Source organism: Delphinapterus leucas, chromosome 2 (genome assembly GCF_059928025.1).
Source record: "Delphinapterus leucas isolate spDelLeu-1000000601 "Yukka" chromosome 2, BTC_Dleu_Yukka2, whole genome shotgun sequence".
In the NCBI taxonomy this organism is placed as follows: Eukaryota; Metazoa; Chordata; class Mammalia; order Artiodactyla; family Monodontidae; genus Delphinapterus; species Delphinapterus leucas.
In genome coordinates this window covers 128,118,305-128,190,393 of record NC_143130.1, presented here as the reverse complement: position 1 = coordinate 128,190,393, position 72,089 = coordinate 128,118,305, and the positions used below count along the sequence as shown (strand labels likewise).

Genomic DNA, 72,089 nt, shown 5'->3' with positions numbered 1-72,089 from the left:
ACCCAACATTAACTAATAACTTTGAACCACCTTAACCAATAGCTAATGAATGAAGTTAAACCTGAACAGCTTGACTGTGCATATTTTTTGAGAAACGTGCATCATAATTACTGGCATATACCCTGTGAAGAGAAATGAGTAACATACATAACAGATGATACTGACATTTTTAAGTGGTAGTGCTAGAGCAGATCTAGTTTGCTATTTGGAATCTGTGATGCTTTTTATTTTTTATTTATATCTGAATCTCAAATTTTGTCTATATTTTCTCAATTGAATTGAGCCTGTCAGTTCAAAATCTACTTAATAGCATTTCAAGACTAGATGAGTTTTATTGGTGCGGGCAGATTTCCATTACTAAAAATATCAGAGTAAATTCCTAGTATGGGGACAGCATTTCTTGAAGTCTTAAAGTTTCCCAGAAACAAATGAATATAAAAACTTTCATACAACATTGTTATTTTTTAAAAAAATACTGCTAAGGAAAATTTGGATAATGTATGTATGTTAGATAATAACATAGCATCAGTGCTAATTGATTTTGATAATTGTACTGTGGCTTTGTATAAGAATATCCTTATTTTTAGGAAATATACACTGAAGTATTAAGAGATAAAGGGCATGATTATGAAAGTTACTCTCAAACAGGTCAGAAAATGTGAGAGGAGCAGAGAGAAAGAACCAATAATAAAGAAAATTAAATTAATTAAATTTTAATAAAAATAAAATATGCTTCTGGAATCTGGATGGAGAGTACACCAGTATTATTTGTACTGTATTTGTGGCTTTTCTGTTCTGATATTACTTCAAAATAATAGATAACCAACAAGGACCTACTGTATAGCACAGGGAACTCTGCTCAATATTCTGTAATAACCTAAAAACCTAAATGGGAAAAGAATTTGAAAAACAATAGATACATGTGTATGTATAATCACTTTGCTGTACACCAAACTAACACAACATTGTTAATTAACTGTACTCTAATATAAAATAAAAATTAAAAAAAATACTAATCAATACTAGTCTCCCAATGTTATGGTGATTTTACAGGAAATGGTATGAAAATAGATGCAAGACTTGTAGAATGCAATATCAGTTGTCATATTAACTACTTACAGCATGTTTACTTTAGTGTAGGAAACTGTATACTATTTTCTAATATTCTAATGGCAGTATGCTATTATGTTACATTTGAGTTAAACTTACTTTTGAATCCTCATCAACTTTTTGACTTTGATTTTTTTCCTATTAATGATACCTACATTAGATGTCAGCAAAAGGGCTTGTTAATTTAACAGAAAGAAAATTAATAATATTCTCATATATTTTTATCATTAAATTCACATTATAGGAGTAATGGTTGTTTTAAATGGGCATACTCATTAATAAGAAAAATGCACCCATTAATTTAAAACCCTAATGGCTCTGGTACTTTTTACTGTTCTAGAAATAATTTAGGCACACTTCCATGAATTTCAATTCTCATTTAACCATACTTTTTAATGATCTATGGCAAACACAAGACAATGTATAGCAAAGGTCATTAGGAGGAGGCATATATATATAGTTTCTTAATTTCTGTGCTACTATGACATCATTATCTGTGACATGCTGCTATTTGATGTTACCTTAACTAAAGTACATCTAACAATACAATGTCCTCAATGAAAATGGCTATCCACAGGATGACTTTCTCAGCATAGTTTTATTTTATCTGGAAAAGTCCTTCTATTCATTTTTCTTCTCCACCCCTTTTCCTTTTTCCTTTAAGCCCTTAGGCAATTAGCTACAAGGAACACTTTTAGGTATTTTTTTTCTGTACAGGGAATAAAATGATATAAAATGAATCAAAATGTTAAGTAGGTTCATTACTTCATTTCTTTAGTACCCATTTACAGGTTAGCACTTTTCAACCAACTTTAAGTCCCCCATTCCACTGAAACAGAAATTGTTCTAAGTCACGAAATCCAAAGTCATTTTCTTTGTTCCCATTTATTTTGATATCTCAAATATCTCAATATGAGGTAATGAAAATAAAAGGACTTTACAATCAGATACACCATTGTTTGACTCCTGGACTTGCCATATAAAGAAGTTTGTTGGTATTTTGAAACATCTCTCTGTCTAGGTTCTATCTGAAAGATTAGGATAAAATACATATATTTTAGGGAAGAATTAGTGAAATAATGGATGCCAAACAAATAACATGGGCCTAAAACATATTAAAGTTTCAAAAATTTAGTGTTATTTAAAAGAAAATTTCATCAGGCAAAAAGTCCTCTAAGGGTTTAGAGGATACTGTAGCCTAAAAAGTGTCATTGGAAATATAAAACTTGAGTTAGCTGTTTAAAGAATGGGCTTTGGTTAAGCTAAGATGAAAAAAGAATATATTCTATGTATAAGTTAGCAAGTCATATTGCAGAAATGAACAGACCAGTTCAGCTGAAGCAGAGATTCAGGGGAAAAAGTTGGGGGCTGATTTAGAGAGATTTGAATCTCTGATTGCTATGTCAAGAGGCTTGAACTTTGTCTTTAGACAAGGAAGAACTACTGAAGTTTCCTTTTTTGACAGGAGGGCGACTTTATTGAAAGCAGTGATTAATGTAGGTTGGTTTAGAGAAGTATTAAGCAGTATGATTTGGAGATTTGAAGGGAGTACCAATAGGGAAACTAATTACACATACATGAGTTTATAAGAGTTTGCCTTTAGTATTTGCTGTGAGAAATGACAATAATAATTTATTCAATGACATAAGTTGATAAAATTATTATTTGGCTAATTTTTTTGGATTATAGAAAAGAAAGTTTCACAGACAATTTGGAGTATTTTTGTCTTCAGTGATTAGGAGGAAAAAATATTGTCAAAGACAAATTACAGAAATCATGGTGGAGAAAGGTACTTTGTCTAGAAGAGAGTTTGGTTTTTAAGATTGAAATTGGGTTGAAATAACTGCAGAGAAATTCTCTGGAGACAGTTTGTCACACGACTCTGGAACTTGAAAGAAATGAAATGCAAAAAAAATATGGATATATGCATTAATTCCCATGGCAGTGACTGAAAGCTAAAATGTCAGTGCTTACCCACTAGTTAGTGACAGCTACAGGAACCAGTAAATCCCAAAATTTAAACTGGTAGGGTAATCTGGATAGTACAGTGTGACAAAAGCCAGAGTAAGAATTTCAAGATGTAGGAGAGAAGTATGATCATGGTAACTTGTACTGAGCCTCCAGAATATTCCAAACACTAAGCCTAATACACAGTATCGCATTTAATACATTCAACAATCCTGGGAGGAAACAGTTTATATGTAACCACACACCCTGTGAGATTTTTTTTCCTGTTGTTGAAGAATTTAGGTTAAAACCCAAACTGAAGGGCAAAAACATTACCTTCTCCCCACTTTAAGTATAGAAAGTCATGATCAATTGGAATAAGCCACATCCCAGCAGCATTACTGAACATTGCCATATAGAAATCTAGCCCATTAGTATAAAAAGAGGACTGAAAATTAAGGATGTTATTGAACTTTGGTAAGTGCAGTGGTTATTAGCTACTACCTTGCCTCCAAAAGCCAAGAGAAATGAACTCCATAGAGAATCACTCATGAAGACAAGGGATCCTTAAAAGAAGAGAAGAGTAGAATTTTGTTAAATGTTAGGGTATATATTAGGGTTTGAAAGTCTCTACTTGATGATCTGTCCCTGTGCTAACTGAGCAGGGGACAAGGGAATTGGGTAGTGAATTGTTTCCTGAGGGACTGCCAAGTAAGGATAAAACTAGATTCTTCTCTACAAGTTCTGGTTCCTATACAAGTGCAGAAGATAAAAACTAAAAGCCAATGCAATCTGGACTGTTGGTCAAGAAGGCTAGATAAATTTGGGGGCTGCAGCTTTGGTAGGACCCCCATAGCATTGGAACATACAGCACACATTAGAGGGAAGAAATGTGAATGTCATCAGATGAAATCAGCAGGAAGATGTGTAGGAACAGATAGCTCATGCCTGGAGAGAAGCAGGAAAGTGACTCTCCAAAAGTCTTAGCGAAGCCTGTTGTAATTGTTGCCTGCTCCCTTTTAGTTTTTTTGTTTGTTTGTTTTTATAAATTTATTTATTTTATTTATTTATTTTTGGCTGCGTTGGGCCTTCATTGCTGCGTGTGGGCTTTCTCTAGTTGCAGCAAGCGGGGGCTACTCTTCATTGTGGTGCGTGGGCTTCTCATTGCAGTGGCTTCTCTTGTTGTGGAGCATGGGCTCTAGGTGCACGGGCTTCAGTTGTTGTGGCTCGCAGGCTCCAGAGCGCGGGCTCAGTAGTTGTGGTGCACAGGCTTAGTTGCTCTGTGGCATGTGGGATCTTCCCGGACCAGGGCTCGAACCTGTGTCCCTTGCATTGTCAGGCAGATTCTTAACCACTGTACCACCAGGGAAGCTCTGCTCCCTTTTAGTTGATAGCCACAAAGATAATCAGAATGAGACTATGCCCAACAAGGAGAGAGCTACAAGTTTGCCAATTGGATATTTTACACATTCCACATTCCACGTTCCACTCTTTCTTCCCCATCCCTATCCTGACAACACACCTTAAAGTGGAGACGAGTATAAAAAGATTGATCCTGCCTTTTCTTTATACTTCAAGCCCTACAGGCAAGAGAAACCTAGTCAGCATAGGCAGAGAGGAAGAGAAGAGGTAGAAATTCAAGTTTTTAACTTAATAGGACTTGGTCTCTATACCAAAGTGAAACTGTTGATTAAAAAAAAAAAAAATTAGAATCTAGCCAAGACGTCGAAAGGGACTCACTAACAATTGGATGAAGGTAGAGCCCAACATGGTATATTGGGAAGATAGTTATTATAGGCATGTGTCTGATATTTAACTATATTTAATAGATAAAGAGGTAATTCTTGTATTTAATTAAACTCTCAATTTGCTGTAAATATTAACCCATTCCATTTTTCTCTATTAGTGGGGCATTTTTCTCCATATGGCAATTATACAATAGTTTGATATTTTCAAGTTACCATTAATACTTCCATTTCTTCTACTTTCTACTAAGTTAATGCTCTAGAACTCTAAATATTTACTTTTTATATTAATTTAAATTTCATGTTTTAAAAACTCTAACAACTTTTTGGGTTTTTTTTGCAGTATGTGGGCCTCTCACTGTTGTGGCCTCTCCCGTTGAGGAGCACAGGCTCCAGACGCACAGGCTCAGCGTCCATGGCTCACGGGCCCAGCCGCTCCGCCGCATGTGGGATCTTCCCGGACCAGGGCACGAACCTGTGTCCCCTGCATCGGCAGGTGGACTCTCAACCACTGCACCACCAGGGAAGCCCAAAAACTCAAACAACTTTTAAAGTACATTTGACTGGATATTTTAAGGTGCCTTGGTATGCAGAGATAGCGATAAATTATTCAAATGTCAAAGGCTTACTATCTTGATCTAATAAAGCCTCCCTTTAATACTTACTAAGACCAAAACTGGCCAACCAAAATAACCTTAATAATTCCTTCAGCTTGACTATCCTTTAGACTGGCCTCTTCTTGCCTATAGGTCTTCAGACTTTCCTCTCACCCAAGTCCTTAAACAATTAAGAAGGTCTATCCACAGAAGTCTCTTCTCTCCCTTTTCTTAGAGTCATAATTGAAAATTTGAAATTATGAAAATATAAAAAAGTTCACTTTTCTTTTACAGTAAGGTCAGTTAGCACATGCAGGTGGCCTATATTCCACCCTCACTTTTCCCCACCTATCCCAGCTCTTAAAAACTCTCAAGCCCTTTGTTAGCAGAGTTGAGTTCAGAGTGCATCCTAGTCTCTTTCCCCTACTGTAATAGCCTTGAGTAAAGTCTTCCTCACCTGTTTAACCCCGCCAGAGCAGTTTTTGCTTTGACACTGCCATCCCCTTCTCTCTACTGTTCTCTAAATTATGAAGTTAAAGGAACATTAACAATCTGCATGTAAAGAATATATGCTCAGTCCCTCCCAGACTGATTCCAATGAAATATTTTTTTAAAAAATGTGAACACCAAGAGATGCCTATTCTATTACAAAAATGGTGCTAATATTAGTAATATAGATTTAGAGGATATTTTTGAGGGGAAGGGAATTACTAGCCATTGTAATGTTTTATTCCAGTAGTACCATGGGTATTTTCTTTCCCACAGCATGTGTAGAAGTGCTTATTTGACCATTTATATAGAAGCCTAAATATGCATTCACTAGATCCAGACTTTTTTCTCCTTTGGGAGTGCTCCAGTTATTACGGCATTACTAGAAATCCATTTTTCTTTTTTCTTTTCTTTCCTTTTACCCCTTCCTTTCTTCCTTCCTTCCTCCCTTCCTTTTCTTCCTCCCTCCCTCCCTTCCTTTTCTTATCTCTTTCCTTCCTTCTTTCTCCTTCTTGCCATGGATATTTCAATCAAGTCTTTTGTTGGCACTGTAAATATTCAACTTTTCATTTTTCCCTGATAAACACCTGTTTTAGCTCCTCCACTCCACATAATTTTCCAAATATTACTCACTACTCTAAATGGGAGACAGCATCTCTGAGAGGGGCCTCTTGTCCACTGACTAGGAACTAAGGAAACCAGAGATAAATATTGAGCATATTTGGGTAGTTCAAACAAAAATCTTTAGTCTGAAAACAGAGTAATGTGGAATTTATAATAACAGCAGTATTTATTAATTGCTTAATAAGTGCTAGGCAGTGTTCTAAATGTTTTTTGTGAATTATCCTCCTTAATTCCCACAGCTACCCTATGGAATAATTACTATTATTAGGCCCGTTTTATAGATGGGGATGCCGAGGCACAAAGAGGTCACAAATTTTGCAGTGACTCTAGATTCAAAAACAGGCGATATTGTCTCCAATGCCATCCCAGTGCCATATCCTTAGTCTTTCATTTTCTGGCACGGTTCATACAGAATTTTTTTCTGCCTTACACTTGAAATAAGTCATTTCTGAAGAGACAAAGGCCAAGTTTATCCTTTAGAGAGTATTCTTCCAGCCACTCGAAACATATATAACTACTTCTCACCCCTCTCTGGGGACGAAACTTCCTTTAAGTATTTTCACCTCCCTCTCTTCCAACCCATTACACATAATGCCACTACTGATAGGCAGATAAAAGAGTTCTGAACATGGATCTGTTTTTTTGTCTGACAGCCTGCATCTCGTTTCAGTTCCTCTCTATTTTATCAGAGAAAGGAGTCTAAAAATCCCACTGAGTAAAGCATGTTGTTACTTCACTCAGAAACTTATATAGACCCTTATGTGTTATTTCATCAGTGCTTTAAAGAAAATATTTATAACTTTCTACCTAATTGAAATATCCACTAAATTCCTATAATAGTGACATTTTTTGCATTCTTCTGAAAGAAGCCTTAAGCTTGTTATATAACTTTAAACATTATATCCTGAGACAGATTATTTTGTTTCTTGAGGTATGCCATATATTCATCCCTAGAAAAAGGAAGAAGAATAACAGTTCCTGTATAATGAAAATAATTGCAAACATTGTACAAACAAATAAACAAATGCTAACAATCATACAAAAGATACAGTTGTACTATGCCATTCTCTTATTTCTTCTTTAAAAGGAAACATTTTTTAAAAGTATCCAAAAGAATTTTTTTGGCAGCTGGATACACATTCTTTATATTAGAGGGAAAAACTAGCAAAGTAAATATACATTTGAGAAAAGAGTAGGAGAGAAATTTCACACACAAATGGGCTCAGAACTCACCCTCAGATAAAGCTGACAAATTAAATTATAATTTGCAAAACAGGAAAAAGTTCAAAGCTCTTATTTAATAACAGTTGTTCTTCAGGTTACAATTTCTTTTTTTTAATAATTTGAATTTCCAAAAAATTTAAAAAATTGATTACATCAATTTATAGCCCCTTTGTTTCCTTAAACTCTGGTACTTGCTTATTTCTTGCTCAATATTTTTACAGGTTAGCTTGCTTGTGCATGCTGCTCTTGTCCTTTGTTAAAAAACAAAATTTGAGTAAATTTGAAGATCTAATTGGCTTTATTAAGCGATTCATGAGTCAGACAGCATCTCATCATGGAAACCTTTTATAGTTAGGGGGAGATACAAGAAAAGAAAGTCATCAGCAAGGAAAAAATAAAAGTTCATTGGAAGAAAGTAAAAGTTCAGATGACAATGGCTTCTCATTGGCCTAGCTGCAGCATTTTCCATTGCCTGGGCTTGTTAGTGGGCAAGAAGGAAGTCTTCCTTCCTCCTGCTGGGGTAGTAAAGTAGTTGTACTTCCCGTTTGGGAATGCAAGATACCTCTCTTCCTGGGGGGGTCAGTAACTGATGCCTTCCCGTCGGGATAATTAATGTTTTGTTTGGGGTAACTGATGATGAGTAGTAGGGTGTGAGAGCTCCCTCTACTGGTCTTCCTGACTCCAATTTTAGTTGTGGTTTATTTTTATTCATTTTCACATCTTATACACTTCAATTTATAATAGTAACAATAACTGTCAAACCAGAGGAACCATCTTTTGTTCCCTCCAGCAACTGACAAAAACATGTTTTCACCAGCAATTTAACAAGGCCAACACCTGACACATAGATTTTGCACTTGAGATTTTAAAAAAAAGCTATTTTTATTGCCAAGATTTTCAGAGAATTACATAGAAAATAATCCTGAAAAACAAATCATAACTGTACATGACTGGATGACTAAAATTTCCTTTTAAACATGTTTATAGTGTAGTATCTGACTTATTAATGTGGGCTAATAGTAAATGATAGTATGTCATCCTAGGTAAATCCTAGTGATATGAATATATAGAAAATCTTTTGTTTTATATAAAGCTCAACACGAGGTTCAAATTCATACTCTCTACTAGCTTGGGATCTTGGGCAAATTAGCTAATTTCTCTATATCTAGATTTCCTCATTTGTAAAGTTAAGGTAATAACTCTCCCCTTATAACATTGTTGTGAAGATTATCTAAAAAAAGTGTGTAAAGTGTTTAGCACAATGTTTGACACACAAAAGAATAATAAACATTAGCTGTAATTATTGTGGCTATTTTTTCCTACATTATCACTATCATCCTACATACATCTAAACCTAGGACCTGATTTTCTATAGCCTTGAAGTGTTCTCTGTCAATATTCTCATATATTTTTCTCTCCAGTAAACTGACTCTCTTTCTTTCTTCTTCTTCTTCTTCAAGTGTCCCAACCAAACATACATACACATACAAATTCCTTGCATATCATGACACACAACTAAATCAAAACTCTCAAGTCTATCTTCAAATCAACTCAACCACTATCTTGGAAGCATCTTGAGAGATCAGAGAACTTACATGAGATATGATTTTCAAGATATATTTTATATTGAGACCCCCTTAAATTCTTACTACTGAGAAGCAGAGAATGTCTTCCAATCTCATAATTTTCATTTTTATGTCTTCCAGGAATATGTTATCAGTTTGAAGGCTAAAATACTAAGCAACAGTACCACTTCTGCTTCTAGGGTAGTAGAGTATGACCTTATGAAAAGCCTGCTGCAGCTAACAACTACAACTCGTGATAAAATGCAAAGAAAAAAACACACACACACACAACTATCTGAGGTTTAGAAAGTGAACCAATCAAGGCAGATTTTGGAGAGTGGCCCAAATTTGGAAGAAAGGACTAACAAAGGTTGAGTTTCCAATTTTTGTAGCTTGGCATGAAAATACTCAGGGTTATAAAAATAATAACTAGAACTAAGAATTGAATGTAGCTGTGAAAGTGAATTTTATGTGTCAACTTGACTAGATCATGGGGTGCCCAGATATTTGGCTAAACATTATTTCCAAGTGTGTCTGTGAGGAGTTTCCATATGAGATTCACATTGGAATCTACAGACTGAGCAAAGCAGATTGCCCTCCCCAATGCTGATGGGCACCATGTTCTACTGAGGGTCTGAATAGAACAAAAAGATGGAAGAAAGGAATATTTATTCTTTCTGCCTGACTGCTGAGCTGGGACATCAGTCTTCTGTCTTCAGACTGGGACTTATACCATCAGCATTCCTGGTTCTCTGACCTTTATCTTGAACTAGAATTATACCACATTCTTTCCTGGTCTCCAATTTGAAGATGACGGATGTGGGATGTCTCAGCCTCCATATTAAGTGAGCTAATTATTTATACTAAATCTACATATCTATATCTATATGTATCTTCTACTGGACCTGTTTCTCTAGAGAACCCTGACTAATACAGTAGCATTGTTAAGGTAAAAAAAGTCACTTGTATTTTATATACTAATAGCAAACAACTGGTAATTAAACGATAAAAACTCCACTTACAACAGTGTAAAAAAAAAACCTAAAGTTTAAGAAAATATATACATCTCCACTAAAATCTAGAAAATACTGCTGAGAGATATTAAAGACTTAAATAAAGAGAGATACTATTTCATAAAGCAGAAACCTCAATATTATTTAAATATTATTTCTCTTCAAACAGATGTATAGGCTGAAAGCAATCACACACACACACCCAAATTCCAACAAATTTTCTGGAAGAAATTAATAAGCTTATTATAAAATTCATATTGAGATGAAAAAGACCCAGAAAAGCCTAACCAATTTTGTAAAAGAAAATGAAGTTTGATGACTTACACTAACGATTTTAAAATAGTAATATAAAGCTACAGTAATCAAGGCTTTGCAGCATTAGCATAACAAAGGACATATAGCTCAATTGGACAATACGGAATACAGAAAAAGATATTAAAAATATATGGTCAAATGATGGGACTTCCCTGGTGGTACAATGGTTAAGAACCTGCCTGCCATTGCAGGGGACACAGGTTCAAGCCCTGGTCTGGGAAGATCCCACATGCCGTGGAGCAACAAAGCCTGTGCGCCACAACTACTGAGCCTGTACTCTAGAGCTCGCGAGCCATGACTACTGAGCCCGCATGTCACAACTACTGAGGCCTGTGCACCTACAGCCCATGCTCTGTAACAAAAGCCACTGCAACGAAGAGTAGCCCCTGCTCGCCGCAACTAGAGAAAGCCCACACGCAGCAATGAAGACCCAACATAGCCCAAAATTAAAATTAATTAATTAAAAAATATATATATGGTCAAATGATTTTCAACCAAGATTTTAAGGCAAGCTTTTTTCAGAATATTATTTTTTTTAATTTTGATGGAACAGTTGCTATCTGTATTAAAAAAAAAACATCAACACTGACATTACAACATACACAAAATTCACTCAAAAAAGAGAATATACCTAAATGTAAAAGTTAAAACTATAAAACTTCAATAAGAAAACTTAAGACAAAATTTTCATAGCTTTGGAGTATGGAAAGATTTGATAAAAAGCATAAAATAAAATATTGAAAAATTGTTCTTTACTAAAATGTGAAGTATTTTTCTTGAAATGTCATCATTAAGAAAATGAAAAGAAAGCCACAGGATGAGAGAAAATATTCACAATACCGTATCTTATGAAGAACTTTTAGTCATAATTTATAAAATTCTTACAAAGTGCAGAGGATTTCAATAGCAAGCCCTGTTCATAAAAGAAGATATACAAATAGCAATTAAGCAAATGAAAAGATGTTCAGCATAATCAGGGAAATGCAAATTTAAGCCATAACATGATACCATTATATAGACATTAAAATAGCTAAAATTAAGAGGCATGCACATACCACATGCTGTCAAGGATGTGGAATAACTGGCACCCTCATATATCTCTGTAAAATGGTACAACACTTCGAAAAAGTTTGGCAGTTTTTTTAAGTTAACTATGCACCTACCACAGGACTCCATTGTTTCACTCCTGGTTATTTGCCCAAAAAGAAATAAAATCATATGTCTACATAAAAGTGTGGACGCAGATGTTTATAGAAGCTTTGTTCATAACATACAAAGCCTCACAAAAATCCAAATGTCAATGAATAACTAAACAAAATGCTGAACATTTGCAAAGATCTAAATGACTGGTACACTGATCAATGTAGATAAATATCAAAATTATGCCAAATGACAGGAGCCAAACACAAAAGAATGCATATTCATTTTTAGAAATTGTTAAAAAGTACAAACTAGTTTATAGGGATAAAAAGCAAATGAGTGGTTTCCCCAGGGTCAGGGACAGAGGGACACATAGACTGCAAGGAGTATGCTGAAGTCAGCTTCCAAGATGGACTACAAAAATACCTGCTTCAGGTATTTCCACTCTTGTGGAAACCCCTCCCACAATCATCAGGGTTGGTCTGTATGACCAATAGGATCTGACAGAAGTGATGGTATGCCATTTCCCAGATTAGAATATTAAAGACTACAACGTCTGTTGTGGGCTCCCCCTTGGTCTCTTTTCAGGTCACCCCCTCTAAGGGTAGTCAGCTGCCATGTAATGCAGAAATTCAGGCAACCTACGGAGAAGCCCACATAGCAAACATCTAAGCACATTTACCAATGTGGGTGGGTGAACCACCTTGGGCATGGATCACCCAGCACCAGTCAACTTTCAGATGACTGCAGCCAAGGCAACATTTTGATAGCAACTTCATAAGAGACTCTGGAATCCTACCATCCAGCTAAGGTGCTCCTAAGTTCCTTACGCACAGAAAGTGTGAGATAATAAATATTTGGTGTTTAAAGCCACTGAGTTTTGGGGTAATTTGTTACACAGCAATAAAGAACTAATACAGATTTTGGTAAAAGAACTACAGTGTTACTATAACAAACACTCAAAATGTGAGCATTGCTTTGGAACACAGCAGTGAACTTTGAGAATAATGCTAGCAAACACTTAAAGAGCCTTGAATACATTATTCATAAAATCTGGACTTTAAGGAGGCTGTCAGTGAGGACTTAAAGTGAGGAGAATCTTATTAGAAACTAGAAGAAAAAAGATTATCATGAGGTGGTAGAAAGTTTAGCAAGATTGTCACCTATAATAACGTAAAAGATAGAAAACCTATCTGATCAACCAAGTGATCTAGTGTGGTTTTCAATCTACTAAAATCTATGAGCTATCTTGTCCTTTTATGGATCTCTTACCTCTATATAAATATGAATGTATGGACCCCTGAAATAGTCTTGGGATTCCCTGGGTTCCTCAGTCTCCAGAAAAAACTTTACTGACAACACATTTTATTTTTTTAAGTGGTAGTGGAGATGGCATAGAAAACCTACTGGAAGGCTTTTAAAATGTCAGTGTTTAAATATTAAACAAATATCCCACTGAAAATATACCAAACTCTGATTTATCAGAAAAACAACTCAATACTTATCTGCATATGATTTATCGAAAAGGAGAAAGAATAATCAGAGGTGATGTAAAGAAATTAAATTTACTACTATTTTTATCTTGGTGTATAAAGAAAAAAACATGTAAAAACCCCTAAACAATAAAACTGATTTGGAACTTTGTGAGAAAAAATAAAAAGGGATAGACAAAGTAAAGAGGAAAATAAATTAATTCTCATCCTGAACTCATTTATTTCAGATAAATGAAACTAAATTAAAAAACTCAATCACAAATTAAATAACACTTCATTTTAGGTTTTTATTTTTTTACTTTCATGCAGCTGTTTATATTAATTGAAAACTTGTAAACGCTAATATTTTCATGTTCATTTTGGTTCCCAGTGACAAGAATATTAGGTTATTAGCCTTACTTAGAGATGTCATACAATCATTTTCTTGAACTAAAGTGTCACAGTGATTTGAGGAAAAATTAATCTTTTTCATGACATTTTAATTACCAATGGAATTTGGATGGAATAATATTCATATAAGCTTGTACCATTTAATTTCTAACTATGAGGGAATGAATGGTCACTGAGGTTGAACTTGTAAATAACTATATAACCATATCACACAGGGAATAATTTGAGGAAAGGCAAGGGTCAAGTCTTATAAATAAAAATATGCTTGGGGGAAAAAAAATATACGCTTGGGTTTTCTATCATCTAAACTTATTTGAAGTTAAGAATTACAAATATTCATAGTTATTGTGGAAGGAAAATAACCTACCACTGTACTTGCTGGGTGCTTTACATTTATCAAAGGAATCATATTCTTATTTACAAATGCCTCATACTCAGCATACTGAGATTTAATATCAAAGTAGATTTGGAGATGATTTCAGACAGATAACTTTATGTTTACCACTTTTCTTCCAGTATTGTTAAAGCAAGAATGGTTATATGTGACCAGTCATTCCTTTCATTCTTTTCCATTCTCCACTAATGGTCTTGGACTTTTGCTATCAAGCAGATTTTCCTCTCAAGGATTTCTCAACCTTAACATTGTTGGCATTTTAGGCCAAATAATTTTTTGTTTTGAGGGGCTGTCCCGTGCATTGTCAGCATGTTTACCAGCATCCCTGGCCTCTACCCACTAGATACTAGAAACTTCCCAACACACACACACACACACACACACACACGCGCACACACACACACACACACACACACACACACACACACACACCATCTCCCCAGTTCTCCAAAATATCTCCATACTTTGTCTAATGGCCCCTGGGGTACAATATCATCCTCCTCTGGCACTTGAGATCTGTCACTCTAGAGCAGAAAAGGGAGACATTAGGAAAAATGAGATGTGTCTATTTTCCCAATGATTTGCAAAACATAGGTCACTGAGGCTTTCATAGTTGGACACTAATGAGTTGGTTAGGACCTCATTTGAATACCAGTATCGAGGAAATTCCTTGTATAGGAAAGTATCAATGTTTTCTTTTTTTATACTTTCTTGCTATGAGGATTGGCACAAGATGGGAAGACTCTGCTGAGATGGATAGTTGTGATATTTCAATTAATAAACTTTGGGAAACTCTACATTTGGATTGGGCCATGACTTGGCCTGAATCACATGTCAAGGAACTACTAATTTAGGGACAACAAAATCCTTCAATGATTTTTGTTTTGCTAATCCTATATCCTTATAAGTTACTCAGCTATTCCCAAAGTGATCCATGACACACTATATTAGCTATACTAAACTGTATAAACTAAACTGTATAAACTGCCAATTAGCTATACTAAACTGTAAACTCTTTGATGGCAGGAAATCTGTTTTGTCTGTGAATAGTATGTATACTACCCTCATCTTGATATTAGTACAGTCAGGACCTTTCTTCCTTGCTGCTCATATATCAGTATCAGGTAACACTAATTAACAATGGCATTCTTTTTTCATTTGATTCCTTCATAGCCCCAGAATCCTCACCAAAGCTCTCTAAGAAATCTCTGTGAATTTATTGTAGTTCCCCTATAAAATGAAAACCCTGTAATTTCTGGTCGAAAAGACAATGATGGACAACAACTAACATTTGCATTGTTCTTTAAACATGGAAAAATTTGAATACTCTTTTTTATTTGAGTCTCAAAAAGAGCCTGTGATTTATAAAAAGAAAGTCTTATTATATTGGTATGAGTGAAGTTCAAGTTCTTGTGACCAACAAGTCCAATGTACCTTTACTCTAGAAAAGAAATTCCCTATCTCCCCTCTTAAATAATATTCAATTTAGAGCAAAATGAAACTATGATGTATTCTGTATATTTCCTTTATGGTATTAATAGCAGTCTTAATTTACTAATCTGTTCACTGATTGAATGTCCCCAAACAGCCCTGAGGGCAGGAGACTCACCTAAATAAGTGATACTTATAAATTTTGACATATAACAAAGGTATTTAAGTGGATTTCAGTGAATCAAAAGTAGAATCTTACTGTATTTACAAAGCAAACCATTTGTACACAGCAGGAAGCTGAACTTGAAAGCAAGCAGTCTTTATCTCAAGATTCATAATTGTCTGGTTATACTTAAAAAACTGCTGACATCAGAGCTCTGGGGTAGTTAAGACTGCCTAGGGTCTAACTGGATGAGGGTCAAAGGAAGGAAAACAAACAACAAACAAACTTGGCTTCGAAAAATTTCTCAGAGATAGAGAGGGGACAGGATTCTGAGTATAACATCTACCTCCCTCAAGTTACTGTGTCATCTGACAAAGTCCTTAGGGATTTATGCCTGATTCCTTCGGAGAGACTGAGTATCAGCAAACAAAAAAGGCTAACAAATTAAAAAATGCAAACCATTATAATATCAAAAACAAATCCAATAAAGAAAAGAAAACTCTTAAGATGCTCAGGGCCCAAGCAACTCTGCCTGGGAACTTAGGTAACAGAAACACCCCAAGGAGGGGCAGATAGTATTCTCCCATTGTCCATGGAGAAGGTGGCATGCTTTGGCCCACGTAGGGCTCCAGAAGACATGGTAGTGATGCATCAGACATGTACAACTGTGACTCGGCAGAACCAGTCCGTGCCTGCAGGGCTGGCAATAAATGATTTGGCAGCAGCAGTGACAGAACATGGCAGCTTCAGCAAAGGCAGGAAATGTTGCAAAGATACTTAGAGGACAATGCAATCTGGGGAGCCCCAGCAAGATAGAAGGAAAATAACACCTGCCACAGGGCAGCTGAAAGAATGTGTTCATATATATGTGCAGCATTCCTGAAAGACTTCACCTTTCTTTCCTCAAGTTGATGTGGCTTTGGAAACCTAGGTTGGAGAGAGCTGAATTTATTTAAATTTTCTTTTTAACACAGTACCCTAAAAATCACATGCAACTAATTGACTACTTTAATTGACTTGACTAAAGAAGCGAATAAAAATCACATTAAATGTAAATGAAGCAAATGGTTTCACTTAACTGATCAATCCCGATTCAAAATGGTCACTCTGCTGATACGTCCTTTTGAAACAGAGCAGGACCCTATGGTTCTTGCCCCCATGTCCTCAGCCTGCCTTCTGTTTGCAGAAAAACTTTAGCCAAAGAATGAGTTTAATCAGAGAAGTGAAAAAATGCAGAAACAAAGGAAAACAGTCAATGAGACCAAATAATAATAGTTTAGTCATTAAGCAAAGTCAAGGACCTTTATTTAGTTCCTCTTCAAGGGCTATAGATAATATTCTGAGCCCTATCCTTTCAGCTGTATTATACATACTGAAACCTCCATCAGGTGGAAGAAGTTAACTATGTGATGACCAGACTGTAGCCATGATATAAGCTGCCACAATTCTGAGAACTGGCCTCAAAGAAATGGGAACAAACCAACCCTGGAACTAGACTAACTGTACTTAAAACAATCAAGACAATCCTGAGCAGACCACCGCATGACCGATTTCAAGATGACTGTCAGAGGTGACTGTGCTGTTTTTGCATGTAGCCCTCTCCCTCTGTCTCTAAAAGATGTAGCCCACTGATTGTCCGGGGTCGGGGGGTGGGGGGAGTTGGCCTCTGGACAGAGGTCCGCATCCCCACCCACCGCCTCCCTTCCAGGTTGCCAGCCTCTGAAATAAAGCAAACTTAAGTTTCCACCAACCTTGCCTTTTTATTGGCTTTAGAGTACTGAGCAGCTGGACCCCCACTTTCGGTAACACTTTCTTCAACTCTGGGCTGAAGAAAAATAATATATCTTGATTGATTTATTTCCATTTACTAATTCACGTTATGAACTAAGAAGCTTTCTGCCCTTCTTAGGTTTTGGGAATAGAGTGGTGACAAGACAGAAATGTTACCTGTTCTCATAAAATTTACATCCTACTGGGAAACCAAGTAAACAAACAAACTGGATAATTTCTGGAAAGGCTAAGTACAAAGCAAAAATAAAATTGAACGGCATGTTAGTGACTGGAAGGTGAGGTGTCTATTTTGCATTGGGTTTGGGGGAGACATTTGAATTGCACCCAAACAATGCCAACAGAGCCACCCGAACAAAAATATGGGGGAGGTTTATTCTGAGAAGGAGGAATGCCAAGTGCCAACACTGAAAGACAAGAAAAGGTTGCCATGTTCAAAGAAGAAAAGAGATATCAGCATGGCTGGACCTTAGTGAGACAGAGAAGGGAGAAAGCAGGTTATAAAGTGAGTCAGGGACAAATCATATGAGGCTTTAGCGGTCATAAGAACTATAGATTTCATCTGAGTGTAATGAGAAGCCATCAAAGAATTTGAGGCAGGGGAGTCACGTGATTTTATTAGCTGCTCTGTGTGAAGACTGGATTTGGAAGAAATGTATAGTATCTCCACTAAAACAACAACGGCAACTATCTCTCTACAGTCCAATGCTGAGGACTGTATAATTAACACTATTTTTCTTCTTCCTGTAAAGATGATTACATTTATTCATTAGTGCCAGAGTTTAATGACAATATTACTGACTTAACAGTAATACTGAGGAAAAGAAAATTACTGTCATAACTATAACTTCTGATTTCCATATCAGTCTCATTTATAATATAATTATATTCATTTATTTATTTATTAGTGCCAGAGTTTAATGACAATATTACTGACTTAACAGTAATACTGAGGAAAAGAAAATTACTGTCATAACTATAACTTCTGATTTCCATATCAGTCTCATTTATAATATAATTATATTCATTTATTTATTTATTAGTGCCAGAGTTTAATGACAATATTACTAACTTAACAGTAATACTGAGGAAAAGAAAATTACTGTCATAACTATAACTTCTGATTTCCATATCAGTCTCATTTATAATATAATTATGCTATAAAATTCAATCATAAGAGAATATCTGTAATAATTATAGAAGTAATTATTGTGCCATTCATTTTAAGGTCATTAAGACAATTGCCTTTTTGACTTGAAGATGTGTGTAAAATCAACCATTTATCATTTTATTACCAATTATTGACAAGAGAAAGCCAATATCACCTTCAATAAATCTATGCATTTGTGATAAGTCCAACTAAAGGCAATTAAGCTTTCAACAATGTATTTTTATAAATTATGAGGTTTCCTATATTTTAGAACACGAATAATTTGATCCAACAATTGCTGATTACTCACACCTATTTTTACAATGTGAAGTAAATAGACCAATAGTTGCGGGGTTAGAAAATTCTAGTTTTAATATTTTTTCTACAAATGTAGACACTTGAATGACCATTTGTAATATAGACACTATTTCAGCTCCATTCCCTATCCTAATAGAAACATAGTTGTTTGCACATTGTAACTCAGTAAATGTTCATGGTTATTATTCTAAGTAAAATTATTAGATTTTAATTTTATTTTCTGTAGACATACCAAAGACACATAAATTTTATTTCTGTAGGTGACAGCACAATTCCAGGAAAGTCATTTCCATAAGAGTAAAATTCTAGAATTCTAGAAAATAATTTATTAAAAGCAAGAATTGCTTATTATCTTTCAAATATGGAAAAACAACTTTGTAAATTTTGCCAGTGTTTCCTAAAATTGTCTTCATATTTGAATAATAGTCTACTGTGATACCTTGGGGCAAAAAAAGTATGATGAAAGTAAAATGGGAGTCATGCATTTTAATGTAACCATTTTACAATTTTAAAGTGAAATCACATGCTCTAGAAGTTACTTAAATTGACTTCCTGCCTTCAAGCATGAGGAACATTTTTAATATTGAACTTGAGTGTCATATCAAAGTATTATTTAATGACATATAAGTCACAAGGAGAGAAGTATCTGAGCTAAGGAAAAAAAAGACGTATCTTGATGTCTACTATTTCAAACAATACAAAGAATCAGACGCTATTATCCCCATTTTATAGATAAGAAAAATCAGACTCAAATGGCTAAAACACAAGTTGAGAAGCCCAGGTTAATTTAGTCCTAAAAGTTTTATGGTACTTCCTGAAACACAATTCTGCCATTGTGCCTATTATATACTTGTCTATTAAATCCTCATCTGTCCTTAAATAGCACTTACGTTTTGGCTTATATTTAAGATGTTTTTATTATACATGTTAAACACTAAAGTCATATATAGGGTAGATACATGGGAAATATACTATTTAATTACCTGATATAATTTTTCAGTAGGCTTCTGCCTATAGAATTAGGCTGTATAAAACTGTGATACTCCAACCTTATTTATGTTCATCTAGAAATGGTAGAAGAATAATTTGTGTAGCTTGCTAAGGTAATTGTGTTGGAGTTGAAAAATGAATCAGTCCATTAAAATGTACATCAATTTGAATAGTTTTTCAGAAAGTCCTCCAGAAACAGGTGGAAAGATACATACATTCAAACTAGGGAAAAAAAACAATGAAAATCAATTGTCTCATTCAATTCACATTCAGATCCTTTGGAATCACCTCCAACCTGTTTTTTCATGCTAATTCCCTTCATGAATCCTCTACTCCAGTGAAATCACGTGCTTTTTTTTTTTTTTTTTTTTTTTTGGCCCTATGTATCTGCCTCACTGAACAGACTCCACTCATTCCCCCTTTGCCTGCCTAAATCCTTCCTGCCCTATGGATCCATGTCAGATATCATGTCCTAACCATGTTGCATTTCTTCATAAATTCTTTCTCCTCATTAATTCCATAGCATTCAAAGCTATGCTGGTACTTACATGTGTTTTGTTAGTATATTTTAATATTATAAAATGAATGTATAACTATAGATTTTATACATAAATATAACTATTTTTCTATATTTATATATTAACAAAAACCACAATCACTAAATGTTTCTCTAAACATATTAACAGATATATAAAAATTTCTTAATCCGCCTTTATATTCTTTTATGTGTTTTTTATATTTCTGTATATTATCTTAGTTTCACTGAAAAAAGAATTCTTGTTTGTTTTGTTCACTGACATATCCCCAGTGAATAAACAGTGCCAGGCGCATATGTACGGCTCAAGTAATATTTGTTGGATCTCTACTCAGCAGCTAAGTTATGCCAAAAGGCAGAAAATAAAATCTTAGTCAATGCTAAACAAGCCCAGGAATTTGAGGTTTAAACCTTGTTAATTCAGGATTCTCAGCACTTTCCTCATTCTTCCTCAGGTTGTAGGAGCCTATGCAGTGTAGGGAAAGTGGAATGGGGGGGAGGTCCTTTGTTTATCTGTAATTCACTGCTTTGTACATCATCAGCCTCTCTTGATTATTCTTACCTGGATTTGCCAAGATGTTCAGTCTGTCTCCAAAATCCTGCAAAATAGTCTACAAAGTTGGTGTGGGCACTCTGTGCCTACTCGTCTGTACTCAAGGCCTATTTGAATTTCTCATCCTTCTCTTGGTCACACACTTGCCTGCCTTGGGGGTATAAAAGATCTTTGTGCCCTCCAACTCTGAGGCTTATGAAGACTCAGCCACGTGACCCACTACCTAATCTGTGTTAGCGCTAAGAGCTACATAAACTCTTTACTGAAACTTCTTACCTCCTACCTTTGCTAGTGCTGCCATCTCTCTCTTCTGTCTATGAATCATTTCCCTCCCTCTACTATCTGTAACCTGTAGTTTCAGAGCTAGTCCCTAAAGAGAAAGGACCAAAATGAATAGATTCCATGTTGGTATTGTGAGTCATACCATTAAGTAGGCTGTCCTACATCCTGAGCCCATTTGTACCCGTAGTTTGAATGGCAGGAGCAGGGAGTGAAGTACTGGCATGGATGCAAGGGTCTGCTGAGTCCGCTGACAGTTCTTTCCTTACCTAAAATTTTCTTAATTGATGATTTACTACAGTCCCAATGTTTTTACCTCAATATAGAGGCCTGCCACTGTTTCTTATTAAAAATTATAGATAGAACATAACAAGCACTTCTTTGTACAACGGTCGGAAAGAATAATAGACAAAAAAGAAAAAACAGAACTGAGAACTTAGCCTGGTTAGCAGCCTGCAAACTCACCACAGGTGATAGTGAGGACACTGCATGCCCTGGACCTTGGATCCAGCCACTGAAACACCACTCTGCAGTCTCCTTCATTCCCATCAGGCCTGTGATCTTCTGCCCTTGTGCTAAACCCAGAGAAATCTTGCAAAACTTAATTGCAGTGTTCCTCATGCTCCGCGTTTACTCATTCCATAAGCTCTTCTAAGCAAACTAGCCTCCTTCTATAATACAAGATCATAGGGCTAGTGGCTGGAAGAGAAATGATTCAAACCTCCTGACCCCGAAATCTATGCTTGTAACTTCTAAACCAAACAGCCTCTATCCAAAGGTCAATACCCACTGATTTTTGGAGGTGCCTCTGCTCCATGAATCTATACTGTCCCATGCAGTTCCATCACATTTACTGGGCCTTGATTTTAAGGACACATTTTATGAAATCCTAATAAGAGCCTATCAAGGCCCCTGGCTATTCAATTGTCACCTGAATTTTTAAAATATCTGCTATTCCATTGCCCACAGTATTTAAGTACCAATCAGAATTAAAATGGATACTGTTGCACCTCCTCAGACATCATGCCCCTTTCCAGAGATGTGCTCACCAGCAGTATAGAAAACCTTACTGGCTCCAGTTCTACAGTGGTTTCCTCCTTGTAGTGACCTTCTTCTCCCACTTAGCTAAGCTGGAACTGTGTTCCCCAGAATCCCCTTCTTCCAATGGTTCTTGGCTAGGATTGGCCACATGATATTTTTGCATGGGCTTTGGAAGGAAAAAGTAAAGCACCAGCCATGTTAATTCTCTGAAGAAGGATGTAGGGTCAGGTGGTGCTGCATCTCATTTACATTGTCTTGGACCTCTTAGCCCGCCTTGTTGGCTTGAAGCAGCACCCAACTGGCAGCTCTTTGAGCTCCAATCAGATCTTCTTCAGCTTCTCTGATGCCTAGGCCAGGGGTGTATTTAGCAACATAATGAAGAATGCCAGTTTTTCCTGCAGGTCAACCTCATCACTAAGGTGGGAGGCTTGGTAATATTGAGAGGTCAACATGAATTCCACTTCACATACAGGTTCTTGTTTGTCCTGGTCCTCCCCTGCTTCATATTCATCTTTTCTTTCCAAATGCCTGCCTTGTAGACTTCAGGCCAAGTTACAAAAGCAGAAGCATGTAAAGTGTTTAACCAACAACCATAATTGTATAAAGTCAAATCCCTATAATAAACCCCTCATCCTGTGTATCACACCCAGGAGCTCTGCTTCTCTGAACAAACCCTTGTACCTAATAAGCACTCATTGTTTTATTAAACTAACCTAAAAAAACCTGAAATTGATATACACATTAATGTCCTACACAGTCATAAATCTCTTGATAAACGTGGTCAACAAAGAACAAAAGGGTGAAGGGACATTTGAGTGGACTTTTGGTGTATGAGTGAAACCTGATTGTTAAAGAGAATTCTCCAGAAAGCATCTATGCTCAGAGAAGAGGCATTCTGCAGTGTCATCACAATAGTGTCATCAGGGAGGTTTACAGGAGAGTGTTTCTCAAGTTTTAAACATCTATTGGATATTTAATGGACATACAAAACAACAAATTTCGTAGCACAAAATCTCCATTTTTAAGGAATAAAAATACATTGAAAATTAATAATAGTCATCAGTAATGGCAATAACAAAAGTGGTCTCATGTAAATGTTGGATAAAATTGCATAAGATTGTTCATCATGACTCCTAAATTCAATTTAATGGCAAATAGCTATAAGTGAATGTCCACACCTGATGGGTTTTGTTTCTTATATTTCTTTTATCAAGTCAGAAAATCCTAATTCACAACAATTCAGCATAAACATTTGGTGGCTTCATTATATTTCCATGCATTATGATTTTTAAAAAAAGTCTGAAAACAACACAGTGATTTCTCATTGAAGAAAACTTGTCCTATAAACAGAGGCTAATTTGATAAGCATATTACAATTATGGAGAATTTGGCCTAGAAAAATTATTTTTTCATGTTCTGTTGTATATAATTCAAATGTGATTTTAAAATATGAATAATATTTAAACAGAGTTTCTGAAGAGCAAAGGAAACAATTGAGCAATAGGAGTTAAACCTCAATCACACAATTATTTTCTCTGCTCTTCAGGAATTTATTACACATATTTTAAAAGATAGTGTACTATACGAATGGATTATAATACAGTCTTAAACACTATCTTTAAATTCCTGATATATTTAACAAGACAAATTCTAATCGTTTTTTTCTGAACCAGTAAATCCAGTCTCTTCATGATTCCAAATATACCACTAAGACCCACTAGTATGTCAGCTGAAGATAGCGTCGTGTTTTTTTCAAAACCTATTTTCAGCTTAGAAATTATATGAGAATCTTTCTCCTTCAAAACCAATAAACTTTAGTCACTGCACATTTCTTGACACGGTACTCTGAAAGGACATATAATCATTGTCCGTGAGTTGATAATATTCACTATTATCAGAGCTTTCATCCACACTGAACAAAACTCACAGGTACATTGTTTGCCAGCGAGGAAGTAAGGTCCTACGTAGACTTGCATACAGATGCTAGCACATTTTGAGAAGGAAAATCTGGCTTTAGAACTTAAAACTAAGGGTGCTCCACAAGTGTTGACCCCCTGCCCTCTGATCTTGATAAGCCTTTTCTAGTCTACACCATAGATCATAAATTGATAATTTAACCAAATAACAAAAGTTATCTTGTATCTTGGTTTCCAGTTATACAGACAGCAATAAAGTGTTCAATACTTCGCCATCACATACATGTATACATGCAAAATTGAGTCACAGTCTGCATGACAGTAACTTAATTCAACTGTAGAAAATGTTAAATTTCTCATCCCATCCCCGGTTAATATTATTTCTTCCACATTGAATGTCATTAGTATTATGAAACATCCAGCAATGACATCCAATATTTGCTAATGGTCAGATTCCTACTTTTTTTCTAAGAATGTTGGTCCTGAACTGCTGGCTTAAATAGCTCCTAAGTAGCCTAGAACAGGTATCTATTCATGACATGAATGAATTTTTAAAATACATAATTACTCTACATATATTTTTTAAACTTTGTGATTCTCCCACACTAACAGTGCAGTGATATTTAGAGAGACAACTGAATAATTTTCTATGATAAACTTCACTTTGCACTCATAACTAGAAAAAACTCAGATGATTTATCAGAAGTCACGTACAGAGTTTTAATGCTTTTCAAAGTTTCATGAAGAAACTATATTTGACACTATGAGTGAATCACTATTGGCTTCCAGTCCAATAAAATCTAAAGATTAGATATTCACTCATTTTCACTGTTTCCTTTTCAATTACTTGTGTGAAATAATCACCAATATAATAGTTATTTGTGCCAATGTCAAGAGACAATTCTCCATGGGTGTCTCAAATTTCTGCATGCTTTCTGAACAAAGGCATTACCAGTTTTTGTCTGGACTACCTTTTCATGGATGTTTGTATAGGGCCTCTGGCTAATGGTTGGCTTTCTTGTTCCCTCTAAACTTCACATATTCTAGGGATGTAGTGTTGAGTATCATTTCCACACTCACATGTCTGATGCCTAAATTGGTCTTCTGAAACATCTGGGACTAGCCACACACTCTTTCCCCATGTGACATCTTCACATATCTAGCTTGAGCCTCTTTACAGCATGGGCTTCTTCATAGTATAGTGGTCTCAGGGTAGTCAGGCTTCTTACCGGATGGGTGGTGGTTTCCTCCCTGTCACCTCAGGCAAACACCCCAAGAGGCCAGGGTGAATACTGCAAGACTCTAAGATGTAACCCTGGAAGTCCCAGAACCCTGGAAGCCCACAGCCTTCTATTGGCCAAACAAGTGATAAGATCATTCTAGATATACAAGAATTAGTATTAGGGAATTAGTCCTCACCTCTTAATGAGACGAAAGGCAAAAAATGTGTAGCCATCTTTATTTTACCACACCCATATGTACATTCCTGAAACTTGGGAAAATAATTACTTCAGCAGTATTAAAATGTTTATGATTTAGGTATGGCATGCCAACACCTTCTTACAAATATTTACAACATTTACTCATTTATTTCCATAATATCTATCCTTGGCTCCCACAATAAATTCTTAGACTATATAAGTCAACTGAAACCTCTGATGCAATTTCCATATAAGTAAATTGATGTTATAGAAATGGCTGTGCTACCTTTAACATTTTTCCAGAGGGAATCCTAGAAAACAGCATTTCTAATATTTTCCATGAAAATTTTCAATGTAATAATCCACACTGGTGCCAATAAAAACCAGCCACAGTGGCAATACACTTGGGAAGAAAATTGATAAAAGTGATAAAAATGCACAAAGTTATCTTGCTGACTTTACAACTTTATCAAAGCAGAATAAGGCCAAAGAAAAAACTGCCTTAAAACTTCGCTTTTGTGGAAGGTAATGGACATGAATAATTGATGAGAAATAAGAATTTTAAAATTAAATTTAATTAGAGATGAAATGTAATAAGTTTGAAATATTTAAGAAAAATATCAAACAGAAAATTTTTGTTGAAACAATAAAGGTTACAAAAGGGAATATAAGAATGAAAATTTTATAAAGTCACACTATATAGATAAAAATATGAATTTATTTATAGAGAAAAATGTGGAAGTAACCCTAGAGTTATTTATAACATATAGATTGTAGTCTCAGTTCTAGTTTTAATACACTATCAAAATGAACTCAAGCAAATTGAAACCTCTTCAATTCTCTTTTACTGGTTAAGTTAGAATTAGAATTACAAACACTAAATATTTTTTCCATTTTATAGATTTTTCTGTGTTTTGTTCTTTCTCTGTGTATAAATCTACATATGTATATGTATATGTACTATATATATTATACATTGTATAAGTATATACTGTAAATAAATATCCATTTGTAATCTTTGTAATAAAGCAAGCATACATGTATATGTATACTTGTACAGTGTGTATACATATATATACACATATATATGTATACACACTTGCACACATACACATATAGGTAGTCATACAAAAACACATTCACACATATATAACATTCAATATATAACAGAAGGTACATAATAGATATAGTATGTGCAATTAGTTTATAGATACATAATTTATACACTAATTTATAAATAGATACATAGTTTATAGATACATAATAGGTCAATTAGTTTATACTTATAAAATAATATATTTGCATGACAAATGTTACAAAGATTACAAATAAATATATACTAAAAAGTTAATCTTCCTCCTATCTCTGTCACCTGGTTCAAATTCCCAGAGTAGAACAGGGATAACAGTTTATGTGACTTCTCAGAAAGTTTCTGTTTGCATGCATGTGTGCACACAAACACACACTTATATATATTTTTTAAATAAATGGAGGCATGTTTTCCATAGCTTCACAAATAGATTTATTATATTCTTTTCATGACTTATTTCCATAATTTAATTATTTACCTGGAATATTTTTTTCTTTTTTATGAAATGTCATTATAATTCCTTTTCCCAATTTTCCATTCAGTTATTTAACTTCTTAATTATGAGTATTTCACATATTTTATGTGTGTAGTGAATGTGGGTTTTTTTCAAATTTTTATCTTTTGATTTTTCATATTAAAACAACTTTTGTTTACATAGTCTTAAAAATGATTAGGTACACATTTTCTCTCTTTTTTTAATTTGAAAATTCCAAATACCATGTTATATTTGCACTGTTTGATTTCTAAACTCCTTATAGCTTTTTTAAAAAAAACTATTACCTGCCATTTCTAAACTTAGAAGAGAGATCAATAGAGTGACTCTTTCTGAAGTCAGAGAAAGAAACTCAACATATGAAAATCCAGGAAACATACAAAATTTATCCTAAAGTTCTTCAGTGGAGACTAATAAGTGTGAGCATTTAGGCATTTAGTTTCTTGTCTTAGCTCTAAATATTGTGCTTTAGTTTATTCTAGTGGCTCTAACAGAAAAGTTATGTTTGTTCTGAACTCCATACTCTTATCTATGGTCTATAAATCAGTAAGTATACTACTGACTTACATAGTATATGCCTGGCAGTGTCCTAAGTATGCAAATGGTGACAAAAAAATATAAGACCTAGCTTTTATGTATTTAAGGTATATAACTGCTAGTTTGGGGTAGCAGAGCAGATTACATACATTAAAACAACTAGAGAGTAATAATCTTGTGTCTCAGAGTCCAATTATAAATTTTAAGTGAAGGGATTTATCTATGAGGTAAATTTGGATGAGGAGAATATCTTAGACCTTGAGCAGTAAATTAACTTATTTCTATTCTGTAGATAGGAATAAAATAAAATTTGGAAATAAAGGAAATTTTTTAAAAATGAATTAGGGTGAATATGGAAACACCTTCCTGGACTGTGATTTTGTGCTGAAGAGTAATATGAATAAAGATGGAGCTAGGAAGAGTTTTAAGTTATATGGAAGGAAGGAAAGATCCACATATTTTTCTCAGACATTGCATGATAAATTTGAGATTAGGTTTATCATTTAATGTGATATATACTGGAGGGGGAGCTAGAAGAAGGAAAATCTGTTGTTACAGTGACATCTGTGCCTTAGCTGGCAAATATCTCATGTAAATCAATGATGGTAGAAATGGGGGAAGATGATAAAAGTCCTAGGTCATTTAAAATGATTTGGGAATGAGTCAAAGACGAAAGCCTGACATCATGGTTTAATCTATATACTGTGTATTGAGAAGAGTGTTAATTTAAAAAGGATGTAGTTTTAGGAAATAAATGATGTATTTGTTATGTTGTAGTGTGGAAGGATATTGCTTTTTTTTTCCTTTTAATTCAATGTCCTTCTAATTTTGACTTAAGCAATAACATTTTCAAATTGTTTTATGGCAGTTGTAATGTGGCTGAAACCACTGAGTAAAATTTGTATTTAATTGGAGTAGTGGGCTAACTCTCATCCACATCCTTTCTAGGTTTAAAAAAAAAATTCTCATGCAAATTGACTTAGATAATTAGAAACAGGCAGGATATATCTCATATATTGGTACGAAAGCATTTTTAGACAATTCCTTCACATAAATTAAGTCAGAAAAATTTTTTAGGAAATCTTCACAAGTCTTTTTTTAAGTTTGTAAGTCTTTTCTCAGGGTGTCTTTTGGACAAAAACATTTTCTTGTTTATTGTCTTGTAAAAAGTGAGGGAACTAAGAAATTTGCTAAATATTTGCCTCCTTCCTACTTTCTAAATATTGTTCATTAAAACATGAGAAAAACTATCCAGCAACATAGTTTGTCTCTGAAAATCCTGTTCCCCAATGATATTTTATGGAAAATTATGCATGTTTGCCAGTAGCCTTGATGTCCACCTTAAAGTTAGGCCTATTCTCATAATATCTCTCCTTTCCATCAACCAACAATGTTCTACAATCATTTATTGCTAGGCATTACATGGATATAAAGAAATAAAAGTTACAAGTCTAACTTTGAGAACCTATTAAATATTCAACCTATTCAACGACTATATCCTTTTATTACAGTGGGACCTGAAAATCACCGTAAGTGCCCATTCTGATAAGCATTCTCTTAATTGATGGAAACATTCACCTTTACAACTGAATAATATTGATAGAGATTTCTAAGCATTTCACAAGAAAAAAAATAATATAACTGCTTTATATTCTTTTTTTTTTTTTTTTTTTTTGGCCATGCCACATAGCATGTGGGATTTTAGTTCCCCAACCAGGAATCGAACCCACGCCTCCTGGAGTGGAAACATGTAGTCTTAACCACTTGACCACCAGGGAAGTCACTATATTTTCTTTTTATATCTAAACTTTGTCTCACATGTAACATTTTAAAAATTTTTGTCAGCAATTCTAGGATGACTAATTATCCCACTTTGCCAGGAATAAGGAAATTTCTGAGCCATGAGACTTTTCGTTTTAAAACTGAGCTGGTTACCCTATGAGGCTGGACTACCTTATAGTGCTATTTCTATATATTCTGGTTAAGTGGTAGAGATACCGAATGCTGGTAACATGACTTCGCTGCCTTTATGTTTTACTTTTTAATTCATCCAAGAATCATGCTTCTTTTCAAAGTACACTACAAATTTCTAAATCTTATTAACAGGTATTTTTCTTTCATAGGAATATTATGGAGAAAAGTTAGATGCTCCTAACTCTTGTAGGCACTGGAACTTACATCAAGTTCATCTAGCTAATACTAGTCACAGACGTGAAGGGTGGAGACAAATCAACATCTCTTTTGTTTTGCAGTCTTATCTTATGGAATGAGCAAGAGCAATGGATTTCTTAAAGGATTTTTTTAAAATCTCACGTTGTGTTGTAAAGCATATGCCAGGGTTTATTTCTTTAAAGTGTTAAAAGCCATCAATATGCAAGGGAAAGATTTTTTTAATGAATAATTTGTGTTCATTACATCTAAATGTACTTTATCAAAACTCTGACATTAGAAAACTCAAGGGATTTTCAAAATGAATTTTAATTAAGATCTTCCTGACAGGTTTAAAAGTGTAAATATCAGCAAAAAAAACTTCATCTGTACCAAATTTATCAATTCATATACTTAGACTCTCCAGTGTTGCTCACTATTATGATTCTGTTCCTAGCTGAAAACCATATTTGGAATGCAGTGCTGATATAAAAAAATGCAAAATTTTAGAAATTCACATCCCAAATTACTTATTAAGATTAAATAAACCATCAAACTTCAGTATTCCCAAGTTCTAGACACGTTAGTTGATTCAAAATACAAATATGCATGTTTATTATATAGTTAACCTCAACTGAATTCAAGCCTAATAAGAGTACAAAAAGCACAAAATCTTGTAGAGAAACATATTTGTGATCAAACACCATTATAATCTATCAAATATACCCTTATAATACTAATTGCACCATACCATTTTCTTCTTCAAATACTCTTTTCTCCCAGACATTCCCTGTCACTAAAAATTAAAGCCCAGGATTTTTAGCTTTTGATAAAGTTATAGCCTGGATGTCTTCCTCTGCTCCACCACTTAAAAATTCTGCTCTGAACTCTACTCACAGTCCACCTTTCAATCTATAGATTTGGGTTTTCAATGTCCCCATATATACTGGGGAACTCTATTCTTTCTGCATCTCTCAGCCACATATCAAGGTATGACTAAAATAACTTCCTCAATAACATTTCTATAACAATTTCATCCAAAGTTCTCTCTTCTTCCTCTGCCTTCTGATATCAGGTAACACATATTCTAAGCTGAAAAATCCATGCTTCTTAAGGACATCTGTGCTATATTCTTTTTTGTTATCAGTAAAAGCACACAATAGATATTCAATAAATGTTAATGAGTTAAATAACTCATGTAGAAGTACAACAAAAATGTGATAATATGAGATTATTATCTGCAGGTGATCTGGTAGAGATGTTTTCAATTGCTCAAAGTGGATGTATAACGTATTGGGTTGGCCAAAACGTTCGTTTGGGTTTTTCTGTAACATTGTACGGAAAAACCCGAACAAATGTTTTGGCCCATCCATATGAAACCTTTTGATATATTTCTGAAGATTTGCCAAAAGAAAGAAAGTGACACTTTTCTACCCACAATGTGGAGCAATTTAATTTGCTGTATTCAATACAGAGATGATTTCTGGAGATGATACAGAAATCCTCATTAAGAAATCATTTTAGGACTTCCCTGGTGGCGCAGTGGTTAAGAATGCCTGCCGATGCAGGGGACATGGGTTTAATCCCTGGTCCGGAAAGATCCCACGTGCCGCGGAGCAACTAAGCCTGTGCTCCACAACTACTGAGCCTGCGTTCTAGAGTCCGCAAGCCACAACTACTGAGCCTGTGTGCCACAACTACTGAAGCCTGAGTGCCTAGAGTCTGTGCTCCACAAGAGAAGCCACTACAATGAGAAGCCCACCCACCACAAAGAGTAGCCCCCATTTGCCACAACTAGAGAAAGCCTGCATGCAGCAATGAAGACCCAATGCAGCCAAAAATAAATAAAATAAATTAAAAAATCATTTTACTTTCATTTCTTTTAATAGCACTGCTAAATGTAAGTAAGGTTGGGCATTTGAACAAGACTTTATTGAAGAAATCTGTGTAATTATAAAGAAGTAAGAACTTTTCATCAATTGAGAAGTAACATATAAATTATGCCCTATTCATAGAATATTATTTGTTAGTGAAAGCTAATTAGTGTATACGTCAATATATATTTCAAAATTTTCATGTTGAGTGAAAAGCACATTATAAAATGATAGGTATGGTATGTATATTTTTTAAAAAACATTAAAAAGTGAAACTATTTTTTTAGATGTCTCTACAGAAGTACATAAGTTAAAAAGCTTAAAACTGATTTTTAAGGGAAAATGACATGGCATAATTGAGAAGGGAAAAAAGCTATTTAATTTTTTCTGTAATATTTTTACTTTATTTGAAGCAAAAACACAAATACTAATATTTATTAATTTTTGGAGAAAGTCTACGCATGTTTCTTTTGTTATTATCTGAATATTTCAGTATTTTTATACAATTCAAAATAAAAATATAATATTTCACTCCTCAAAAAATTAATGCCTATGCATATGTTGAGAAAATTCTCATTTATCTCAAACACCAACCCCTTCTGTTTGTATGACAGGTGTCAAGTCAGGTGATTTCCCAAAGGCCACATAAGGAGTAAAAGATAGATCCAGATACAGATAATAAATCTGAAGCCTTGCTCCTGTTCTAATGCTTCTTTTATTAAATCAGGCTGAAATACGTGATATGTATTTTACATTGTCTGTGTATATTTTTCTTATCATCTTCACTGGAAGCCTGGCCAAAACAGAGTGGAAAACTCTATCATAATAAACAGTGTTTGGAGAAGGAAAAAGCAGGTTGGTGTCAGTGATATAAAATAGACAAAAGAGTAAATGTAAAAATTCTTCAGATATTTTGTATCAGTTTTTCTATCAAAAAGAATGACGGTCAACCTGGAAAGGTAGACAAACACTGCTGAGAAAAAACTGAAGCTGAAGCTTGATGATGACATGCTAAGGTACCTCCTACTTATTATAAATTAGCTCAAACATCTTATGTGGGGGTGTTAAGAGTATCTGTTTAACTGAGGTCATGGAACTGATCTTAGTGATGTTAATGATATATATGTATACAGATATAGATATAATTATATATAAAATGTTATATAAGTACGTACGTATACAGTTGAGCTTTGAACAGCACAGGTCCACTTACACGAAGATTTTTTTCAGTAAGTTTGTACTACGGTACTACACAATCTGCGGTTGGTTGAAATCACAGATTCAGAGCCATGGATAAGGAGGGCTGACTGTAAAGTTATACGCAGATTTTCGACTGTGCAGAGGGTCAGCACCACTAACACCAGCTTTGATGTGCAGTCAGCACTACTAACACCAGCTTTGATCGAGGGTCAACTGTACACATATAAACACACACACACATACATGATATGTATATGAATAGAGAGAGAGAGCATGAGATTGGAGAGGAATAAAATGACAGCCAATATTAATTGATATTTTCCATATATTTTTTCATTTAATCCTCTCAATAGAGGAAGAAAACTAGCACGAAATGGCTTAAATCATTCAAATTCACATAACGCTTATTATGTGAATGGGATTCACATAATAGAGATTCAAGCCCAGGCTACTTGGCCTCAGAGCCCTAGTTCTCCAGCAACCTCTCTTCCTATTTTCAAAAGGTCTATTTTGAAAAGTATTTAGATCAGTGATTTTCACACTGATTCCTGGCAAATGCTGAGTATTCCAAGCTTCTACCTTAGGAACTAGAAAAAGACAAACGCTTATATTCAAAGCAATCAGAAAAAAGCAGATCATAAAGATAAAAGTAGAATGTAATGAAATTTAAAAAAGAAAAATAATAGAGATCAGTTAGACAAAAAGCCAGTTATTTGAAAAGATCAATAAAATTTACGAAACTCTAGTAAGACTGATGAAATTTTTTAAAAAATTAAAAAGGGAAGACAAAATTACCAACACCAGGAATGAAAAATAAAGCCTCACTTCAGACCCCATACACATTAAAAGGATAGTAAGAGAATATTAACAACTCTTTTCTGTAACTTGAAAATTTTGATAAAATGGACCAATTTTAGGAAAGATGCAAACTACCTAGCCTCACTCAAGAAAGAATACACAACCTAAATGGTACCATTTTGTTAAAGAAATTGAATTTGTAGTGAAAAATTTATTTTAAAAAATCTTTCTAAAACTGGAGGGATTTAGTGGTGAACCTTACCAAACATTTAAGGAAAAATAATACCAATTCTACACAATACCTTTCAGAAAATTAAAGAGAATAAAACACTCTACCCACAAATTTTATAAGGCCAACACTATTATAATACCAAAACTAGACCAAGATATTATAAGAAAACTACAGATCAAGATCCCTCATGAATATGGATATAAAAATCCTCACAAAATATTTTAGCAAATCAATTCCAAAAGACAATATAAAAAGAATAACACATTATAACAAAAGGGGGTTTAATCCCAAGAATACAAGGCCAGTTCAGGATTCAAGAATTGATCAATAAAATTAACACCATATTTTAAAAAATCATACAATCAATTCAATAGACGTGGAAAAGCACTTGACAAAAATTCAGTATCTATTCATGAAAATAAAGCCACACATCAGGAATAGAAGGAAACTTCCTTAACTTATTAAAGGACATATACAAACATATTAAACACATCATATTTAATGGTGAAAGACTGAATGCTCTCACCCAAGATTGCAAACAAGAAAATATAATACTGGAAGTCTTAGTGAGTTAAGATTAAAGGGATACAGATTGAAAAGAAAGAAATAATAATGTCTCTCTTCACAAATGTGGTTACCTCCATATAAAATCCCAGAGGATCTTTAAAAAGATTCTAGAACCAATAAGTGAATTTTTAAAAGTCTCAAGATAAAAGGTTACTATACATACAATCCATTGTATTTCCATATACTAGAAATAAGTAATAGTTACTTGAAAAACAAAAACTACCATTTTCAATAGAACCAAAAAAATGAAATAGTTATATATTTAACGAAAACACATGTAGGTTTCTGTATGCTTACAATTATGTATTTACTGAAATAAATCAAAGACCAAAATAAATCAAAAGCTATACTGTATTCATAGATTGGAAGACTCAATATTGTCAAGAACTCAATTCTCTGCAAGTTAAACTAGAAATTAAATGTAATATCAATCAAAATGCCAATGGGAGTTTTTCTTTTAAATGTATATCAACAAGCTGATTCTAAAATTTACATGGAAAGACTAACAAATTAGAATAACCAAAATAACTTTTAAAAAGAATTAAAAAGTTAGATGACTCACACTACCAGATGTCAAGCCTTACTATAAAGCTGCATTAGTTAAAGACAGCATGCTATTCCCTAAAGGATAGACATATAGATCAATGGAACAGAATAGAAAACCTAGAAATTGACTCACCAAATATAATCAACTGATTTTTTAACCACTACATAATTGACACCAACAGATTTTTTGAGAAAGACATTTCAATAAAGATAGTCTTTTCAACAACTGAAACTTGAAAAATTGGATGTCCATATGCAGAAAAATAAATTTCAACCCGTGCCTCGAATCTTACAAAGTTAACTCAGAATGAATCACAGACTAATGTAAAAAATAAAACTAAAAAACGGATCGATGAAAATCCAGCGAAAACCTCTGTAAGCTTCGTTTAGGTCAAGAATATTTAGATACAACAACAAAAGCATGATCCATAATAACTGGACTCTATAAAAATTAAAATATTTTAATCTACTAAAGAAAATGTTATAATAATGAAAAGACACAGACTGAAAGAAACAATAACAATCCTACTCTAACAAAGAGAAATGAAACTTATGTCCACACAAAACCTGCATACAAATGTTTCTAACAGCTTTATCCATAATTGCCGAAAACTGGTTAACAACAAGGATGTCCTTCCCATGTCAATGGATAAACAACCTATGTGAGATATTGCTCACAACTTAATACTAATCAGAAAACAAAAAAGGAATGAACTATTGATTCACACAACACGAATGAATCTTAAACACACTTTGCTAAGTGAAAGAAGCCAGATCCAAAAACCTGTATCAGGGTTCCCCAATTTGTGCACTACTGACTTGTTAGGCTAGGTAATTGTTTGTGCACTGTAGAATATTTAGCAGCATCCCTGACTTTCATGCACTAGAGGCCAGTAACATCTCCTCCACTACAGTCAACAAAAACATCTCCAGACGTTGCTAAATATTCTTTGGAAACAAAATTTTATCTCACTGAGAACCACTGGTTGACATATTGTATGTTTCTATTTATATGACATTCCTGGAAAAAGCAAAACTATAAAGACAAAACAGGTCAGAACTTGCCAGAGACTGGGGAAAAACAAAGTGGTTAACTACAAGGGAATTTGCAGGGAGACTTCAATGGGGCTGTTCTGTGCCAAGGCTATGTTGGTGGATATATTACTCCATGCATTTTTCAAGCTGTACACCACAAAGAATGAATTTTACTGTTTGTAAATTTAAAATAAATTTAAAAAAGGATGTGAGATGAACACAAAGTCAAATACAGCGATATAGGAACCTAAATGTATTACAAATAAGTAACGTGACCACGATGTAGAGAATGGAAAAGAAAAAAACTGACTTTAGTTAACTTTGGAAAACAGTATTTTGACTGGGTATTATAAGGCTAAAGACAAAAAGAACAGTAGACAAATAACGTACTACAGTTAGTAAATCTGTTTCTCAAATGCATATGGGTTAGGAGATCTGAAGTTAATTTATGTATATAATAGGGCTGAAAAAATAAGTTAATTGCAGATAATGAGGGACAGCTTTCTCAGTGTCAAAGAAAGACAATTGCAAATACTGAAAGGGAAAGGCTAGAATAAGACCTATGGGGTTGAACTATAAGTAGAAATATGATGAACTTATGGTTTTTAATATATTATATACAAATATTTAGATACAGAGAGAAATCCAAATATGTTTTTATGTATATGTGCTTAATCTAAGCTTAGTCTGTGAGAGGTCCTGGAATCAATGACACCCTAGCATCAAAGAGCACACCAAGCATTCAGACCTTAGTGTTTAAACATTAGATCTTTCCAATAAAAACAACTTGAGATTCCTGGAGAAGTATTTGATTCCAGGTCTAGGGAAGGAAAAATACAAAATTAGTGGAGCATCTTATGGTTTCAAAAGTAAGAAAATGCTCATAAAAAGATGCGAACACAGAAGACTATGTGAAAGAGCTCCAATAACCAACCTGGATAAATCTTAGCAAAAAGATAAATAATGATAGTATTATATTATAACCCATAGAATAATGTAGATATTCATGCAGCCAACTAATATAAGTGAATAATTAGATAAATATATAAAAGTGAGAGAAGAGATAGCTCTTCCTTATAAAATAAATCTAATTAATAAATGTATAAAAACTGAAGAAAACTTTTAAAATTTCCACTGGGACTCCACAACAATAATTATTGATGGCGAGATTACATGCTAAAATTATTATGCAAACTTTTGACTAGAAGTTAAGATCTAGGATATTTGTATAGTGTCAAAATATCTTCCCCCAGGTACTTAATCAATACAGAATGTAGAAACAGTAATTCTAGAGCATATAAACCTGTCATATACTACATCAAACAAGTGATCAAAGTTAATATCACCAGTTATGACATCTAACATTTTGTGCCCACTGATATGATATACAGAGAAGAACACACCTCTTCTGTGATATTCTTACCAAAAATATTTATATAACCTCAATCTAATCATGTGAAAACATCAGGCAAAATAAGCCTAAAAAGGGACACCTCCTCCAGAGAAACAATGAAATGGTGGAGAGTAGTAATGACTTAGTGTGTTATTTTTATTTGTACCCAGAAAACTGAAACCATGGACAACTAGCTTGATGACCCTGTGCATTTGAATGGATCACTGAGCTGAGCTGGTCAGCTCTCCACTCAGCAGGGGATGAAGATAAGCTCTCTTCTCCACTCTCCCTTTACAATAAAATGGGAAAAAATACATAAAAAATTATTTTTTCAGGTGTACATCTGTGCTTTTCTTTCTCCACATCCTTTTTAAAATTATCCTACTTCTGGGACTTCCCTGGTGGTGCAGTGGTTAAGAATCTGCCTGCCAACACCAGGGACATGGGTTCCAGCCCTGGTCTGGGAAGATCCCACATGCCACAGAGCAACTAAGCCCGTGCACCACAACTACTGAGCCTGTGTTCTAGAGCCCACGAGACAAAACTACTGAGCCACAACTACTGAAGTCCGCATGCCTAGGGCCCATGCTCCGCAACTAGAAAAGCCCGCGCACCGCAACGAAGAGTAGCTCCTGCTTGCCGCAATTAGAGAAAGCCCACGTGCAGCAACAAAGACCCAACACAGCCAAATAAATAAATAAATTTATTTAAAAAAAATTATCCTACTTCTTTTTTATCCAAGATTCCTCAGGCTCATTAAAAAGGCAGAACAAAAACTGTGGGACTACTACTGATTCTCTGAAACCTTTAAATGTCTTAGCGGCAGACAGAGAAGTCACTAATCATTAGAGAAAAACTCATTTCTTTTTGTACTAACTTCAGAAGGTGAACTGAAAGTTACCTTCAACTGAACATTCACTTTCAACATCAAGGCCCAGTGAAAGACTTTGAAAATGGATTTGGAAATATTTAATTAGAGCTAAGTTCTTTCAAGGACTTTAGATCCTTCTGGTAAAGATCTAATAAAATAGTGTTAGACAGAAGTGTTTGGATATTTTAAGCTCAACAAATAGCCTGTTCAATTATTAAGCCTTTCTCAGTCCCTTAAACTATAATCAATAATCCCTCATCCCCGGGTTCATCTCAACTCCAGAATTTATATATCATTTATTGTATTATACCTTGACCCCACACTTTACTTAGTATATAAGCCTGATCTAAGGTCAGTGAAGTCTTATCTGCCTAAACCATCACAGTGCTTTGACTAATGCCTTGTATATATAGGAGGACAGATAAAGGTCTACTGAATACAATAAATTGTCAGTAGTTTTATTACCCTTTCTAGCAAGATAACTGCTATCTCTATCTCTATACCCATAATTTTACCTATATCTAGTATCTACCTATCTATCTAGATATAAATACAGAGATGTAGATATATAAATGGGTATAGACACAAATCTGCATCTGAATTACTTCTTAGCATTTAACTACTGTGTCTCTAAGGATACACAATCTCTATATATGTTATTAAAAGTTTTAGTGGTTCTGCTACAATCACAGGTTATAATTCAGATTTAGAGAGGAGTGCAACAGTGTTACACCAAATGTTTACACAAAGCCATTGTTTTAGGAGAACTTTTAAATAAAAGGTCAGAGGAAATTCGTATACTTAATCATTCACAAATTAATGAATTGGTTCTTTTGGCAAATCAAAGAATGAAATATTTAGTAGAATGTGAACCCTGGAGGGAAAGAATTTCTGTTTTGTTCTGGTGTGTTCTTAGAGGCTGGAAGAGTGTGTGGAACATAATGAGGTCTCAATAAATACTTCTGAAGTGAAGGAATGTATGAACTCTAAGAAACATATAAATCAGAAAACAATTTTCAGCAAACCTTCTTTATTCTCTAATCAGAAGTAATAATTGTATATTGCCTGCATGGATTCTTAGCCATAAAGTTTTTTTCTTGGATGTTTCTACAACATCCAGAAGATGTTCAATTTGACCCTACCTCAATCGCAGTGAGGGAAGACAAAAGATGCTCATCTACAGACAGAATCTGATCCCTGTTTTTCCACTTAGAGACGAAAAGCTTCCTTTTTACAGACAAAATGATTGACAGTGATGACATCCAATTATAACTTTTTTTCTCATTTGGGGGTACTAGGAGGTTTTCTCTCCTCTCAGCTAGCATGTCCTGATTTTTTATGATAAATATAAAGGAGTATTCTTTATAAAACTAAAGACTGTCCTTCCTATTTGTTCATTTTTTGCATCCATTCTCAAGAGATAATAGATATTGTCCTGCACATACTAGTTTGGATTTCTATAAGTTCACAGATGAAGGAAACGTCACTTGCCAAATGGCCAAAAACCGCACTAGTCCTGCTCAAAAGGTCCTGGCCAAGAACCACTGCAATTCATATCATCTTTCTTTGCCTGTGTCAAAATATCAGGAACATTAATCAGCGTAGACATGCCAAATGCAACGAAACACTTTTTAAATGCTACCACTTAGAAATCATTTTATATGAAGCACACAAGAGTGTAAAAAGGAACGCCCAGTTGTTCACTCAGTAGACCTAATATCCAGCCACAGCTTTGTCAATTAATTCCTGGATGATGCTTTTTGAAGAAACAACAAAGGTGGCAATTATAGCATGAAAAATAAAAAGGAAATAACTAAGAAAAAGCACACATCCATTAACTGCTAAGATCAAAGTGATCTTTCATATAACTCATAAACAGCTTAAATATTAGTAGTTACGATGACTTTCAAGTTTACTTTTGAGTAAGGGTTCACCATAGTATTAATCAGAGACCTTATAAATTGGGTTTGGGAGTGAAATCTGCTAGCATGGCATTATAACACAGATATTTACACCCGGATTTACACACTAGAATTTATCGTACTTCATTGTCACTATGTGTAATTTATAACACCATTCTTATTGAAAAACAAATGAGATGAGGGTAGAATCTATAGCACAGATTGACAATTTTATCATACTTTGACACATCATTCCTAAAATGTGCTAAGTCTCTTGAGTGAAGATATTTATCTAAATAAATTAATCTAATACTATACAAATTGATCATTTAGCTTAGGGATGATTAACTTCCTTGAAAGTGTGAGCAGAATGATTGTGATTTTCTATAATATTTTTTATCATGAAATTGTCCTGATATTTTATTTTATATTGGCAACAATCCATCACCACCACCATGTCTTCCAATCTGCTGGATTTATAGTCTTAAATCTACAATTCTTGAAGAATTATAAAATCAACTTTTTAGTCTTAGCTAAATTAGGAGAGAAAAATCCTTCATTTTCTAAACGTCAAGATGTTCTTTATAAAGAAGAGTTTATATCAATTCCACAGCATTACATATAGATACACATAGTTATCATCCTTTTTAGAAGTGTACTTTCTTTAGTGCACAAGTTTGCGTTAGGGTTGTACTGAGTTCATTTTTTTTTCTATGGGATAAAAGGTGCTTTAATGAAATCAATCTTTGGAGATGTAAATTTACTTTTACTGGGAAGGTATCTATACTTTATCCCAATTGCTAAACAGTATTTTCTTTGCATGCTGTCTCACATATAAAATTTTAATAAATTACTGCTTTTGTAAAAGTGCAGTGTTTTCAATCTTGTGATAAACACAGAATTAAGATTTAGTTAGAACAGTGTGGATAAATAGGATAAAAGGAGGAAGAAGAGGAAGAGGCATCAATAGAGCTGGAATTATCGGGTTGGCCAAAAAGTTAGTTCCATAACATCTTACAGAAAAACCCAAATGAACTTTTTGGCAAGCCCACTATTTATTATTCTGAGGAAATGATAACAGATCTCATCCCCATCATGGAGTTATCCAAATTCTGTCTAACAAATATAGCTGCATAATACACATAAACCAACTGAGAGTGCATTTTGCCTTTGAGGAAGAACAGAAATTCAGGAATCATGGTGGTGTCAGGAATAAGGGAGAAAGCATGGCTGGTCTAGGGGGTCAAACTTAGATGTAGAGCCACCAGGCATGGTATCTCAGGATGTTGTACAAATCAGGAAGTCATGGCCTAGGGAAAAAGCCAACAAGAGATAGGGACAATTCTGTAGTTTAAAAAGTTATTACTTCTCAAACCCCAACCTTAATCTTGTCCTGGGATTAGGACTTTAGTATTAATTCTAAACCCAGCTGGTTGGAGACTGTGAGATTGCTAATATAGGTATGGTGTGTGTTGATCAGAATTGGTTCAGTGGTTGGATACGACTGAGTCTAAAGCCAAGGATAGCAGGTGATGGCTATGGAAAGGCAACAAAGATTGACACTGGTCCAGAATAAATATTAAAGGCAAATTATATGTTGGATGATGGTTTACAGATCTTTTGAGAAGATATATTCCAGTCTAAGTACAGAAGAACAGACTGATTCTATACATTTTGCCCCAAATTATATGGATAATAAAAATAATAGTTCCCTTTTTTGGGTAAACCATGTGCAGTTACAGATGCTGAGTTATTAGTATAAGTTATCCCATTAAATCCCCAAACAATGATACAAAAATTACATACAGTTGTTATCCTATTTTAATAATGTAGAATCTGAGACTTAGAGAAATTAAGTGGGGCCAGGGTTTAAATTATGGCCTGTGAAGTAGTTACTTATTGCTCCATAATTAATTATCCCAAAATTCAGTAGCTGAAAAAAAATTATCTTACATTTTCAGTAGGTTAGGTAGTGGCTTAGCTGGGTGTTTCTGATTAGAGTCCTTTAAGAGCCTACAGTAAAGGTGTCAGCTGGGACTGCAGTTTTCCCAGGGCTTGACTAGAGAAGGATCTCTTAAACGCTCACACATGTGGCTACTGACAGGTCTCAGAAGATCTCCTTCCAAGTTCACACACATGAAACTCTCCCTAGAGCTGCCTCAAAAACTGGCAAGGTCTTTCAGGCTCGGCAAGCCAAGAGAGAGTGAGAGAAAGCACCAAGACAGAAGCCAAACTCTTTTTTATAACCTAATCTTGGAAGCAACATCCCATCACTTCTTCCATATTCTATTGTTTAGAAGCAAGTCCAGTGCACGCTCAATGAGAGGGGATTTCACAAAAGCCTGAATACTAGGAGGTAAGGACTCTTGGGGGCCATTTTACAGGATGCCCACCATAATATGTATTCCTCTGAAGCTATACTGTCAACAAAAACACTCTATCACCTTTCTCTTAATTTTTAAACTCTAACCTCTCCTGCTTGGATTTTTCTAACTACACAGTCATAGATCTATAATATCACAAGCCAAACAGAATAGCTATTTCTTCATTTTTTGCTTAGTTGATAACTGTCCTTTAGAAAAGATGAACAACTCTGCAAAACGTAGCATGTTCCATCTTCCTGAAGCATATATTTTTCATTGTGTAGCAGGTTCCTGCTATTAAGGTAAGAAATAAAATGAAACAGCTTTCAACCTTGCCTGTGAGGCAAGCTTTTTTCCGCTGATACTCTCTTTGTGAAATGTAGATGCAAGAGTAAAATCAATGCTTCTTCTATAACAAAACCTGAATGAATGCATGGTGCCTACATTTAGAAACCCCAATGCATACATTTTTAATCTTCATTTTATTAAATATAATAAATTCAAACTTAGGAAGCTAAGCAACAATGCTGTTTTATTTCTATCTGATACAGTTGCATTTTGTGAGCAATTAGTTTTTCACGTATTCTGATTTATTAATGTAAAACTAATTTATTTCCTACATAGTACAGAAAGAAAAATAAATTCTACAAAGGTCGTAAAATTTTAATAATTTCTTTTTCAAAATAGTAAAGAAAACTTAATTTCATAAATATTTAAATCCTACTTTCCTTTAAAAAAGTATTGGCTCTACACAATGATATTCAAACAGGCTGCTCTATCTCAATTCTCATTTGGTTTATCAAGGATTTAGGTTTTCTTCAAAGAAATAGTTTCATTTAATCATTTCTTCGCCTTGAAAGAGTACTCCTACTAGCATTATATAATGCAAAAATAAAATGTGAATCAATTTTAGCAATAATCTAGAAAAGTGTAATAAGCTTACAGGACTCATTTTATGAAAGTGTGTCAGAACTGATTCCATTTTTCAGTTACATTTTATTTTTATTAAAAATATATAAACATGCTTTTAAAAGGCAAATAGCACTACAAAGTTTATAACAAAATGTAGCTATTTCCTATTCCTCTCTTCCTGACCCATAAATCTTATTCTCCAACAGCATCCCCTAATACACCTTTAGCTGTTTCCTCAGGCATTTAACATTCCTATATGGTATTTCTTCAGTTTTCAATTTTAGGCAGTTATTTTGTTTTAAATGGAAGACGAGAATTTACCTCTCTTACAAATAACTCACACACAACAGACACACAAGCATACAGACTCCCATACATAGTCCCTATAGCTTCCTAATGTAGTGACATCATAATATTAACTAAATCAATGTGCAGTGCTTACATGGATTCTGATGAGGTTAATACTTCTCACAGTGAGACTAAGTGGTATACTACTGATCTCAGGTGGCCTCGGCCTGCAGTGGCTTGAAGCAGGGTTTTGGTTCCCGGTCAGAGATTGAGGTCGTGTCGCGGAAGTGAGACACCGAATCCGAGACACTAGACCAGGGGTCAGTGACAAGGCCCTGGCCCTTCGGCTTTGCAGAAAAGAATTCCCACAAAGACGGAAGGTAGTGAAATAAGTGCTTATTAGGAGGAAAAGAGTACAGTACATATGGAGAGACACACAGGCGGACTCAGAGAGAGTCGCACACTCGTAGTAGTTTAAATCATTTATATGGGGCATTTCTTCCAGGCTTCCTTTAGCCAATCATTTTGTTTTGCCTGGTTCTAAGCCCATTATTTGGTTTATCTCAGGATCCTCCCATGTGTGCGTGCGCATCTCTTAGCCAAGATGGAGTCTAGCAAAGAGGTCTATGGGTAGTTGACATCTCTTACTATGGGGTGGCGCCCCCTCCCTTTTTGACCTCCAAGGAGCTTTGTAGTCGGGAAGGTCTCCTTGACTTCGAGAATGAGAAATACGTGGTCTTTTATCTTCTATCTGGGAAGGGCCCAGCCTCCTCTCTCAATTGTCCTGCTATTCTCATCTTGGAGTATCAGTCCACTGGGAACGAATCTCTAACTGCTTACCCTGGGGGTGCCCATCTACCTCCCACCTCACTACGACTGCAACTCTTTTACAACTTCTTGTTTCTCCTGAAGATAATAATTGCTTTAATACTTTTCATTTCCTGTCCCATAAATTCAAATGCATTTACAAATTGCTGCTAGCCTGTTTTGAGCTACATAAATGTGTATTATACACATACATTGACATACACAGGATGACATGTAGTGTTTTTGTCACTTGAGACTTACTTCCTCAGGTTCCACTCAGAGATTGTTTCACTCAGGGGCAGTTTTCATCGGGAACTGCCAAAATTTGTCAGGACAAGATGCTAAGTTATAAATCATACAACTTTACACTCAAATATACTATGTTTGTGACACTGCATATACAAGTATACGCCCTTAACACACAGGAATTCAGATAAATTGTATTTTTGTACAACTTTCATCAAAAAAATTGTGGTGCATTTATAATCACGAATTCTATATTATCCAGTACTTTCCCGACTGAAGAGAATGTCCATTTTTTTCTGGGCTTTGATGAGAACTGAATGCTCTGCTTACAGTTTGCATGCATGATGGTTGGTAGATTTTTCTGCCTCTGTAAATTTCACATCCTCCATCTCCTTCCCTACCTAGATCTTTCTGGTGTCAGCTGCAAAAGGACACATTCTTATTGTGATAAATCTCTGGCTCTGAACTTTGATGCCACTAAGGCAGTTAGCATAATGGTAAGAGGAGATTACTAGAAGCTATTCTTACACTTCCAACTGGCAAAACTTTAATTATACATGGAAATGACATAAGCCTCATAAATATATCCTACTAAACACAATATAATGTCTCCAACACAGCTTCTTCTTAGCTGGATCCCAAAAATGCCTAGCACACCTATACAAGGAAATGTGACTGTCTTAACCAATAGTGGTTATCTTTCTTTAAAATTTTTTCAAAATCATTTGATTATGTCACCACATTGTTAGGGCCCTTTCCATTCATTGAAAGGGGGAACTGTGCAAGTGAGGGATTCTAAAATTGAAGATTCATTAACTTTAGAGTAAATCCACCAATCCCCCACCCCCTGCCATTTTTATTAAGCATATGCAGCAGTGGCTTCCTGAGAAGGGGATAGGGAAAGTTAACACTTGAGTCCTTGCATGTCTAAAGATGTCTTTAGCCCACCTTTACATTTAATTATTAGTTGGTTATGAATAGAATTCTAGGTTGAAAATCATTTTCCTAAAGAACTTTGAGGGTATACTAAGAAGTCCAATGTCATTCTAAATCCAGTTCCCTCTATGTGATCTGTTTTATATATATTTTCTTTTGGATGATTTTAGGACTTGTTATAGGTTAAATTGTGTCCTCTTAAAAATCATATGTGAAGTCCTTTTCCCCACTACCTCAGAATATGACCTTATTTGGAAGTAGTGTCATTATAGATACAATTACTTAAGATGAAGTCAATAGGGTTGGTTCTAATCCAATCTGATTGATGTTCTTATAAAAAGGGAAAATTTGGACAAAGAGTAAACACACATAGGGGGAAGACAACAGAAAGAGACACAGAAATAATACGGTCATCTACAAGCCAAGGAGAAAGGCCTGGAATAGGCCCTTCCTGCATAGCCCTCGAAAGAAACAAGCTCTGCCAGCACCTTGATCAAGAGACACAGAAATAATACGGTCATCTACAAGCCAAGGAGAAAGGCCTGGAATAGGCCCTTCCTGCATAGCCCTCGAAAGAAACAAGCTCTGCCAGCACCTTGATCTTGTGCTTCTAGCTTCCCAAACTGTGAGACGACAATTTTTTTTTTAAGTCACTCAGTTTGGGGTACTTTCTTACAGAAGCCCTGGAAAACAAATACAGGACCTTCTCTTTATTTTCAGTGTTCTAAAATTAGATCATGATATGCTTTTAATTTTTTTTGTTCTGACTTCTCTTTTAATATGGAAACACAGGCCCTTCATTTTGGGGATTTTTTAAAATGTCTTTAATAAGCTGCTACCTTCAGTTTTCTGTTTTTTCTGAAATTTATGTTCACATCTGAACTGAAATTCTTAGTTTAGTCCTTTAACTTTCTCATTTCAAATGTTTTTATCATTGTCTTTTTTTCACCACTTACTGAGTGATTTCCTCAATTTTGTGTTCTAGCCCTTCTTTGAATATATTTCTACTGTATTAGTCTTAATATCCAAGAAGTCTTGTTTCCTGAGTGTTCCTTCTTTCATATTATTCTGGGTTTGTTGTTGTCTGTATCTTCTTTTTCTTAATTTTTTTTCATTCAGAAGATTGGAGGTTTGCATTGGGATCAGTTTGGCAGATCTAATTGGTCTTGGCTTTTTCACTCACACACACACTCCTGCTCATTTAATAGATGGGTTAAGAGCAGTTATCTTTTCATTGTTCCCTGTCTCAGGGGAAATCATTCACTCTTTCACCATAAAGTATGTTGTTAGCTGTAGTTTTATTTCAGAATTGCCCTCTGTCAAGTTTAAGAAGTTCACTTCTATTCTTAGTTTTCTGGGCATTTTTATCGTGAAGGATTATTGATGTTTTTTCAAATGCTTTTTCTGCATCTATTGAGCTGATTACTTGATTTTTTTTTTTTTTTTTTTGCGGTACGCGGGCCTCTCACTGTTGTGGCCTCTCCGGTTGCGGAGCACAGGCTCCAGACGCGCAGGCTCAGCGGCCACGGCTCACGGGCCCAACTGCTCCGCGGCAATGTGGGATCTTCCTGGACCGGGCCACGAACCTGCGTCCCCTGCATCGGCTGGCGGACTCTCAACTACTGTGCCACCAGGGAAGCCCAATTATATATTTTTCAGTATATTTTTATCATGAAAAAGGAAGAAAAGTCACTATATCCCACCTGAATGGCTAAATGGAAAGAGCTAAACAGTATCAAATGTTGGCAAGGATGTGGAACAACCAGGACTTTAATACGTTCCTGGTGGGAATTATTATTTCCACAGTCATTTTGGAAGGAAAATAGCTTGGCAGTATAATCAGAAGCTGAACATATCATATATTCAATTCCACTCCTATGTATATGCCGAACAGAAGTTTACGTATATTTTTACCAACAGATCTGTATATAAATGTTCATAATAGCACTATTTTTAATAGCCCAAAACTGATAACTTAAATCAATAACAAAATAAGTTGTAGTATCATCACACAATGGAATACTGTATAGCAGTGAAAATAAATGGACGATCGCCAGGGAAGTCATGCACAAACCTCATAAATATAATGTTAAGGGAAAGAAACCAGAGTCAAAGAGTACATACTATGTGATTCCAGTATGTAAAGTTGAAAAAGCAAACAACATTCATCTATGGTGTTGGAAGCTAGGGTGGTGGTTACCCTTGAGTGACTGCAAGGGGGCACTTCCAGAGTTGCAGTGATGTTCTGATTCTTCGCCAGGTGCTAGTTTCGTGGGGTTGCTTATCTTGTGAAATGTCATCGAGTGGTATGCTTACGATGGCACACTAGCTAATACTTGCTGTTCTGATTGCGAGCTAATACCTGGGCAGGGAACGGCTAAGTCTAGATGAGAGTGCCTGCGGTTCTGATTGCTAGCTAATACTTCTGTCCACTGAATAGCCCGAGGGGACGTGAGTCCTGTACTTGCTTTGTTTACAGACCTTCAGGGGGAATAAGCGTTTATAAAAAGAATAGGGGGATAGTGAAGGAGAGCTTCCCAGACCATAGTCTGACTTTGAGCCATGGCCCTGGGGGGCAAAGCCAGAAAGGAGTGGAGGCCAGATGCAGCACTGCTGTTGGCGCTGAGCATGTGTGTGAGGTGGGGCTGCCCTTGACTGGACACTGGGTCTCAGACTGTGGCACAGCTGACATCACAGAATCCACTGTGAGGCTATGGCTGGGCTTCAGGACCTAGAAATTCAGACAAAACACTGCATGCATTCTCAGCTTGTTTGTTTTTTTATTTAAATTGCATTAAGGAAGCTGAAATGGGCTCTCCAGGGGTATTTCCCTGAGCCCTGGTCCCCTTTGCAGCTCCCAGCTCTAGGTCCTATTGATGGGCTTCAGCGGTCACTGGCTCCATGGTGTCAGATGTCACACCTCCAGTGATCTCCAGCCCCTGACCACTCTCTGCTGTCTCTACGATGGCCTCCATTTGGGTCCCTTCCACTGGCTTCGCCAGGATGCTCACATATTTATCGCGTGAGGAGGCCACTGTCTTTGTAGTAAGACTGGCTCTGACGTTCCTGAAGAAAGAGCTGATCCTGCTGAGTCTCTCGGTGGTGGGACCTGAACTCGCTGTAGATAAGCTCCTGCCTGATTTGTGTGAGGTCCTGGACTCGTTGGTGATGGGAGAACGGCTGATGCCTTTGTGAGCAGTGCCCTGCTCGCTGCCCCCCGGGCTGCCGTGGCCTTTGTCCTTTTGGTCATCTCTAGTGGCTCTGCGGCTGCCTGAACACGGGCCAGCTGCTTTCTGGATAGTCTTGTTCCCCGCTGCCTGTGGTGGCTTTCCACTGAACTGCAGAGCGAGGGGCTCATAAGAGCTCTGTCCTCTCCCCAGTGCTCCCTTCTCTCCCTTCTTCCCTTGCGGGCCTGGGACACCCTCTGTGAGCTGCCATCCTGTTCACTCACTTTGCCTTCCTGTGGCAAGGTTGAGATGAGGGTCCCCTCGTCCTCCTCATCGGCTCTTCCTTCAGCAGTCTTGCTGGTAGGTTCTGCTCCGACCACAGTCATGCCGGCCTCTGGGGAGAGACTGGTGGGCGTGCTGGAAGCATACCCTGAATAGTTCGCGGCACCTGCCAAGCATACCCTGAATTGTTCGCAGCACCGTTTTCCTGCTCCTCAGGGATGTTCTGGCAGTGCCCCCAGTGGCTATGTGGGTTTTCCTTCCTCCTGGACCGTTGCTGGCTGTGGCTGCTGTGGCCGCGCTCTGCTCTTCAGGGGCAGGAGACTTGATCACTGCCACGCTCAAAGCACCTGCTGCGGTGCCTCCTGCCACCCCCGCTGTCTCCACCTTTGTCGTTGCCCGCGATGCTGACGCTTTGTCAAGCACTGTAGATTTTGCTTTTGCAGTGGCCACATCGGGCATGGTATCGGACTTGTGGGAGTCCAGTTGGATCCCCTCACCACCAGCAAAAGCTGCAGATGTGGCCCCGGCCAGCTCAGAGCACGTGTGGAGGCTGCAGATGCTCACCTGGTCCTGATCCCACATTACTTGGAAATCCTCCACTGCCGGGCTCCTGCCGTCCTCCTCCTCCTCGAACACAGGCAGGCAGATCATGTCCCAGGCTGGAACGGCATAGGTGCGGCTGTGACTCTCCACTGGTGGTCGCAGGAGGTAAATCAGCTCTTCCCAAGAGGTGAAGAGGTCTTCCTGCGTGTCTGGAGGGGCACATAGCTGCAGGTACCAGGAGCGGCCAGTGGCAAACTTCACGCGCAGCTGTTGTTTCTCACGGTTGTGAGTGGAGATGCTCACAAACGTCAAGGGAAGGAGCCTGGTGAGCTCTAAGGTCTTTGCAGCCTCGTGGCTCTTGCCCTTGGCGGCCTGGCTGTGCTCAGCGTGCTCTTCCCAGCCAGTGGCCCATCGGGCCAGCAGCATGGTGTCTGGGAGTGGGAAGACGGGGCTGCTGGATGTGATGCCCACGGTCACCATGCAGACACAGTTGTGCACGTCAATCAGGTCTCCCCTCTTCGTGATCTGGATAAAGTCGCTCTCGAATATCGGTGCGTCCTTGAAAATGTCATATTCGCCCTTGCGCAGTTGCTGCTGCAGCTTCCCCGTGGTGGTGTTGAACAGGCCCACCCCGGTGCTGCTCTGGGCCGTGTGATAAGGGAGCAGAGAGTCCCCACTCATGGCTGTGTTTGATCACGACAGGCAGTGCGGTTAAGATGGGCCCCTGGCTCTTCCCTCCCTCGGCCTCACTGGCAGAAGAGCGAGCTGCAGTGCTCATACGTCACACACAGGCGGCCCTACGGCAGGTCTTCCAAGTCCACTCCACAGGCCCCCACCTTTGCCTCAGGGTCTCCCAGAGGCAGGGGTGTGGGTAGGGGCACAGATGATCACAGCGGGGACGCTGTAGGGCACCTGGACCCCAGGCTGAATCTCTTCAAGTTGTAGAGAGGTATGGTAGGCTCCCCCTCTGCCTCACCTCACTTCTGCTTCTGGGTTTTTATCTCCCCAAGAGGCTGTGGTGAACTTCAGTCCTAGTGAGAAAAGTAACCACTTTCTCAGCCTAAGCCCCTGGCACAGGCTATTTATCCTCTGGTGCCCTTTGTGACCTATCACTGTCGCATAGCCCTTTCCTCATTGTGACCTATCACTGTCGCATAGCCCTTTCCTCATTGTGACCTATCACTGTCACATAGCCCTTTCCTCATTGTGACCTATCACTGTCACATAGCCCTTTGCCTCATTGTGACCTATCACTGTCACATAGCCCTTTCCTCATTGTGACCTATCACTGTCACATAGCCCTTTGCCTTATTGTGACCTATCACTGTCACATAGCCCTCTGCCTCATCCCCCAGCTGCCCCCTCAGGGCAGGGCCCCCATCTGCTCCCAAAGGAGGGGGAGGACATGTCCTCCCGCGGAGGACAGGCCCATCCTGCCAGGGACTCAGGTGCGTACCGAAATAAAAATGTCTTCAACTGGGAAAGTTTTGTGTGGGTCCTTTTTCTTTTCCTCCCCCAAATTCAGCTACTGGATGAAATCTATAGGAATGTGAGATGATGGGATAAATTTGAACCATTTAAGCTCATGGTTTAATTGTATCGAATAACATAGAGTTGGCAGTTGCGATCCTTAGTCTGTCCTTTCATAAAATCTCAGTAAAAGTTGACGACGGTGATTTTTAATAATAACATTAAAAATTGCTTCTCCTAGGTACCATGCTGCATTCTTCACATATGGTGGTAAGAATGCACTGAGTTTGGTACTGTTAACTACTGTTCCCAGTTTATAGGTGAAGAAATTGAGGTTGTATCTCCTGTTTAAATTCCCAGAGCTAATAATGGTAGCAGAGGCACTATTTGAATGTAGGTCTACCTGATTCTAAAGGCTTTGTTCTGAACCACTACAGTACTTAGCCTCACAAAGAAAGCTTGGCCCAGCCAAATGTTTTCAAACTGGACTGATTTAACTACCTTTAAGAAGACCTATTTGGTGCATTATTAGAAGTTGCATAATTAAGTTTATGTGTGTATATGTGTTATGGAGAGAACCCAAGACAGCAGTTGGGCTGACGTGGGGATTAAATTATCCAGGGGATCACTCAGATCCTCCCTTCCTTTATGCTTGTGCAAACAGCCTGTGTGTGGAAACCTAGTTATTCTTATGACATGTCCTCCCCCAGGGAAATGGGGGGTGAGTAGCCTGAGATGTAAGCTTTGATTCCAAGAGCCTGCCAGATGCCGTCCTGTAGTAACCTCCCTACCAGGCAGAAGTGGTTTGGAAGCCTTGACACCTGTGGGGAGCATGTACCATTAGACATCCTGCCTCATTGCCACTCCCACAGAGCTAGTCACAGAACAAGTGATTTCTAAATTGTGACTTGAAAGTTCTGAGAAAGGCCCTTGCTGCCAACTCTCTTATCTCCAGTTTGATGTTATGCTTGAAATCCCACCATAGAGATTCATTCCTTGAGGATAAAGGCTATCTTTCTGTTAAAATACACACACCTGTCCCTCAACAGATGACTGGATAAGCAAAATGTGGTCTCTCCATACAGTGGAATATTGTTCGGCCATAAAAAGGAATGAAGTACTGATATATGTCACAACATGGGTGAACTTTGAAAACATTATACTCAGTGAAAGAAGCCACATATTGTAGGATTCTATTTATAGGAAATAGCCAGAAGAGGCAAATGCACAGAGACAGATATTAGATTAGTGGTTGCCTAGGGCTGGAGGGAGCAGAGAATGGGGAGTACAGGGTTTCCTTTTGTGGTGATGAAAAATTCTGGAACTACATAGTGGTGATGGTTACACAGTAATGTGAATGCACTGAATGCCACCGAATTGTACACTCTAAAATTACAGTGGTGAATTTTATCACAATCACACACACACACACACACACGCCTGCTCAGAACCTTTATAGTTAAAAAACATAGCTTCCAGCTTTAGAGAGGTCACCTGTGTGACCTTGGGCATGCTACCTAGCTCTCCACTTCATCTATAAATTGGGGATAATAACAGTTGCCGGTGAGGATTAAATGAGATAATGCATGTAAAGTATTGAGGATATTGTCTCACTCAATAAATGTCAGCTATTATTGGCATTAGTTTCAACTGGCCCTTTAAGCTTCAGTGTGAATTCCTTCCTGACAGCAGTTTTCGGTAAGACAAATAGAGAAGCTTCTGGGGTTAGAGCCACCATGAGAACTCAGAAGGATCCTCATTGGACAAACCTGGCCTCCTCTGAGGTTTTTTCTCGGGCAAATCCATGAAAACACTTTACTCCACGAAGAAACTGCTTGAACACAACCAAAGAGTATGGGATGCGGAAGAGAGGAAAAGCTTGGTATGGGTTTGGGTTTCAGGGTTTCTTTAAAGCCCGTGGGAGAAATTCAGATAAAGATGGAAAATAGCATTTTAGCTCCTGGCAGAAAGTGGAAGTTTCAACTCCAGAACCCCTGTCCTGGGCCAGAACCCTTTACAGCTCTTTATTCTGAAGTAGGTGTCAGGCCAGATCTCAGGGAAAGGCCAGGGGACAGGATGAGGGTGGGAGACAGGAGGGAGGGTGGGCTGTCCATGCCCTGCCACTGTGACATCACAACCCCAGCAGGTGGTGGCCCAAGGAAGAGACCTTGTCAAACCAGGTGTCTGACTCTGGCAGAGATCCCATCCAAGTTTATTCTTTCAGAGCCCCAGTTTCCCTCTCTGTCGAACATGAAACTAGATGAACTAAGCAAATTGATGGTAAATACTTAATCCTTTCTTTTTAAAGTATGGAAACATAAACTTGGTTACAGAAAACAAAACTATTTTTAATGCATTTGTTAAGAGAACTTACAGCTCCACTGATGATTTACATGCGTTTCTCAGATCAGTGTTTCTTGCCATCGCCATTTCCCCCTTCCTTCCTCTCTAATTCGTTGTTGTCCATGGCAGCTTTAAAACTGTCTTAAGTTTCATAACAGCTGATTGGTGGCTCATCCAGAAGGTAAATGCAAGGAAATTCATCCCCCTCCACCAAGACAAGGAAAATAGATTATCTCCTGAAAGAAGTGGTAAATGGTACTTCGCCCAGATGCTCTGTGCAGGTTAGGAACTGCCCCTGATATGTAGTTAAAGCAGCAAAATTAGGATGCCTGTGTCACAGGTGATAGTTTAAAGGAACTATACATGAGTTCAAAGGAGCAGGCATGCTTCATGTGCATGAACATTCAAGGAAGCGAGGATCTCTCTGAAAAATGGCATTGGTGGCGGAGTAGCCAGTTTTTATTCCCAGCCTGTGAGTGTTACATATCTGCACAGGGAAAGAGCAAGGGACCCTGGTTCTGTTTCAGACCTAAGGAATCATATGCTCTGGAGATTCCAGAAAATTAGGTGGACTGTTTTCTTTGAATTATCACACCTATCCTGCCTAAAGTTATACTCTCTCTTCCTCCCCATCCTCACTGCCATTCTTTTCCAAATTTGAAATACCTGTTTGCAACAATGGGACACAAACTTGGACCTTATAAGAGATGTAATTCAAGTGAACATGAGGAGTTCTGTGACAGATTGTAAGGTTCAAGTTGAGCAACAGGTGTACATTTTAGGCTTTTGTGTACTCAGAGAAACTGGTAGTTGAGGTATTGAGATTCTATATCAAAATTCTATCTTTTGGGCTTCCCTGGTGGCGCAGTGGTTGAGAGTCCACCTGCCAATGCAGGGGATATGGGTTCGTGTGCCGGTCCGGGAAATCCCACATGCCGCGGAGCAGCTGGGCCTGTGAGCCATGGCCGCTGAGCCTGCGCGTCCGGCTCTGCAACGGGAGAGGCCACAACAGTGAGAGGCCCGCGTAACGCAAAAAAAAAAAAAAAAAAAAAAGGACTACTTTTTCTAATATATCTCTGGGTGATCCCTATAAGTCTCCTTTGCTCATTGCTCCTTATGACCACATCTCTAAATATTGTTCAACAGGCTTTAGTCCTTAGAGCTCTTACCTTTTTTAAACTTATACTAAGTTCTTTTGTCATATCATCCAGTCTCAGGACTTGGGAAAGTCCTATTAACTGGATGACCTCCAAATTTATCTCCAACCCAGTTTTCTCCCCTAAACTCCAGACTCTTACATCCAACCGCCTACCCAGCATGTCAACTTGAATGTCCAAGAGGGATCTCAGACTTACATTTCCAAAATTGAGTTCCCTGTATTCCTACCACCCAAGCCTATTCCTGTTGCAGTCTCCCCCATTTCCTAAAATGGCAACCTCACCTTTTCCATTTCTCAAACTAAAAGCCTTGCAGTCCACCATGACTTTTCTCTTTCTTTACAGTTCATATCTAATTAATCACTGTTACCTGTTGTTGCTAACTTCAAAATATATCCAGAATTTCACTACTTTTCTCTATATCTATTTCTATAACCCCAGTCAAGTCATCATCATCTTTTCCTGGATTATAGTAATAACCTCCTGAATGGTTCTCCTTACTCCAGCTTTGCCCGACTCCCATCTTCGTCTATTCATAAAGCAGCCAGAATAATCTCTTTCAAATATAATTCATACCATATCACTCCTCTGCTTGAACTCTGATAGTGTCTTCTCAATTCACTGAAAGTAACAGGCCATTTACATTGTTTTTAATCTTTTGAGATATAATTGACATATACCACTGTGTAAGTTTAAGCTGTACAACATGTTGATTTGATACATTTATATATTGCAATATGATTACCACTGTAGTGTTAATTAACACCTCCATCATGTCACATAATTATTATTTCTTTTTTGTAGTGAAAACAATTAAGATCTAGTCTCTTAGAAACTCTGAAGTTTATAATACAGTATTGTATTATAAACTATCTTGTTGACTATTGTTGACTATAATCACTATGCTGGTGACTGGAACTCCAGGATTTATTTGTCCCTTAGTTGAAAGTTTGTATCCTTAAACAAATCTCCCCAATTCCTCCACAGTCCCACCCCAAACCCCTGGTAACTACCATTATACTCTCTCTTTTTATGAGATCTTTTTTTTTTTTTTAGATTCCACATATAAATTATATCTTACAGTATTTTTCTTGGTCTGTCTGACTTATCTCACGTCGCTTAATGACGTCAAGGTCCAGCCACGTCCACTTACATTATCATGAAAAAAAGTAAGGTTTCAAGGAATACATCTTACAAATGATGTAAAAATATTATAAAACCTATAGAAAGTTATAGGTTATAAAAACAATAAAAGAGGACCTGAGTAAATTTTGAAAGACCTAGATCTAGTCCATGTTTATAATCAGGAAAAGCTTTATACTAGAAAATAAAACGTCTCCAAAAATTGATCTGTTATCCTAGTCAAAACCTTTAATAGATGAAAGAGAAAACTGCCAAAAATAATCAAGACTCCTGAAAAATAAGAACAAGGATGATCTAGATTTATAATAGGTCTTAACATATGATATCACCAAAATATTTTATTATTAACACAATGGTATAATACTGACTGATGAAAGAAGAGAGAGACTGGAAATAAACTACACACAAAAAAATTGATATATGACAAAGGTGTATATTGTTTTCCATCAAGAAAAGAGTATGCCAATTCATATACTCATATCAATTTCAGATAGATTATGGACTTAAGTATGAGAGACAAAAGTATGAAAGACAAAAATGTTTAACTCTTAGAAGAAAATTTAAGAGACTCACTTTACAAGTCTAAAGAGGAGTTTTTAAAACAAAAAAGCACAAAATCACAAAGAAAATTTTGACGAATTGGGCTCTATTAAAATTAAGAGCTTCTGTTTATTAAAAATTACCACAAAGACAATGGGGAAAGATATTTCAAAACATAAAACTGGGGACGGGCAATATAACATGAAAAGTTCTCCCACAGTAAATATAGGATAGATGAAAGAAATTGAAATTAAAAATGGCCAAATTCATAAAGATGCATTTACAGAAAGGAAACATGATTGGGCAAGAAACATATAAAGATACACTAATCTTTAGCAGGGAAATGATCAAATATCATGTTACACTGACAAAAAATTTAAAAGTCTTATTATACTAAATATAGGTGAGTATGTTCATCAACAGGAACTCTTACATATTTCTGACAGTAGTATGAACTGGTACAACCTCTTTGGAAAGATATTTGACATTATCAATAAAACCAGAATCCTCACCTATACAGTGTAGCTAGAGAAGAGAAGAGGTTTGCACATAGAAGACCCAGAATTGCCAAAGCAATCCTCAGGAAAAAGAACAAAGCAGGAGGAATAACCCTCCCAGGCTTCAGACTACAGTAATCAAAACAGTGTGGTACTGGCACAAAAACAGACATATGGATCAATGAAACAGAATAGAGAGCCCAGAAATAATCCCACACACCTATGGACAAATAATCTTCAACAAAGTAGGCAAGGATATACAATGGGGAAAAGACAGTCTTTTCAACAAGTGGTGTTGGAAAAGTTGGACAGCTGCATGTAAATCAGTGAAGTTACAGCACACCCTCACACCATACACAAAAATAACTCAAAATGGCTTAAAGACTTGAACATAAGGCATGACATCATAAAACTCCTAGAAGAGGTCATAGGCAAAACATTCTCTGACATAAATCGTACCAACGTTTTCTTAGGTCAGTCTCCCAAGGCAATAGAAATAAAAGCAAAAATAAACAAATGGAACCTAATCAAACTTACAAGCTTTTGCACAGCAAAGGAAACCATAAACAAAATGAAAAGAGAACCTACAGACTAGGAGAAAATATTTGCAAATGATGTGACTGACAAGGGCTTAATTTCCAAAATATACAAACAGTTCATACAACTCAATAACAAGCAAAAAACAAAAAAAAACCCAATCCAAACAGAAGACCTAAATAGACACTTTTCCAAAGAAGACATACAAATGGGCAACAGGCACATGAAAAGATGCTCATCATCGCTAATTATTAGAGAAATGAAAATCAAAACTACAATGAGGTACCACTTCACACTGGTCAGAATGGCCACCATCAAAAAGTCTACAAATAACAAATGCTGGAAAGGGTGTGGAGAAAAGGGAACCCTCCTACACTGTTGGTGGGAATGTAACCTGGTGCAGCCACTATAGAAAGCAGTATGGAGGTTCCTCAGAAAACTAAAAATAGAATTACTATTGATATATGGTCCAGTAATCCCACTCCTGGGCATATACCCAGACAAAACTATAATTCAAAAAGATACATGAACCTCTATGTTCGTGGCAGTGCTACTTACAATAGCCAAGACATGGAAATGACCTAAATGTCCATCAGCAGATGAATGGATAAAGAAGATGTGGTGTGTTTACATATATACACACACAATGGAATATTAATCAGCCATAAAAAGGAATGAAATAATGCCATTTGCAGCAACATGGATGGACCTAGAGATTATCATATACTAAGCAGAGTAAGTCAGAAAGAGAAAGACAAATACCACATGATATCACTTGCATGTGGAATCTAAAATACGATAGAAATGAACATATCTACGAAACAGAAACAGACCCACAGACATAGAGAACAGACCTGTGGTTGCCAAGGGGGGAGGGAAGAACTGGGAGTTTGGGACTAGCAGATGCAAACTAGTATTTATAGGATGGATAAACAACAAGGTCCTACCGTATAGTACAGGGAACTATATTCAATGTCCTGTGATAAACCATAATGGAAAAGAATATGAAAAAGAATAAATATATGTATAACTGAATCACTTTGCTGTACAGCAGAAATCACCACAACATTGTAAATCAACTATACTTCAATAAAATATTTAAAAAAGAGAGAGAGAGAAAAGGTTTGCAGACAGAACCTTCTCAATATCTACAGAAGCAGGTATTTAATAGATTTATACTAGAGATGCTCAGTATACATCAGTCCACTTCATGATCAGAATTGTTGGCAATGGTAGATAACACTTATATAAGCTTAGATAAATAATTTTTCACATATAGTTTTACAAATTTTGGAAGACCTAGTTTTATTCTTAAGGTCTGATTTATATAGAATCAGAGAAATAATAATCTTTCTTATGAAGAAACATATAAGAAAGAATTTGAGTTTTGGTCAAGTCTCCATAACTTATAGGTTAGTTTTAAATTGGTTATTTAAAAATGAATATCGGCAATTAATATTTGTATCTGTGCTGCACATCTACACATTTTAATAGGTGCTGACATGTTCTGGATTTACAAAAACCACTATTTCCTTATGCCATTTGCAAATTAAAACACATTGGAAAAATGTGAAGCCCTATATGTATTTATATTTTTTAGAAACCTATAAAACAGATAATATTAAAAGAAAATATGGCCGAGAGTAAACCCCTACTCATTTTTACTGCTTTCAATATGCTTTTCCATTTGCATAGAGCTTTTTGAATTCTCAGTTATGCTTGTTTTCATTACTGCCTTTTGTTTTAGCCTTGTTTTTTGGAATTTTTTACTATATGCTAAGGAATATAAAACTGGGATACACAAACAAGGAAACATTAGTGACACTATATTTTCATCGAGTAACTCTAAAATGTTCCACATAGGTAGGACTGTGCTGATAGATGGCTGTTTTACAGAGAGAATCTATCTACTTTTAACTATAATGTCTAAAGTGATAGAATCTCTGCCAGTACTTTCTATGAGAAGTAGTACATGATAAAAGAAAATATATGGTTTATGGAAGCAGAACAGGATTTAGAGATTTTGAAGCATATCAATATTTTTGGATTTCTCCCAAAAACTAACTCTTAATTATGAAAGCAATCATAAAAATAATACTGATTTTAATTTTGCTCTAGGAATCATGGCCTTTTCATCATATTTGAAAGGGCTGAATTCTAATGTTTGCGATTCAAAACACATTAACAAAAGGCAAAGAATTATCTCTAAAGCTTATTGCACCATAATGTTTTCCTGGGTTGTTGACAATATGTTCTGGTGAAAACGTTCACATGTTTATGCATCAAAGACTTATCATCTGAGTTAATTAAGCATGAAGCAGAAAACATTTTTGGAGCACTTGTTACTTGGACCTTTTTCATTTCTTTGTGGTGATTCACAGCACATACTGTTTGTGACAGTCACTGGGTTGCTGATAACTGAATGCGTTTTCAAGTTTGAAAAGTCTGATAAGCTTCTTGTCTCATGAGGCCAAAGCACTTAGTTTCTAAAGCTACCAGGCTGCTGTTGGTATAGTGGAAAGAAAAATTAATAGATAAGAAGAGCAAGAGCAGAGGGGGAAAGGAGTAACAGGATTTTTTCTCTTAATCTGGGAAAGCTGTTTACAGAAGTATTTTCCCTAAGCTCTGCTGTCAGAGAACCTGTCATCACACCATGACATGACTGGACTCTGCCAATGATTCTGTGATTCTATAATTTTTAACAGTAGCCTTGAAAACTGCCCAAACAATACTCTTTAATATCTATGGGCAAAAACCCACGTAGGCAAAATGTTTAATTAATTAACATGCTACTTGAGGGCAGAAGCCACAGCTAGAAATAACTGAAGTTTTGACATGGTCTTTAAAAGGCTGTAATAATTAAATTGTGCACATTATCAAAATACTTGAAGTTTCATACCCTGTTGATATAAAGCCTCCCTTCTTATAAATCCCTTTTATATTTCAGATATTTAGTGATTTCAATTTTCTGAAGGAAACACATTTTCAAAGGTTACCTAATGACAAAAGTTTATTCATCAAGCTAACAAATACTTAATTTCTCAGTCATAAACACAAATGAGATTCCTTCTCCTTCGAGCTAAATGGTAAATATTACTTCTTACTCTGAAAAGAGTTGGGCCTGACGTTATTCGCAAGGTGAAACAACTCCATTCGTGAGTTTTTAGAGGACTATAAATGAATTTTTTTCTACATGTTGAATTTTCACAAGTATTCATAAAAGGTATTCAATCTTCCATTACCTGTAAAATCAAATTAACAAGTTTTCACCTTGGCAGTTAACTTATAGTGATATAATTTCAAGTCTTCAAAGTTAATATGTCTATGCTGCTACAAGACCAGTGTGACTCTTACAATAAGCTCTGAATTTTCCTCCTTAGGCATGTATATAGTCAGAAAAATGATAGTATCATTTTGCTAGAATGTGAAAACAAGATATAAAGTATTCCAGTTCAAAATTATTTTCAAAATATTTCAAAAATATTATCTCTAGGTCTCTCATTTCTTTTGGTCAAGGCAACTGTAAGATAGGGGAAAACACAAATACACGAAGGAAATAACTGCCTGCAGGATATCTGTATATGAATGTAAAATTATGAGAAATTTTAGATGGCTAAGGCCAATAGAAGGAATTATCTAAATTGGGGAGGAGGGGGAAATGAAAGAAAGAAAATATATAATAAAGCCAGTCAGTATTTTTTAGCCAATTGAAGGTCTAAAGAGATGAGTGATAATCTACCACTCCTTAGAAGTAGAAATAGTCCTGAATACATGTTGAGATATCATGATCTTTAAAAGAGTTTGTATAAAAAGCCAAGGAATGCAGAATTCCATGTGAACGTGCAGTGGCCATTCCTGCAGGTTTCCCTTTCACCATCTCAAGCATAGGATTTGGTCACTCATGTATAAAGGCAACCGACAGTAACATCAGGTCCAGTGTTAACATCTGGATGCATATGCATAGTTACCTGAAGTCACTAAATGTTTAAGTAAGTTACCACACATGTTATAATTTGTGAAGAAGTTTCTTTTCTTGACCTTTGGTTGATTCTCTCCCATATGAGAATCTTAATGTATTCTCTCTTCAGAAAAAAAAAAAAATTATTTCCTAAGTAAAAAATAATAATGACAGGGGCTTCCCTGGTGGTGCAGTGGTTGAGAATCCGCCTGCCAGTGCAGGGGACACGGGTTCGAGCCCTGGTCCGGGAAGATTCCACATGCCGTGGAGCAACTAAGACCGTGCACCACAACTACTGAGCCCGCGTGCCTAGAGCCCGTGCTCCACAACGAGAGAAGCCACCGCAGTGAGAAGCCCATGCACCACAACGAAGAGTAGCCCCCGCTCACCGCAACTAGAGAAAGCCCCATGCGCAGCAACCAAGACCCAACACAGCCAAAAATAAATAAATTTATTTTAAAAATAATTAAAAATAATAATAATAATAATGACAAAACTGCCAAATTCCAAATTTTAATAGCAGTTTGATAAATTTTCCACTTACATAAGCAAAATTTTCTTCTTCTGTTCTCTCACCTTGACAGTGATAAATTCCTAGATCTAATGTTTTAAATATATATTTGTTTTCACATGGGCTTTAGTGTACAAGGAATATTCATGCAAATAAACTTCTATTTAGACATACTGATAGACTTTCTTCATTTATCATTAAATAACTTCGAAATATTAAACTATTATGTCCTTTTCCTATATTTCACTGGTTTATTTTAGTCAATGAAAGGTTTCTAGAACATGTGGAAAAAGACCTACACACCAAGCATATTTAAAATTGCTATGTAATACGTGTGTTTTATTATTAAAATAATGTTATTTTATTCAGGTCTACATAATTCAATCTATTTGAATTATCTCCTATTTTATGTAGAATGAAGTGATGGGCTTTTTTTTTTCCAATTGTCTTCTGTACTTGTTTGCTTTAGCAAGAATCAGTGGTCTGGGAATTGCATACCATTGTCGCTATTTATCTACTTTCATCCCTTTCTTTGGTCCTATGTCTCAAAGCACTGGGAAGGAACAAAAGATTGAATGATTTGTCTTGGGGCCAAACTTCATTGACTGACCCAAAAAATACATTGAAATTAAAAATCCTTCTAACCAAACTGAAACAGCATTGTGAAAGGAGTGAGTATGAGCACTGATTTTGCACCTGGAAGCTAAGCTTTATGGCCATTTATTAGTTTCACCTTATCCATAGTCCATTGAGAAGAAAGGATAGAAAGCTGCAATTTCTAGAGGCTAGAATCAGACAATAAACAAACTGATCAGTATACAGTTTCAGATTTTGATTTTCTGAGGTTGGAAGAATGGAAATGAGATAAACAGCTTAAAAATTCTAAGAGAAAAATGGAGACTTAGTGATGGGAATCCAAAGCGATTTCATAGGCATTTGTAACTAACCTAAGACATTAAAGGGGAAAAGAAATCTTGAAGACCCTTTGTATCAATGAGTAATAAATCTGGCTATGCATTATAAAAGGCCTTGGGAACTTTTATAATATACTAATGCTTGGACACCATATCCCGGTTCTAATGGAATTTATTTAGAATGAGGCATAGGCATAAGCATTTTTTTCAAAGCTCATAGGTGATTCTATTTTGGAGTCAGGGTTGAGAATCATTGGTCTAAATCACTGGATAGGAATTATCTTGGGATCTTGTAAAATGCAAAATCTGATTCAGTAGCTCTGGGGTGGAACCTGATAGCCTAACAAGCTCCTGGGTAAAGTCACTGCTACCGTTATTGCCACACAGTTGAGAAGCAAAAGTCCTATACTCTGTGAATTTTCATTCCTCCTGGAGGGAAGGTGCTGTATCAGGTGCTTAAGCTCCAGTCAATGTTGCCAGCAGGTTTTGTATTTTCTCCTTAACTCTAACTTTAAGAATATTTCTTTTTAACTTCTATAAACTGACCCTTTCAATATTTATCCCTCAAAGTAACACATCATTCAGACACATATTTTTAAAATAATTCATTAACTGCTATGTGTTATTGCTGGGGTTCCCAACAAAGCAGACCAAGTGACTGAAATTATCATGTGGGGAGTGATAAGAGGCTACTCTTGGAATCAACAGCTGTGGAAACGGAAGAAAGGAGGAGGGGCAGAGGGAGAAGGTGGCCAGTAGGAGCAGGCCTTTACACTCCTGCACTGAACAGTCACTGGATGTGGGCTGCCCCAAGATGGGAATATGACTTTGGGCGAGATGACAACTGAGGGCTGTCTGACAGGAGTGCCCCCAGAGGCTGAGAGAATAAGTCCTTCAATCTTAAAGAAGGATCTTGGCAGTGCAGCATAGAGTCCACTAAAGTCTACTCCTTGTGCTTCTTGAATATCCTTATAAATTCTGGGAGTGGCTCATAGAGGAATACAGGCTTCTTTTCCTAGTGGAAACTTATAAAAGGACGGTCACTGGGACAAATGACAGTCATCACCACTGCAGCTGCTGTCAGGATTATAACTGACATCATCTCTGTCTTCTACCACCCACTGTAGATTCTTCTCTCCTAGACTAGCACTTCTTACTGGGTAGTGTGACACAGTCCCTCGTCCTTGAGGGGTCTGAGCCTTGGACATTATGTTCCCAGGTTGTGGCTGTTACACCTGTCCACTGACCATTAAAATTGTATAAGGAATTATCAAGCAGTGCCCAAGTACGTGAACATATTCTTCCCTGTCCCTATTGTGTAACAGCAGCCCTACCTTCTGATAAAGCAAGTCGATTGCCCCTGTGATGAATCTTCTCATCTGCTAGCCCCTGAACATGGGAAGCCCAAAGTTCCAGGAATATGACACAGCTTATAATTCAATAAAGCTCTTGCTGTGTCCATGGTGAACCTGTTGTATACCTTGGAGAAATAGGACTTCTAAACCCTCAGAACCCAGGGCACACTTGACAAGAATATGTATTTGCTGTTGATGATGGTAGGTGTTTGATATCTATATTCGTTTACTTTGTCCTGAAAACAAACACGAGGTTTCTGGATCAGGGAAGATTAGTAATACGACAGTAAGCACATCTGTTCCCCATACCTCATTTTCCCCCTTCCAGGTGATGCAATGCGAGCCATATGGTTGGGCCTGCAAGTGCACAAAGGAAGTTTCTTGCCCCAAAGGAGAAAACCCCCAAAATTATAATTCTGGGAGCAAATAGGGATTACACACTGCCCAGCTGCCTCCCTTTCCTCCAGAGAGAGAGAAATAAACTTTATCTTCCTGGGATAAACAAATCTTCTCTGGGAAGTGAAGAGGAAGTTTCCCAATTTTTAACCCTTTGGAATGTAAATGGTGACTGACATCAGATTTTATCTGCCTTTGTAATGTAAATACACACCTCTGGGACAGAAATTTCTCAATCTCTCCAGAGGTCTCTATTCAGTCTTCTAAATTCTAGATTTGTTCTTTAACTGAGTTCCAGGTACAGAAAAACTGGGAAAGGATAAACACAAAATTTAGAGCAGAGCTCGCCTATGGAGAGAGGAGATGAATAAGAATATGAGGGGACGCACAGGGGCTTCAAAATATTCCTAACATCCTGTTCCTTAACCTGGATACATGAGTTTCATCTTGTTTTATATAGCTTCTATATAGTTTATATTATTGTGTATGTATAAAATATTGTGAAATATGTGGTTAATTTAAAATTTTTAAAGAATATCAGGACTAGTTTTCCATGCCTCATGTTGCTTTTTATTTACATTACCAGCAGAAATCCCAGCTCACTCACAGTCTGTGCCACACTGCTTTATATATCTCCTAACTTGACACAAATCTACCACAGCTCTTCAGCATCCCAGTGTTTTCTAGATTCCTCTGAAATCCAGGATTAAGTATCCCCATACTATCATCATCATCACTTTCTTTACCTTGATACCTTAACTCAGGACTCTGCAAATTATAGCCAGGTCAAATACAGCCTGATGCCTATTTTTTGTAAATAAAGTTTTAATGAATCACTCATTCACTTACATAAGGTCTATGGCTGCTTTCCCACTATAAGAGCAGAGCTGAGTAGTTGTGGCAGAGACCAGGTGGCCTACAAAGCCTAAAATATTTGTTAGGTGGACCTGTACAGAAAGTATGCCAACTCCTGTCTCATCTAAATCCTGGCTCTTTCCTGAGATCACAGCCTCCACCTAGCCCTCTCAAGACAAGGCTACTTTTTAATTTCCCTTTCATATGTACCTCACAACTGGAAGATAACACAAGGGTGTTATTGATACTTCTAAACCATGCTTCCTTCTCTTGACTTTTAAAAACACAAAATATTTGACACTCATGCCATTGCCCAACATACTTACTTAGACAGCCATAACCTTTAAAGACCTCTCACAGACGAATCTAGCCCCCAGATTACTGCCAGCCAACCCTACTGTGATTGTACATTTGACTATGCTATTATCAACAACCTCACTAACTCACCTTATATTCACATCCCTCTCTTTGGCCAGGCTAGCCCATCCTTCCATCTAATTTACTCTGCAGCCCACACTCTAATAATATTTCAACTTTAACTACACAACCAGTCCACTGTTTCATTCTTCATTACCCACCCCCACTGCCTTTGAAGTCTAGTTTCCCTCCCTAGGTAACCTAATGCAGTGTTTCTCAAACTTTAGTGTGTATATGAATCCCCTGAGGATCTAACTAAAAACGCAGATTATGATTTAGTAGACCTGGGTTGGGATTTGAACTCTTTTCATTTCCAACCAGCACCCAGGAAGGCTGCTGTTGCTGGTCCTCAGATCACAGTAGCAAGGGCCCAAATGTCATGTTCTATTAATTTAAGAGAAGTTACAGGGAAGGTTAATCAATGGGAGATGTTGAGTATAGTGAGTTATGTCTGAGTTTGCAAATGTGTAACTCTTCTTAGGCTATTTGCGTTTGCTATTTAGAGCCCATTGAAGTTAGGTTCCTGCTTTCCTCTAGAAACTGAGAGATAAGGACTTTACCTTCCTTGATGATTACATTTCAAATGGACGGCCCTCAGGTCCTTGAGAAAGTCATTCATGGGTTATAAAACTGGCAAAAGGCTTTTAAAAAGATTTATATCTTAAGGGGAATTTACAAGTGTTCTAAAGTAAATGCTCTAGGAAAAGGGAGATCAGGAGCTTAAGAGAAGCCTGGCTAAAGTTTAGTCAACCTGAGGGAAATTTTAAGGCCATCTTGGTCAACTGCCTCCCATTTATCCTCCTTTCTAACTTTGATTCTCCCCTGAATCAACCAAACTCCTTCTCTCTCTCTCTCTCTCTCTCTCTCTCTCTCTCTCACACACACACACATACACACACACACACATATTAATACTTAACAGTCTAGTAGTAAGTCACTTCCCCAACAGTCCTCCTCCTGAAGCAGGAGGGAAGGGTGTAGGGCAAAATCTTTAAAGAATGACATAGCCATAGGACATGACAAAATTATTAGGTCCAAGATGGCAGAAGATTTGACTTCCCGTAGACCTTGAACCTCATTATACTCTCACTGTAATATATTAGCATGCTAAATGACACACCCACCAGTGCCATGACAGTTCCAAGGCCAACCATAAAAGACCAAAAAGTGGGCAGTGGCCCAATTCCTGGAAATTCTCACCTTTTCCCCGAAATAGTTGGAATAATCCTCCCACTCATTAGCCTATGAAATTACCCAGCCCATAAAAACTAACCATGCCATATTTCAGGGCCTCTTGCCTTCTGAGATGGCCCACACTCTGTCTGTGGACTGTGTTTCTCCCAAGGCTGTCCTTGCCTTTTGAGATGGACTGCATTCTTGTTTATGGAATGTGTATTTCTCTAAATAAATTCACTTAGCTATCATTTTGTCTCTCAGTGAATTCTTTCTGTGATGAGACATAAAGAACCTGAGTTTCATTAAGTCCTGAGACAAAGTGTGTGATCTTAATTAAAAGAAGATATACAGACTGCCAACAAACACATGAAAGAATGCTCAACATCACTAATCATTAGAGAAATGCAAATCAAAACTACAATGAGATATCATCTCACACCAGTCAGAATGGCCATCATCAAAAAATCTAGAAACAATAAATGCTAGAGAGGGTGTGGAGAAAAGGGAACCCTCTTACACTGTTGGTGGGAATGTAAATTGATACAGCCACTGTGGAGAACAGTATGGAGGTTCCTTAAAAAACTACAAATAGAACTACCATATGACCCAGCAATCCCACTACTGGGCATATACCCTGAGAAAACCATAATTCAAAAAGAGTCATGTACCAAAATGTTCATTGCAGCTCTATTTACAATAGCCCAGAGATGGAAACAACCTAAGTGTCCATCATCGGATGAATGGATAAAGAAGATGTGGCACATATATACAATGGAATATTACTCAGCCATAAAAAGAAACGAAATTGAGCTATTTGTAATGAGGTGGATAGACCTAGAGTCTGTCATACAGAGTGAAGTAAGTCAGAAAGAGAGACAAATACCATATGCTAACACATATATATGGAATTTAAGAAAAAAAATATTATGAAAAACCTAGGGGTGAAACAGGAATAAAGACACAGACTTACTAGAGAATGGACTTGAGGCTATGGGGAGGGGGAAGGGTAAACTGTGACAAAGCGAGAGAGGGGCATGGACATATATACACTACCAAACGTAAGGTAGATAGCTAGTGGGAAGCAGCCGCATAGCACAGGGAGATCAGCTCGGTGCTTTGTGACCGCCTGGAGGGGTGGGATAGGGAGGGTGGGAGGGAGGGAGACGCAAGAGGGAAGAGATATGGGAACATATGTATATATATAACTGATTCATTTTGTTGTGAAGCTGAAACTAACATACCATTGTAAAGCAATTATACTCCAATAAAGATGTTAAAATGAAAAAAAAAAAAAAAAAGTGGTTCAAGTCCCAATCTGGGTTTAGGCTGGGTTCCAGTACTGGCACATGGGTTCAAGTCCAATCTGAGTTGCACTGTTTCACTCCCATGAAAGCCTATTTCTATTCCAATGTTCTCTGTGTCAGGAAATGCTACCACTGTACACACCAAATGCTCAGCCAAAAACCTAGGAGTAATCATTATTTCCTCTCTAAACCTTGACATCAAATTCATCAGCAAGTCCTATGTAGTTCTACCTCAAATATATATTCTTTATCCATCCACTCATTATTTCTGTTGCTCCAACAGATATATAAGTAACACAAGGATCCATTAACTCTCATTGGTCTATTGCAATATCCTGCTAAGTAGCTTTTCTAACATTGTTCAAAGTCTTTCATACTCAAGTGATCATTTCAGTTAGGGGGGTATTTTGAGCTGGGATATTTGCATATAGGATTATTTATACCTTTGCCTTTATGAAACACTTATAAGGAATAATACAGAAAATAATGCTGTTATTTTTGGTGAAGAAAATCAATTTTGTATAGTTTATTTCCACCTAAATAAAATGTGAATTTTGTTTAAAAAAAAAAAAAAGCTAACATTTCCAGAAGTCTACTTCAATAACGCTCAGCTTTCCAAACACTGTTTAAAGTTTCACCAATACTTAATTCCATATTATAAGCTGTGAATTTCACTATAAGGCAGCTTTAAGTGCATTTGTATTTATTATTCCTGTAAACAGAAGATAAGCATAATTTATGTATTTGTACAGAGCTCAGTTATTTATATTCCTTAAAAAATCCATATGTTGGCTCAGAATTAAAAGTTTTCAAGTCACCCACTTGGGGTGACGGGCTTTCCGTCCTAGAACCATGGCCCAGTTTGTCTGTAATCTCATGGAGAAGGCCCCGGTGCTGGTCAACGCTGCCGTGACTTACTCGAAGCCTCGATTGGCCACATTTTGGCACTATGCTAAGGTTAAGTGGTTCCTCCAACCCCTGCTGAGATCCCTACAGCTATTCACAGCTTGAAAAACATTATCAATAGTGCTCAAACTGGTAGCTTCAAACAGCTCACAGTTAAGGAAGCTCTACTGAATGGTTTGGTGGCCACTGAGGTGTGGATGTGGTTTTCTGTTGACGAGATCATAGGCAAGCATGGCATCACTGGCTATGATGTTTGAAGACCAATCTTTGCCTTATTATTTGGGAGTTCTTGGACCATGTGTGAGCAGACTGCTATTTGAATAAAATAAAACAGTGTCAAAAAAAAAAAGTTTTCCGTGTTCTAACCAAAATTTATTTCAACTTTGTCCATGAATGTTGGTATAATAATTAGACACTAAAACCTAGATTTCATTTTGTAAAAGTATTATTAACCCAAAGTAGCAGTATATGATTACCAGTCAGAAGTTATTAGAGTAGGCCTTTATTCTTAAAAAGTAAGAAACATCAATAAATGGAAAATCTATTATCAGTTTCTGACATAGATTTTTTGATGTCTTTTTCGAAGACAAATATTTTCCAAAAATCAAGGCTATTTCAAATTAACAATTTCAAACCCTTCCCATCATTTTTACCAGAATTCCTAAGTCATGTTATATGACTTTATTACCAATCATTCATAAGCACACTTAAGAACTTTTCTATAAAGTATGATGAAATTGTCCTTAAATCTATAATTTCTAAATTGACTATGAATTATGAATCTGAAGGAAAAGTAATGCCTAAGAAATAATCATTATTGATAAATAGCCTATAAGAAAGAACTGTGATAATTATGAATGTTTCAACAGCAAACAAAAGCTGAACTTAATTTGGCTTCAGAAAAGAGAAAATTTTATTAATAAGCATATGTATTTCACAGAATAGAAGGACAAAAATGCAGCTGTATCTCAATGAACAAATTGAAATGTGCAGGTTGACTGTCCTCAGTCTCTCTTTGTTTTCACATTCTTTCCTTCTGTAACTTCCTTCAGTTTTTTTCTCATGCTGCAGACCAGTTCCTCTGCTTTTTAGGCAAATCCCTCTACTCTTCAGAAAACAACTGAGTTTAAGATATCTGTCTCTATCCCAATTCCAAAATTCTTAGAGGATAGATCTCTTTTCTTACCTTTTATCAAAAACCTATCTCTGGACTACTAACTTTTGCTAAATAGGCTATAGTTTTTTCAGAGTGATTACAAGGATGGATGGAAGGTAGTTCCAGAAAAGTAATACGACTGGTCAGATAGAATAATATGTATGTAGATTTAAAGACTCAATAGTATAAAGATGTCAAGCTACCCAAAGTGATTTATTAATTCAATGCAGTTATCATTAAAATTCTATGTTTGATGAAATATAAGCAGATTCTAAAATGTATTTAATTTCTCAAAGGACTAAAAATAAATAAGTTACTGCTGAGGAAGAAGGTGGAGGGAGGACTGGTTTTCCAAATATCAAGATTTCCTATAAAGCAAAGTAATTAAGACAGTGAGATTTTACGGCAGCACAGAAGTCAGACCAATTAAATAGAATAGAGGGACTTCCCTGGTGGCGCAGTGGTTAAGAATCTACCTGCCAACTCAGGGGACACGGGTTCAAGCCCTGGTCCAGGAAGATCCCACATGCTGTGGAACAACTAACCCCATGCACCACAACTACTGAGCCTGAGCTCTAGAGCCTGTGAGTCACAACTACTGAGCCCGTGGGCCACAACTACTGAAGTCCGTGCACCTAGAGCCTGTGCTCCGCAACAAGAGAAGCCACCAGAATGAGAAGCCTGCGCACTGCAACGAAGAGTAGCCTCCGCTTGCCGCAACTAGAGAAAGCCCATGCGCAGCAACAAAGACCCAACACAGCCAAAAATAAATAAATAAATTTATAATAAATAAATAGAATAGAGGTTCCAGAAACAGACATAATGTCCACAATGCAGATATATGGCAGTGGTGACACTAAAGGACAGTGGGAAGCATGGTCTTTTGAATCAGTTGTGTTAGGAAAATAGTGTGTCAACTGTGGAAAAAAATTCAGTATGCCAAAAAAACCCCAACAAAACAAAAAAACAGTCATCACCATATAATATCTTGTTCCAAAGAGATCTTAATTTTTTAGATTTTTATGTCATGGATAATTTTAGAACTAAGAATAAAGGGATATTTAGAGGCTATTTTATTAGAAATTTAAATGAGAATTTAAACATGGCTAGTCCAAATTTTATTCTATATTTTCCTATTTTTTAAGATATATACCTAAAATGGACAATATCTTCTGAATAAAACCAACTTTTCATTATTGCAATGTATGAATGATGAACATATCTAGCTTATAAATATTGGTTCCAGATTGCAAATACATCTCTAATAATTTCAAATTCATCATTACTTCTTGTTCTTCTTTTAGCACTTATATAATCAATACACAATGAAAAAGTTTTTTGAAACTTTGACAGCTCACGGTGTTTTTCTTCTGCTCCAAAATTGGAAAGTAGTCTCAGTTTTAGGTTTATAAATACGAACTAGATTGATGAAATCAGTGGATTTTGTTTCATGTCTACACCATCTATTTCCTTCCAATGTCTTTTTCCAATTCTTACTCTTAGCATTTGTCCACTTATGAGCATATCAAGAACATTTTGGTGAATAAACATAATAAAAGATGAAAGAATACTGTCACACATCCTTTCAAAAAAAA

At 36.5% G+C, this 72,089-nt stretch overlaps 1 protein-coding gene and 1 pseudogene across 1 annotated transcript; one reads left to right on the top strand and one right to left on the bottom strand.

Annotated features, from left to right (window-relative positions):
* Positions 1-46,368: 46,368 nt before the first annotated feature.
* Positions 46,369-51,102, bottom strand: LOC111167857 (Golgi-associated RAB2 interactor protein 4-like). Its single transcript, XM_089907665.1, is given in 3 exon segments — positions 46,369-49,183; positions 49,186-49,522; positions 49,524-51,102. Coding segments are annotated over 3 exon segments (1,800 nt in total). The 5' UTR covers positions 50,541-51,102; the 3' UTR covers positions 46,369-48,737.
* A 16,451-nt stretch (positions 51,103-67,553) lies between these two features.
* On the top strand, positions 67,554-71,082 carry LOC149750284 (ATP synthase F(0) complex subunit g, mitochondrial pseudogene; annotated as a pseudogene).
* Positions 71,083-72,089: the final 1,007 nt, after the last annotated feature.